At 31.1% G+C, this 72089-nt stretch overlaps 6 protein-coding genes across 11 annotated transcripts in view; 4 read left to right on the top strand and 2 right to left on the bottom strand.

Annotated features, from left to right (window-relative positions):
* The window catches only part of LOC129289864 (uncharacterized), a 1867-nt gene extending 406 nt beyond the window's left edge, over window positions 1-1461 (top strand). The window contains exons 2-4 of the mRNA XM_054926626.1: window positions 1-125; window positions 1107-1294; window positions 1398-1461. The exon at window positions 1-125 is cut by the window's left edge and continues 51 nt beyond it. Coding sequence (XP_054782601.1) covers window positions 1-125; window positions 1107-1294; window positions 1398-1461 — 377 coding nt within the window. The remainder of the gene's footprint in view (window positions 126-1106; window positions 1295-1397) is intronic.
* A 32-nt stretch (window positions 1462-1493) lies between these two features.
* On the top strand, window positions 1494-3854 carry LOC129290400 (uncharacterized). The gene is made up of 6 exons (XM_054927159.1): window positions 1494-1689; window positions 1800-1858; window positions 1986-2022; window positions 2136-2207; window positions 2655-2982; window positions 3441-3854. The coding sequence occupies exons 1-6, from the start codon at window positions 1538-1540 to the stop codon at window positions 3777-3779; spliced, it is 987 nt and encodes a 328-aa protein (XP_054783134.1). The 5' UTR covers window positions 1494-1537; the 3' UTR covers window positions 3780-3854.
* Window positions 3855-12490: 8636 nt separating this feature from the next.
* LOC129290729 (mediator of RNA polymerase II transcription subunit 15a-like) lies at window positions 12491-25025 on the top strand. Of its 6 annotated transcripts, none has more exons than XM_054927637.1 (13): window positions 12491-12658; window positions 13795-13915; window positions 14763-14874; window positions 14990-15110; window positions 15730-16908; window positions 17078-17148; window positions 17518-17592; window positions 17977-18702; window positions 18796-19311; window positions 19740-20084; window positions 22073-22273; window positions 22663-22751; window positions 24596-25025. In XM_054927637.1, exons 2-13 carry the CDS (start codon window positions 13809-13811, stop codon window positions 24801-24803), a joined length of 3750 nt encoding a protein of 1249 aa, XP_054783612.1. In that variant the 5' UTR covers window positions 12491-12658; window positions 13795-13808; the 3' UTR covers window positions 24804-25025. The 6 variants fall into 6 exon arrangements, with proteins under 6 accessions (XP_054783612.1, XP_054783607.1, XP_054783608.1 ...); XM_054927632.1 differs by adding an exon at window positions 12815-12910 and having other exon boundaries at window positions 17977-19311; XM_054927633.1 differs by having other exon boundaries at window positions 17087-17148; window positions 17977-19311.
* Window positions 25026-36473: 11448 nt separating this feature from the next.
* LOC129290448 (protein NUCLEAR FUSION DEFECTIVE 4) lies at window positions 36474-40334 on the top strand. Its single transcript, XM_054927220.1, has 3 exons — window positions 36474-37114; window positions 38481-39379; window positions 39634-40334. The coding sequence occupies exons 1-3, from the start codon at window positions 36785-36787 to the stop codon at window positions 40100-40102; spliced, it is 1698 nt and encodes a 565-aa protein (XP_054783195.1). The 5' UTR covers window positions 36474-36784; the 3' UTR covers window positions 40103-40334.
* An 859-nt stretch (window positions 40335-41193) lies between these two features.
* LOC129291453 (uncharacterized) lies at window positions 41194-42597 on the bottom strand. The gene has a single exon (XM_054928805.1). The coding sequence runs from the start codon at window positions 42296-42298 to the stop codon at window positions 41711-41713; it is 588 nt and encodes a 195-aa protein (XP_054784780.1). The 5' UTR covers window positions 42299-42597; the 3' UTR covers window positions 41194-41710.
* Window positions 42598-50646: 8049 nt separating this feature from the next.
* Window positions 50647-52871, bottom strand: LOC129291111 (amino acid transporter AVT6E). The gene has a single exon (XM_054928281.1). It carries the CDS (start codon window positions 52595-52597, stop codon window positions 51149-51151), a length of 1449 nt encoding a protein of 482 aa, XP_054784256.1. The 5' UTR covers window positions 52598-52871; the 3' UTR covers window positions 50647-51148.
* Between the last annotated feature and the right edge of the window lie 19218 nt (window positions 52872-72089).

Below are 72089 nucleotides of genomic sequence, written 5' to 3'. Positions count from 1 at the left end.
ATGATGATGCGAATGATAATTCAACCTTCATTCTTGCTGCGGAAAGAACTCGCAGGATTGATCCTACCAATAATTTCCAGTACTATGAGGCTGGCTGGAATATCATCGATTCACATTATTATGCGGTCTGTCAACGTATCACCTTTTCAATTCATTCATCATTTTTTTTCCCCTTGATCAAAACTCACCCACGTATGCCCCGAATTTTGACTGGATCTAACTCAATTCTTATAATTTTAGCTAAGTTAAAATCTTGTCTCTAAATTTTAACTTTTACAACTTAATGCCTCAAATTTTGCCTATTTTAAATGTTGTCTTTATATTTTAAAAAACAAAATTATAAATATTAAAGCTCGAGGCTAATATTTTAAATGATTAAAAATATAGAAATGAAATTATATTTAATTAAATTTCATAAATTAAGTTACAATTAAATCAAATTGTAAAGAGTGAGTTAAAGTTAAGGAATTGAGAATTGAGCCAAAAACATAGGGGAAAAAAGGATTAAGGATATGTTTGACTTCTATTTTTATTTTTTGTTTTTAAAAATAAACAAAAAGGAAATATTTTTTATTATGTTAATTTATAAAAATTTTTAGAATTGAAAAATTAGCCAATAGTTATGATTGCTTGTAATTAATGACTGTGGTTTATGATAGTGATAGTGATTGATCAAGGTAATTGTAAATTTCAATGATAAAATATAATATGTTTTAAAAACAAGAAAAGTAAAATAAGAAAAGGTTTAAAATGTTTTTATTTTTTTTTAAAAAGAAGAGTTTTAAAAATAATTAAATTCAAAACACTTATCTAAATGATTTTTTTAATATTTTTGTTTTTAAAATAAACATATCTTAAACAAGATATAACTTTTTCTTTTAAAAAGGATGTGAGAAACACCAACAAAAAGAGTAAAATATGTAATTTTTAATGAGATCTCTTGATTTATAATATATTTAAAGATTTGATTGTTAATTTAGCATGATGACATTGTGTAATCTATGGGGGATCCACCTAGTGATGGGTTTGTTGTTGAGGTTAAGAATTTGATATTTGATAAAGATGACCATTCATTCCTTGTACATGCTATTTGGTTCTCTGTACAGTCACTGCTGTATTCTGGTGCTCCACCACTATACGTTGCAGCCATCTGGTTTTCGGGTGTGATTGTCTTCTTCATCATAGCTCTGTGCTGCTGTTGCTGCTGCCGCAACAACAAATCAAGAAGCAGTTATTCTCGAACAGTTTATTGGGGGTCTCTCACCTACATCGTCCTCTTCTTGCTCGTTGCTATGTAGGTCGCTCTAGATCCCTTCATAACATCTTCTTAACTTCACACACACACACACACTCACACACTTAATTAGGGTTTAGTGGTGTGATGTTGGTGATTTCAGAGTTGGAGGGGCTCTGCTTTACACTGGACAAGCGAACTTTCAGAGAGATTCAGACGAAGATTGATGATGATGATGTTGGGGGCAGAATAGTTGAAGTACTTGATCTTTTGAACAGTGTGTTGAATAATCTTGATGGAGCTATGAAGTTAGCTGTAGGCGCATATTCTCTCCCAGGAGAATTTGAGAACAGCATTGAACAGTTTCGTGACTTGGTTCATAGTAATTCAAGCGATAATCCCAGGATCATTCTAAAGGATGTCATCACACTTGCAGATAAATTTCTGGGTGCCCTGTTAGTGAACCCTCGTACTTCTTCTTCTTTGTAGCGTGTGTGTGTGTGTGTATCAGAATTAAGATTTTACATATATGAAGTGGCTAAACAGTTGTTATTATTATCTGCAGAAGCTATACTCTTGTAGTTGTTACCGCTGTAATGCTCCTCTTGGCATTCCTTGGCTTCAGTAAGTAAACACACACATATAGTAACTCTTTCATCGTCATCTCTAATGAACTTGATTATTTCTGTTATTCAATACAGATTCTGTTTGGCTTATATCACTTTATATATGGTTCTGATTGTTTTTGCAGTATTCTCAGTTTGTGGCTGGAAAGGCATTGTCTACTTGTAAGTTATCTCACAGCTCCATTTTGATTTTGTATTCTATTTGTTAGTATACTATATTCTTGCACATATTAGCCTGAGATGAGTGTAATAATTAACTTGCTACAATATTGCAGCTTGTTCTTCATTGGGTGGATTCTGGTCACAGGGACTCTAATACTGAGCTCTATATCATTTGTTGTGCAAAAGTGAGTTCCTCCATTCATTGTTATATAATTTTAGGCTAAGGGGACTCAAAAACTTTTTTTTCTGGGAGCTTCTAGCATGATTAAGTCTACAATGGTGCATGGCCATGGGTACTTAACGTTTGGCTATTTTAACAAATTGAAAAATGTTAATCTCTTTTATAAAGTTAATAGGTACCCATGTACTATTATTGACAAAGATACCAGAGGCTACTGAAAAAAATTTCTGAGTATTTTTACACTTCAACTCTATAATTTTCTACTTCAAGGGGTCAAACTAAAAAACTCTCATGCATGAAGTGGTTAAGTGAGGTGAAGAATTCTATCTCAAAAACTAGTTGTTGAGATAGAAAAACTGACTCGTAACATAAATACCATTGAGCACTTTTACTTTTCAACGTGGGATTTAGTATCCTGTACTATTGAGCCTTTATGTTTATGACACTGTAGTGGAGTAGGAGACACGTGTGTTGCAATGGAGGATTGGCTTGAACACCCTCAAGATCGTACATCTCTAAGTGAGGTTATTCCTTGCGTGGACGGACCTACAACCCAGAAAGCACTGGACATAACCAAAAACACCTCCTTCCAGATGGTCACTTTGGTTAATGATTTTGTCAAAAACATGGCCAACGTTGATGCGCCTCCCGGCGCGCCGCCTTCGGCTTTCTACAATCAATCCGGTCCTCCTTTGCCTCTCCTCTGTAACCCAGTCAATCCTGACATGACTCAACGACCATGTGGTCCTCAAGAAGTCTCCTTAGATAATGCATCTCAGGTAACTGCTTATACACGCACTCACGCACACACTGTACAGAGCTCTTCCTTTTATTCATGCTTGATGAGCTGTTTATATTTTGTTCGACTAGCAGTTTCAACTTGTTTTTGCCATGCAGTTTCAACTTCCTTTTATTTTTAAAGGGACTTTTAGTTACAAAAGTTTTGTTAAAAATTAAAGTCGCTTTGTGGAAAGAAGAAATCTTTACTTTTAACTTTTACAAATGTACTTTGTACTTTGCAAATATGCTTAGATTTAAGCAATATGTTAACCAAATATGTTGAAACGACTTTCAACATTTTAATGGGCACCAAGGAATTGAATCTGTGGATGATAATTTCCATATATTCTTTTTTGATACAATTATCCAGTGCAAGACTTCTTTCTATTATTAACTTATATTTAAAAATCGGCACGAAAACAAGTGATATTAAAACTTCAGGGTTGATGATGAGCAGGTATATCAAGGTTTTGTGTGCAATACATCCCCAGATGGAAGGTGCAAGAACATGGGAAGATTGACTCCAAGTCTGTACCAACAGATAATGATGGCTGTAAATGTGAGCAACACATTGGATAAGAATGGTCCAAAGCTGATTGACTTGATAGATTGCGCGTTTGTTGCAGAAACATTTGATGAAATCAGTGACAACTACTGTCCTCCCATGAGGCGTTTCTCTGGTTTCATCTTCATTGGCTTGTTGTTGCTCTCACTTGCACTTCTCTTCTCTCTCGTCTTGTGGTTGATTTTTGTTAGAGAGAGACACCGGCAAATATCTTCAGACATTTTCAGATGAAAACTTTGTATCAAGGGAACATAAAATTTGAATATATGTGTACACGTTTACACAGGGGCGGATCCACGTCTTTGTTGACGGGGGCCAACTGCCACTTTCCTAGAAATAAAGGTGTAGCATCTTCATCCCCACATGAAGAAACCAAAAAACGTACCCTCCCTCTCATTGTGTGCGTGCACCCCACCAAAGGCGGAGCCAGGATCCTAAAATAGAGACAAAATTATTTACATATTTATAATTTAAAAAATTATTTAATAATTACATATCTTATAAATTTTTTTTACATGATTTTATGTTTTGAAATTGTTGAATAATAAGCTCATTGTCAATGTTTTCAAATACATTTTTTTTAATATAAGTCGCGAGACAAAAATTTATTTATGAATTTTTTATTCAAGTTTGCAATCAATTTTTCATAAACTTTATCATAGAGAAGACTTTTTCAATTGTTGCTGTGACAACAAGTAATACTAATGTTAATGTTAAGAGAAGATAAACTAATGGATAAACAATATATCTTTTATATTTAACTAATTTTTTTGTAAATCTGATTTGAGATTTGGAACAACGTGGGCTAGATTATTATTTTTCCCTTATTTTTTGAAAGGTTTAATAAATGTTAATTTTTATAAAATAATATTACTATTTGGGTATATTGAAATTATGGGCTTAAATTTATTGGGATTTTGAGTTAAAAAAATTATTTTTGAGTCTAAGTTAAAAAGTAATATGCAATGAGTTTAAAATGCAAAATATAAAAAAGAAGGGGTGCAAAATATTAAAAAAATAAGGTATAAAATATAAATACCTATATTCTTATTCTCATATAAGTAATTTTTTCATTTGTGGGCGGGCATATGGCCCCTTCAAGTAACTATCGCTCTGCCATTGTATAGCACACACATGTATAGTTACAATTTTTTATTTTTTTAGTAGATTGTTTAAAAACATTTTTCTTAAATAAATTATTATTAAAAAATTGAGGAAGTATTTAAATAAATATAATTTTATTATTTGCTTTCTAAATAGTATTGGTTAATGTTTGTTTTAGTAGGTCAGGTATATAGTTTTTTAGAGTTTATATCATACATATAAAACATATTTTACTTAACTTTAAATATTTTTTTAATTTATTAAAATATTAAATAATTTCAAATGATTCTTATGATATTTTTCATATAACATAAGTATCCAAAATTTTATTTAAATTTAGAATAAAATATTATTCTAAATATTAAAACATTGAAAAAAAATATACCAATAGGATGTAAAAAATTTTATTTAAGTTTGGCCCCCTTCAATTTTTATCCTGGTTCGGCCTTTGTGTTAACATATAGGATATACTCTCTTCGTGAATAATTCATTTCGATGACTTTTTTCTTTTCCCCTAAAAGATAACTTAAAAAAAAAATAGTCAAAAGAAAACAGATAAACGATGGTGCACATTTTATTTTAAAAAAATAATAATAAAATCTCTTCGAATTATATAAATAACTATCTAATCCTTTAAAATATTATAATTTTAATGAATTCTTTAAAAACTTTAGTGTCAATAAATTTTAAAATAAAAAGGTTATTTTACCCTTACTAAAAATAATAAGCTCCAATTATAATTTTTATTTTTTAAATTATAAAAATTAAATAAAAAATTAAAACTTATCAAATATAATTTCTGTTAATAAAAAGTAAGCTCCAATCACAATTTATGCTTAAAGAATAACTTTTATTTTGTGAATTGTAAGAGTTACATAAAAAATCATAATTTATCAAGTGTAATTTTTATTATTAAAAAAGTTTTTAAAATAAAAAATGTCATTCCCAATTTTTGTCTAAAAAATCACAACTTTTATTTAAAGAATTGAACAAAAAATTATAACTTATTAATAATAATAAAATAATATTTTTAATTTAAAATTTATTAATAGAGAGATCTCTATAAACTTTAATGAAATTATAACATTTTAAGAGATTATATTGTAATTTATATAATTTAGAGAAATTTTATTATCATTTTTCCTTTCATTTTTTGAGACCTACATGTTAAAAATAAGACTTAATAGTTAATAATAGACTTTTTTTTTTACTAACATTTTTCTACCACATTTATATTGAAAATGATAGAAAAATCCTACTAAAATATACAAATGATAATGACGTTTAGCGAAACACTATAACTCTTCTTAAGTTTCTAAAGACCTTTATGATATCAATAATTTTTAGTAAAATAACTAAAATATCTCTAATTTAAATTAAAATAATAATTTATTATTTATTTTAGTCATTGTCAGAAGAAAAATAGTTATTACTTAAACTAAAGTAATCATTAATATTTACAATACTTAAATTTTAATAAATAAAAAAATTGCACAAAAAATTGTAATTATTTGTCCCGTTCTAGTCATTGATAATAGAAAAATAATTATTGCTCAAATTAAAGTAATAACAAATATTTATGACATTTGAATTGAGTAAATAAAGAATTGACATAGGAAAAGTTATAATTACTTATTTTATTTTAAAAAAATAGTCATTATTTAAATTAAAGTGGTAATATATATTTGTAATATTTGTATTTTAATAAATCAAAAAATTGTACAGAAAAATTATAATTGCTTGTTCCACTCTAATTATTATAAAAAAAGTAGTCATTACTTAAACTAAAATAGTTACTAATATTTATTATTTTAAGGTATTACTTTTTCATTTTAAATTGAAGGTATTTTAGTAATTTTACTAAAAATTTTCAATGTCAAGAAGGTCTTTAGAGACTTGAAAAATATTATGACATTTTATGGAACTTATTATCATATGTATATTTCAGGGGATTTTTCTTCCATTTTCTCCTAATATACTAAACTTTTGAACCATTTAAATCAAATTTTAATGGTGAAAATTAATGTATATTTTTAAAAGCTATTGAAGTTGACCTATTAAATTGTTGTAGTCCTTCCACTTTGTACAAAAAAAAAATTAAAATTTTTACAAATTACAGCATAGAATTTAAATTTAAAGTTGTGATGAAATTTGATTACAGTAATGTAATTTATATTTAATTTTAGTGTTAAAGTTCGATTTTACCCTCTTACTTATTTTTTAAAAGTGCTGGGCACTTTATACTCTTAAGTGAGACAATTTTACTTCTAAACTATTTTTTTGAGGAGCAAAAAACCTCCTCTATTAATGAATTGTTAACTCTGCCATTATATATTGACGTCGCTTGTGTATGGGGCCCATGCATAATGACATGTAAGACTCTGACCATCTCCTTTGATGCTAATTTGCCTCTAAACTCTTTTTTCAGAAGTGTTGAGTGTCCTAAAGTCTTTTTCTAAGAGTACTGGATACCTTGAAGTCTTATTAAAATAAAATTTAATAAATATTGTCAAAATATTTAATATTTTTATATTTAATAATTTAAATATTATTATTTACAAATATTCATTCAAAATTTATAAATTACTTTTTAAATATTAACAACTCAAACTAATATTTTATAAATTTATAGATGAATTTTTATTTTTTATATATCAATTTTTGATCTTTTTTTGAGACAGTGTCAAAATCATTATGCTTTTTTATGCGTGTCGAAACTTATATTTGCAAGAAAATGACTAAATCCTTAATTTTTTTTTGTCAGCTAACAATCTTCCTCCAAAAATTACACTACCCAAGTTTAATACTTTTTATACGTTAAACTGTTAGGAATAAAATAAAAAATATGACAATTAGGATCACCAAAACGACAACAAAAATATTTATTTAAAAGATATCATTTATTCCATTAATGTGCTATGAAAAAAGTTACTTAACAAGAAAAAAATGAAGAAATGAGAAAAAAAAGTCCCTTCATTAATTTGGAGATTCATATCCTTCATTTTTAATACAAAATTATAAAATATTAAAATATTAAATGAGTGGTGTAATGTTTTTAAATAATAATATTTAAATTGTTAAATATTAAAATAATTAATAATTTCATATTATTTATTAAGTTTTATTTTAACAATACTTCAGAGTACCTAGCACTACTAAATAAGAGTTCAGAAAAAAATTAGCACCATGGTTGAAGTCTTACATGTCATTGTGCATGAGTTTCACACACATGCCATATCAGCATATAACAACAGAGTTAACGGCATTAATAGAAGGGGTTTTTGGCTTCTCAAAAAAATAACTTAGGGGTAAAATTGCCCTATTCAAAAGTATAAGATGCCCAACTACTCCTTAAAAACAAGTATAGGGGCAAAATTGAACCTTAATCATTTTTTAAATAAAAAAAATCAGTTTAACAAATTAAAGTTTATTTGAATAATATAATTAGAAATTAAGTTTATATTGAGAATGACGGAAAAGAACATTAATTTTCTGATATGTATATATAAGAATTATATAATTAGTAAATTTAAAAAGTATTATAATTATTGTAAAAAAAAGATAATATATTATTGTAAAAAATATTGCCTGGCTTAGCCTGAAGAATAATAACAGTATAGCCCACAACAGCTTCGGGAGAGTAATGAGCTTAAAAGCAAGTTGTGGTTGGAAGGCTTTAATTCCAGCTTTCTAGGTTCTTAATTCCAGCTTCAATTCTGTGTGTGACGCAAGCTTACTTGGAAGGTGCAAATGGGCTATTGCGTTGAAGGAATTTTGCAGGGTTATAGGTCCTTAATGCTCAATACTATTTGGCAAAATGACAAATAATGACTTTATAAGAATATTAATATTAAATTAAGATTTTTTAACATTCCCAAATTTCAGTATTTGTTATATCATATTTTAGTACTATGATTTCTAATTTAATATTAACGTTCTTACAAAGATTTTCTCTTAATATTTTACATTCTTCCTTGTGTCATATTGCACTTGGATAGTTCCATATTGTTACATGGCTGTTATATTAGTTAAGAAGATTTGTATTTAGTTAGAAATGACAGATTTTGCAAGAGTGATTCTTTCGGTCGATCGAAGAGAGGGATCTCGCTTTGTCGCTTGCAAGTTTTTGCTGGACCTTTTCTGCAACATAGCTATATGTATCCTTGGTGACTCTTGAAAGTCGTTTGGCCTTCTACACATTTCTTTATAAGCACTGCTTCAGAGGAGTGTACGCTGTGAAAGATTGACTCATTTCCCTTATTGGTATTATAGAGAAGCTTCAATATTGCTGAAGTATATTGGTTTATTCAGGGGTGTAAACTTATTTGAAGGCGGAAAAGAGTGAATCATACTCAAGGTTGACATGTTTAGCGAACATTTTATGTTATAGATATAATCGAAACTCTAAAGTAATCTAATTTAGATTATATGAAAACCTGTTAATGCTCATTGATATGCCTGCCAACTGTGAAATCTTCTGAAGACTATTTTTCTTTTCCTTTTATTTTTGTATAACAAAGATACACCATAACCATAATTTCTTGCAATTCGCTACTATAACCACAGGCCTCTATATACAGTATGGTTGCCCTCACTCCTTCACTCCTTTGTCCATCATATTCAAATTGTCTTAAGAGAAGGAAACACAAGATTTCTCCTTATAAGAATTAACCTCTTCTTGACTACCTGTATGGATTATGTTTCCCTTTTTTGGCTACTTGCATTTGTCAAATAACATAGAAATTCTTACAACCTAAAGGTTGAATTGTGATTTGAGCCTCTGACAGATTATCAAGTTCTATTAGTCATCATAAGTATGAGATCTCTTGTACATATATATGTATGTGTGTCTCTGTGTGTGTGTGTATATGTGCACAACTTCTTCCTCTATTTGCTTTCTTTTAGATTCTGGTTTGATTAGAGGTTTTTCTTGGGCGTTTCAGTTAATTCAAATGTCATGAGTGCCAATTGGAAGCACACTTCAGGCACTAAACCCTCTATGGATATGCGTGATTGGAGAGCTCAACTGCGACCTGATTCCCGTCAAAGATTAGTCAACATGATGTAATTTTTATTTAATATTGGCTTACTTTGGTGATGTAAATTGTTTTCCACCTGAATGTCGTACGAAAAAAATCTAAAAAATTGTGTAACGGCTGAAGAGTAGAGTAAAACATTTCCTTGCTCTTTCCACAGACCAATTTGTCCATATGAATCCTGTTAATATTGAACTTTCAATGGTGTATTCATAGTTCATGAGCTTTTGAATGGATTAGCATGATCTCATATGGAAAAGAGAAGCATTGTCAATACCATGTGTGTTTGACAACAATTTATTTGATTTTAGAGCTTTTGAATAAAATTTTATTGGATTGCAATATTGTATAATAGTTTGGAAGATTCCCTTGGTATCATTGTCGTTGGATTATAGAGTAGTTCATGCTTATTCATGTTATAGAAGTGAAACAAGTTAGGAGAATTAGTTTTCCCCCTTTTGTTGTTGGGGAACGGGCTATCTCTGCCAGCAACTAGCATATTTCGTTAGAACATAATGCCATTATTTCTTAGCGAAAATGATGCTCTGAAAGTTAAAATCCTTAAAATTTTTCCTTAAAAAAAACTTAAGAACTTATATATTTTTATTAAATGAATGTATATAACTCTATAATTAATTACCTAAATTTCATAACTGAAAATTTATATAATTAGATTGTTTCCTAAATTTTTTTTTGCATATAGAATTTTTATAAAAAATTAATAAAAATGTAAACAGTGTATTAAATTATTATTATTTATTTTGGCTAAAAGTATTAAATTAAATTTTCTATAAACTTCAAGAATATTTTTGTTTTATAAAACTTAATAATTTATTATTAATTTTAACCTTTAGGGGTTAACATATATAATAGGCTAAAATTATAAAATCCTCAAACTCTGAAGCAGTTGTATATGATCTCCTCACTTTTCAGTATCTAAAATTAACTCTCTCAACCTTTAATTTTGTCATGTGATACAAGACGATTGAACGATAGTTTACAATAATTTGAAATCCCACAGTGTGTTATTTCATGAAAAATAACACTAATTAAAATAGCCTTATAATTGAAAAAAATTAATTTTAAATTCAATCAAGTCTTTTTTCTAAAAATACAAAAAATTTAACTATTTAAATAGACTTTTAAAAACCTATATGACACAATCCTAGTTAACCTAAGATTTCAAATGGATAGATTATATTTTAATGGATATATTTTATTCTTATTTGAATTAAAACAAAATAAACTAATTTTTCTAAACTTAAATTTAAAATAAAAATAAGATAAAGTAATTTTTTAAATTTTAAAAAATAATAACTAAACTAATTGGGCTTATAAGCCTAAACCTCTTGAGCTAGGCCCAATATATTGAAAGTTTTTTTTTATTACATTATAAAAACTCGATTTGCCTTCAAGACTTTTTGGTGATTTAAAACATCCCTAATTAATAAATTTAGATATTCTTTCATCCTCTTGACTTGGGATTTAGTCATTGGTCCTCTCATACCCCATAATGAATTAAAGCTACTAAATGTTGGATTCTAATTCGTCCCTTAATTCTTATTATTATGTTATAACATGAAAGTAATTAGAAGCTTAGTTTATTAATTATATTTCTTTTTTATATACAATTAAAGGGCTTGATAACTAAGGAGTCATGGGATCAAACCCTTCCGTAGCCACCATTATCAATTATACCTAAATAAAAGTGTCACTAGTGCCACAACTTTGATGACTTGTTGTCTGTGACCCTATTATTGGTAGGGACTTCAGCGACCTACTTGCCAACTGGGGCTTTAGCAGTAGTTTGATAGCTAGCATTGATGAAAGTAGGGTGGCTTGTTTTATTTTACTTTAAACCTTAAGGGTAATTTGATCATTTCATGTAAAAATTTAATATCAACCAAGAATTATAGGACTGCAGTGCAATTTCAAAATTTATTGGTCTTTAATTAATATAAATTTTCTCTAGTGATCCTTGATTAATATTGTCCCAGAAAGTTAATTTTTAATGTTTAAAAGTGAGAGGGTCATATGCAATTAAAAAGATTTTATGTATTTTAGTTTTTATAATATATCAAACTATAAAGATTTGGTTAAAATAAAATAAATTGTAGGGATTTAATTTAAAAGTAAACAAAATTATTGGGACTTGCAAATTAATTTTTTATATTAAATATTAAAAGGTGTCCATAATATAATTATAGCATTTTTTTGGCCAAAAATTATGTATTATCTACTTCCTCTGTTAGAAAATATAAGGTATTTTTTGAAAAGTTGGATGTTTAAAAATGTAAAATATTTTTAGTTTTTACAGTTGTAATCATTACTTTTTTTAAAAGCGTCCTTATTGATAACGACTTCATATTTATTATAAGGTATTTAATAGGGATAAATATAAAAAAATAAGATTAATTTAAAAGTAGGTAACTATTTTATTGTGGATAAAATTCGATTAAAAATAATTTATAAAATAATTTATATTTTTAAACGGAGGGAGTATAATTTTATAATTATAAATATTATAATTACAATGCATATTTCACCCAAAAAAAACGTACAATACATACAAATATTATAATCATAATCATAATATAATCTGTTATCTATTTTTATATTTTATATGATTTTTTTGCCAATTGTTTAATGATATATTAATCATATAGTGATGATTATTTTTTAAACGAAATCAAACAAAATTTTTGCCCAAAAAAATAAAATACAGTGCTGGCATTTGTCCTCAAGTTTCATGAAAAATAAAGTTATCACCCGGATTCCCTGTGAAGCCTATGCATAATTGGGTTGTCTCCTAGTCAAGTTTTCAAAAGTCGTTTCGCCTTCCACACATTTCTTTCTGAGCTCTGCTTTTGTAGTTTGTACGCGAACCACCCCACGAGTCACGCCGCCGCGACTGCCATAGGCCGACTGCGGTCACCGCCTTCTGGCTTCCTCGTATTTCTCTTTCTCTGGGTATGATTGTTATAATTGCCGTTCTAAATTTTTATTTTGTTTTTTTTCCCTCCTGGAATAATAAATTGTTCTCTTCGATTTCGGATTGTTTATTTCGGATACGCTTGTGAAAATTGATTCGTTTCCCTCCATTGCTTATGAGCTTCTTACTGGAAGTCACTAGGATTATGGAGAAGCTTTAAGCTTGATGACAGCATTGGTTTATTTGGGATAAAGTTAATTGAAGGCGGAAAAGAGAGAATTATACTCAAGGTTGGAATGATTGTTGAAACTTTTAAGTTCTTGAGGGTCTAATTTGTCGATTATTATTGTACTCTTAACTAAATTCGACGAGCTTTATTCATTGAATTTGAAACTCGAAATTGGAGTGCGCTAGGTTGAGAACAGGTCAAGACTGGGGAATCTGGAATAAGAAGTGAGGATAGGTAGAGTTATTGAGGATGGATTGAGGAGATACGGGGAAGAATTTTAACCAAGTTTGTTTTTTAATCGAAATTATTGGCTTGAGAACCGATAGTTAAATTACAAACCAGTCATTTTTTTCTTCTTGACAAATGAAATACTGTAATAATACCATTATATAGTTTTGGACACATTACTCCCCAGTATAGTGCAGGGTAACAACACTCTAAGGAAGGGACTATGGTGAAACCTTATAAAGTTCAATGGAAATTCATGATAAATCTTAGGCATGTTTAGCGAACATTTTATGTTATAGATATAATCAAAACTCTAAAGTAATCTAATTCAGGTAATCATATGAAAACTTGTTGCTCCCAATTTGCCACTATAACCTCGTGCCTCTATATACAGTATGGCTCCCCTCAGTCCTTTGTCCATCGTATTCAAATTATTGGCTTAAGAGAAGGAAGCACAAGATTTCTCCTATAAGACCTAGCCACCACCAATTACCTGCGTGGATTATGTTTCCCTCTTTTGGCTACTTGCATTTGTTGAATAACATATCAATTATTACATTGTATAGGTAGAACTGTGATTTGAGCCTCTGACAGATTATCAAATTCTAGTAGTCGTAATAAGTATAAGATCTCTTGTACATATGTATGCACAACTTCTTCCTCTATTTTCTTCCTTTAGAGTCTGGTTTGATTAGAGTGTTTTCTCTGGTGTCTCAGTAAATTCAAATGCGATGGATACCAATTGGGGACCCACTCAAGGCACTGAACCCTCTATGGATACAAGTGATTGGAGAGCTCAACTGCAACCTGATGCCCGTCAAAGAATTGTCAACAAGATGTAATTTTCATTTAATACGGTCTCACTTTAGTTATGTAAATTGTTTTCACCTGTGTGATATGAAAAGAATCTAAAAAATTGTGTGACAGCTGAAGAGTAGAATAAAAGATTTCCTTTCTCTTTCTTCAAACCAATTGTCCATATGAATCCTGTTAATGTTGGATTTTCAATGCTGTGTTTCTAGTTCATGAGCTTTAGTATTCCAGTGTTCTGCATTCTTTTTGCAATGGATTAGCACAATCTTATATGGAAAAGAGAAGGCTTGTCAATGCCTTCTGTGTTTGACATCAATGTATCTGATTTTGAAGCTTTTCAATCTATTTTTATTGGATTGCAGTACTATAGAATAATTTGGGAGATTCCCTTGGTATCATCGTGAGTCATGGGTGTGTTGTGTGCCCTTGGATTATAGAGAAGTTCATGCTTATTCATGTTATAGAAGTGAAACAAGTAAGGAGAATTAGTTTTTCCGTTTTTCCCCTCTTTTTTGTTGGGGAATGTGCTTACTCTGCCAGCCACTGACATATTTGGTTAGAACATAGTTCGATGATTTCTTAGAGAAATTGATGTTCTGCAAATTTTGTCATGGGTTATATTATCAATGCATGTACGGTGTTGTTGACTTGAAAGTTATAACCAGAGGGTTTCTTATCCTTTTCTCTAGTACAAGGTTATTTCTTGAAAAGATCTTTTTTCTGTTGTTATGCTACCTCTTTTTAGGGTTAGTAGCTTGTTGATATTTTAAAATAAATGCTTTGGGTAACAATCATAAATTCATTGGAGAGTTTCTATCATTCTTAATATCTTGGTGACTTGTACTATTGAACTTATGTTTTTCATGTTAAAGAATGGATACGTTAAAGAGACATCTTCCTGTTTCTGGACAAGAGGGATTGCTTGAATTGCGCAAAATTGCTCAAAGGTTTGAAGAAAAAATTTATACTGCTGCCACCAGTCAGGTTCATCCACAATGACGCATGTTACTCTCACATTTGTCACGTTCATTTGTATTACTTTTGCTAACACATACAACATCAAAGTTTGATTGCTTTATGTGCTACTCCCTTATTTCAGCCTGATTATCTTCGGAAAATATCTTTGAAGATGCTTACAATGGAGAATAAAACCCAGAGCACCTTGGTCAATCCTGTGCAATCAAAAACAGGTGGCCCTAGCAACAAGCCTATTGATTCAGGTTGGCATAAATATTATTTTTTTTTCTCATACGCAATAATAGTATTGGCTTGGAAACAGTGTACTGATCTGTTGCTGAAGTCTGTATATGTAATGAGGCATTTGACATAATCTTGTCATCCTGTTTTTTTAAGTGATTTTCTGACTTCATCAGCTCTTTTATATCTTCTCTTGTTGTATCTTTTACATACTTGAAATTCTGGCCACCACTCAGAGGTGACAGTTTATGTGATGAGTAATAGCTTGCAGACACAATCAATGAAACAATTTTTTTCTCAATATGATTTGCTGTTATCCTTATGGTGTCCTGTTAGTGGAAATATCATTAACATTTAGAGTTTCTTTTTTGGGAGAATGACAGTTGAAGACCTTGTTAGGAAATTAATTTAAAATAAAAACATTTGAGTTGTAAATTCCTGAAGTTTCAGCCATGAAAGGTCCTTGATATCTTTCAAAGGTCCTTATTTGTCATTCTCCCTTCTTTTTTCCTTATCTGGCTCTGCATCCTCTCCTTGTTATAAATTATTGTTCTCATGTTTGGTTTTGATTCATATTAGTTAACTTCTTTTTTCTTATTCCTCTGACATAATTAATAAAACCCTCTATCTCTATCTCTCAAGTTCACAATCCAGGGCAGTCTCATGCTATTTCATTGCCTAATCAGTCCCAATCACGTCAACAACTTCTACCTCAAAACATGCAAAACAACATTGCTCCTCCTGCATCCAATATAGGCCAGACTCCTATCCAAAATGTTGTTGGCCCAAATTCCAACATGCAGAGTAATATGTTTAGTGGTTCTCAGAGACAAACGCCGCCAAGGCAGCAGGTTGTTCCCCAACAGCAACAGCAATCGCAGAATTCACAGCAGTATATGTACCAACAGCAACAGCTTCAACAGCAATATCTGAAGCATAAACTCCAGCCTGGGAACATTCAACACCCACTAATGCAACCGCACATCCAGCAGCAGCAGCAGCAGCAGCCTAACCTACAGCCAAATCAATTGCAATCTTCCCAGCCCTCTGTTATGCAAACATCTCTTTCCAGCCTTCAGCAGAATCAGCAATCAAATAATGTCCAACAGTCAACACAACCCATGCTTCAGCAACATTCCCAATCAGTTATCAGGCAACAGCAACAACAGACATCAGTTATTAACCAGCAACAAACTCCAATTACCCAACAGCCAGTACTGCCTCCACAGCAGCAGCAGCAGCTTCTAGCACAGCAGTCAAATGTAACAAGCATGCAACATCCTCAGCTACTTGGGCAACAGAATAATGTAGGTGATATGCAGCAACATCAGAGGTTTCTTGTTGGCCAGCAGAATAATCTTCCAAACCTGCAGCAGCAGCAATTGATAAATCAGCAAAACAATCTCTCAAATATGCATCAGCAACAGTTGGGAAGTAACGTCCCAGGGTTACAGCAGCAGCAGCTGCTTGCAACTCAGTCTGGCAACTCAGGCATGCAGATTAGCCAGCACTCTGCGCACATGCTACAGCAATCTAAGGTTCCAATGCAGCAACAATCCCAACAAAATGTAACAAATTTATTACAATCACAAGGGAAGCAATCACAGCCACAGGCTCCACAGCAGCAATTAATGCCACAGATACAATCTCAGCCTGCACAGTTGCAACAGCAGTTGGGTTTGCAGCAGCAGCCAAATCCCTTACAACGAGATATGCAGCAGAGGCTTCAGGCATCGAATTCGTTGCTTCAACAGCAAAATGTACTTGATCATCAAAAGCAATTATATCAGTCACAAAGAACCCTTCCAGATTCATCATCAAGTATGCTGTTGCATTTATGCTTTTCACTGTCATTTTGCTTTTGTCAGTTAATGGCTATAGCATTTCAACATGTCTTCTATCTATTCTTTCATCTGTTATTTCTGTTTCTAGAAAGATGCCAATGTTGAGCCCTCTATGCTTATTTGTGTATAATATAACTATATTGTAGCTTCTCTAGATTCAACTGCACAGACTGGAAAATCTAGTGGGGATGATTGGCAAGAAGAGGTGTACCAAAGGGTAATATCCCATTTTTTTTAATTACTTCAATTCCACGTGAGAATTGACTGGAACTTCTGAACATAGCCAATCAATTGACAAATGGAAAGTGACAATGAACTTATTAGTCTAGGAGTTAAATAACATCAAAATTTTATACTCATTTTTTGCAGTCTTATACTTCAATATGTTTCAGATGTCAATTTGTGTTTTCACACGTGAATGGTTTTGAACACTCCCTTATGCTAGCGCAAAACTTAGAAAGCTCCGATTTTTAAAACCTTGCTTAAGAAGAAAAGCATTAGCAAGAATGAAACACATGCATGTTTCCATTGTAGTTCTTGGTTTTAAATGTTTTAGTTATTTGTTTCTGTTGATTTTGACTTACAGATCAAGTCCATGAAAGATTTATACTTGCCAGAATTGAATGAAATGTACAATAAAATTGCATCTAGACTTCAGCAGGTATTTCAACTCTTGTTTTTTTTTTCTTGGTTTTTTTTTCATTTTTTTGTTTTCTTCTGTGTTTTTCCTTGAAGCATATTCATTCCTTGTCATTTGTTTTATTTTTCTTTCTTTATATAATTTCTTACTTACTCAAAATATATTCAGAAAATTTAACATATATGGATAAATCATTCTTTCCATAGCAATTATCATGGCTGTGGTGGCTTCAACTATAGAATATCTGGAATAATGTCTGCACTGTTCAACCATTGTAGCATGTGCTAAGCATCAATCCGTCACCTCTTTCCAAAAGAAAACTCTTAATTTACCTTGAGTCTGCATATAATATTCAGTACATCTTACGAAGCTTTATCTAACCTCTAATCTGGTTTCATCTATCAGCATGAATCCCTTCCACAACAACCAAAGTCAGAGCAGCTTGAGAAGTTGAAGATATTCAAAACAATGTTGCAGCGCCTCATACAATTTCTACAGGTTCCCAAGGACAATATTGTGCCTAGCTTGAAGGATAAAATGGCTTCATATGAGAAGCAGATCATAAATTTTATAAATACAAATAAGCCCAGGAAACCCATGTCTTCCGGGCAACTTCCTCCATCTCATACGCACTCAGTGTCACAGCAACAATCCCAACTTCATCAAGTGCAGCCTCATGAAAATCAAATGAACTCTCAGATACAATCAACAAACTTACAGAGTTCCGTACCGACAATGCCACAGAATAATATGGCAAGCTTGCAGCATAATTCTAGCCCTGCCTTGTCTGGTGCATCAACAATACAGCAGAACATGATTAAGTCTGTGCAACCTGGTGCCAACTTAGATTCAAGTTCTGTGAACTCTCTACAGCAGGTTGCAGCAAGCTCCCTTCATCCTAACACTCTGAATGCTCCTCAACAAACTAATATCAACTCTTTATCATCGCAAGGTGGGGGAAGTGTGCTCCAACAAAATTTAAACCCACTTCAGCCAGGTTCCAGTATGCTTCAGCACCAGCAACTGAAACAACCACAGGAACAACAGATGTTGCAGAAACATATTCAGCAGCGGCAATTGCTTCAAAGGCAGCAGGTGATGCAGCAGCAGCAGCAGCAGCAGTTACAACAGGTGACAAAGCAACAGGTGCCTGCACACATGCAGACACATCAAATTCCTCCGCTTCACCAAATTAGTGATATTACTGATGTAAAGATGAAACAGGGATTGGGTGTGAAGCCAGTGGCCTTCCAGCAACATCCTCCCTCTGGTCAACGTTCAGCTTATCCCCATCAACAGTTTAAACCAGGGGGTCCATATCCTGTTTCTTCACCCCATATCCTTCAGCCTGCATCTCCTCAGAGTCAGCAACATCCTTCTCCCCAGGTTGACCAGCAAAATCTTTCATCTTTCACTAAAGCTTCTACCCCTCTGCAATCAGCTAACTCAACTTTTGTGGGCCCTACACCTTCGCCTCCCTTGGCTCCATCTCTTATGCCAGATTCTGAAAAACCCATTTCTGTTGTCTCATCAGTATCAAATGCCGCCAATATTGGACATCAACAAACAAGGATTGCAACAGTGCCAGCTCAATCCCTTGCCATAGGGACTCCTGGGATATCACCTTCTCCTTTGCTAGAGGAGTTCAGTGGTGCAGATGGTGCTCATGGTAATGCCTTGGCACCCTCTTCTGCGAAGTTAACTGTTGCAGAACAGCCTATTGAATGCCTAATTAAAGCGGTCAGTGAAGCTAACTGCTATGCCTAATAGTTAACTGATTATGAGAAGTATCTTGCAATGACAAATCATCATGATTAGGCTAAAGTATACATTTTAGTCCCTTAACAAGCGCTTTTTTAATCCTTAAACCCTAGCACTGTTCGTTTCATCCTAACAAAATTTTTCATTGAACTTTTAAATATTGATAAAAAATTCTCAAATGTTGACATATTAAGTTTAATTTTTTTCAAAATAACAATGACACAAAAAATGATCATTTGAAACTGACAATATTAGGGCTAAAGGGCTAAAAATATACTTTATAAAATTGAGGGATCAAATTAAAACCTCATATAAAGTTAGAGGACTAAAAGTATACTTTAGCCTCATGATTATGATTTTATTTTTGGAGTTGCAGATGACAAATTTATGTCTTGATTATATTCCAGGTAAAATCAATGTCACCCAAAGCATTAAGTGCTGCTGTCAGTGACATTGGCTCAGTTGTTAGCATGATTGATAGGATAGCAGGATCAGCGCCAGGCAATGGATCTAGAGCTGCTGTAGGTGAGGATTTGGTTGCCATGACCAAGTGTCGTCTTCAGACTAGAAATTTCATCAACCAAGATGGAACCAATGGAACCAAGAGAACAAGGCGTTTTGTGAGCGCCATGCCCTTGAATGTTGTATCATCTCCTGATTGCATGGATAATAATATGAAGCAGTTAAATGCTTTGGAGGTTGCTGATCTGGATTCAGCTACAACAGCTAGTATCAAGAAGCCAAGGATTAAGGTACTCAATTATGCTTTGTTTTAAATGATTATATTTTAAAGGTTTACTGTCAATGGTTTTCTTCTTGTAACTTTTTTTTATTAGAAAGAGGGCATCAATGCAAGTTTGAATTTACATATTGACTACAAAAGTTAGCACCCTTTTTGTTACACTAAGAATGTAGATTTCTTCACTTAAATCCAAGGGCAGTTTATTTGCAATCTGATACTTTCACTTCAAGGATTCTGACACATCAACAATTAGTTGAACCAAGGGGAGAGCCTAGAAGGGGTGCAATTTTATGTAGTGAATGCTGCATTTAGAGAATTTCCAGCTTATGTAAGAACAACGAGGGAGTACAAGGGGTTGGCATGAAACTTCTGGCTAAACATTTTTCTTATGAAAACATTTGCCATTTGCTGGAAAGCCTACATGATAATTCAAAATCTCATGATGTGTTATCTGACAGAGAACACACTAATTGAAAATATTTGCACAGAGTTGGAATCACACCTAGAAACTATCAAACAATGAACTTTTAATGCCATGACTACTCGAAAAACTACATGGCATTCAATCCAGAAACCCAACAAACAAGCAAAGCTTTTTAAAAAGAAATAACTTTTTTATTCAATACGCTCTCCATATGCCCTCTGCATATGAATAGTATTTAAAAAAATAAAAGACTCCTGACTCAACTAGGACTCTCTAAAAACCCTAATGGATAAAAGCCCAAAAACCCATAATAGGTTATTAGGCCTTAAAACACTAACTTAAAAAAAATTACTCAAAAAATAGGGGCGAAAATACACTGAAAATAGAAAAACTGAAACCCATTAACATAAATGGATTCTAGTTATGGATGCCTTGTTGGATGCCACTAGTGCTCCTATCGATTAGGAACCTAGAAATCTAGAAAAAATGCTCCGTTGAAAATGCAGTCACTAATGTGCCTTGTGAAGAGATTTAAGATAGGGATTTAAATGCATTTTAATTATATTAGGATCAAATTTGGGAGTAATCCTATCTTTTAAAGATTCAAATTTTAATATGATTGAATGATAGGAAATCAATGAGCAATAATAATAGTAAATCATTATTGTACAATAACAAAATCTGACTTTAAGGCTGATGGATGTTATATTATTACTGTTTAAATTGATAAAATCTGTTTAATGATTACCAATATTCTTTATGATACATATTGGAAATAGCATTTACATATGTGTTTGTCTTTTCGGAGCTGCGCCAGTCTCTTAATTTCGTGAGCAAAATCATGAGTATTGATGTGCTTAGAAATATGTGATGGTTTTTAGTAAAACCTATCAAATGGACGAAGTTTAACTGCATGTTGGGTACGTGAAAAAATATTTTATAGAAAGGAAATGAAAAAATCACTTAGAAAGAAAATGAGATAGGTTCATTTCTCATTTTTTTTCCTAGAAAACATTTTTCTTCTTACCAAACATTGTGTAAGAGTTATGGCAATTAGTATAAATAGTCTAAGTGTTTCTGTGTATTGTAAGAGTGGAGTTGTGGAAATAATGTTTGTTTTGAATGTTCCCTCATCCTTTTAAAAACACATCCTCCTTATTCGAGAAAAGCAATCAAGTAAAAATTGAGCTCAAAATCTTCTCGTTGGTGTGGTTTACTCGAGTACATAGTATCTAAATTACTTGGACAATTATTGGTCTTATTGATAGCAATGATCATTGATGATCAAGATCACTTTTCAGAATCCCTATTTTTTTGTCGACAAGTCCCTATTATTAAATCATGCAGATTCATAGCATGCGAGGTTTTCAAATAATATTCTAAAGTTAGAATTTCATAATAATTATTACTAGATTAATTTAAGGAACTATTTTTTTCCCCTTCTAAAATAGAATTAATCTTGTGTTGACCTTTGATTGCTGGACAAAATAACTGGAAGCATAAGGAACTTATGTGACTGATGTCTTTTTCTTTCCTTTTTCTTGGTAAGAATGTGACAGTGAATTTTATGGCAGGCTAATCATTCCCTTTTGGAGGAAATAAGGGAAATTAATCAACGGCTTATAGACACGGTGGTAGATATCAGTGATGAAGATGTTGATCACACTGCAGCAGCTGCTGCTGCTGAAGAGTCGGAAGGAACAATTGTCAAGTGCTCTTTCAATGCTGTGGCACTCAGTTCAAGTTTGAAGTCGCAATATGCTTCAGCACAGATGGTGAGCCCTCAGATATTGACATTGCAATTTTTTTAATACACGGCTGCACATACGTTCATATACTCCCACCGTTAAAAAAATAGAGTATTTTTTGAAGGGTTGGACCTTAAAACATGTAAGGTATTTTTAGTGTTTGAAAGTGTAATTAATATATTTTTTCACAAATGCTCTTAATAAATGAATCATTTTGTATTTATTTTTAAGCGAAACACCCTATTAAATAAGGTTCATTTATGAAAAGATGATGGTAGTTTGAAAATAGTTAACTAATTTATTAAGGAGTGAGATTCAATTAAAAATACCTTACATTTTTTAATAGGGGAGTATATTATGTCTACTTATTTTTTTGCAGTATAATTGTCTTTATTCATGTCTTTCCCACAATGCAGTCGCCAATTCAGCCCCTACGGTTGCTTGTCCCAACAAATTATCCCAACTGCTCCCCCATACTCCTAGACAAGTTTCCAGTTGAATCCAGGTAAGAGCATGAGCATTTTGGCATCTTCTATGTTTGCTTGGTTTGTTTTAGCTACAGACCGCCAATTTTTGGGTGTCAAATTGGAGCTTTCCTTTTATTAACGGAAAGGAGAAAGCGAGAAACCTAGGGCCTATTTGATTACTTTTTCTAAGAACAGTTTTTCCTGAAAAAAAAAGAGAAGAAAAAAAATCTGTTTGAAAATGCATTTTCTGTCATCTGTTCTGAAAAACAAAAAAGTTAAAAAGTTGTTCTTGAGAATTAATAAACCAGAAAATCTTTCAGATGTTTTGTTACCTTTTGTTTTGCAAAACTATAGAAAAGGCAGAAAATATTATGATTTCATTAATGACAATCTTGTTAATAAAATAAATTATTTTTTCACCCTTTATTTTACCAATTTAGAGATGTTTTGCAAAAAGAAAAACATAATTTTGGGTCGTTGTACTTTGTTCACGTTTTGCTATTGGTTGTTGTATTTTTTTTTCGGTGTTTTTGATCCTTGTATTTTTGTTTTTCATTGTTTTAGGTCCCTCTATTGTCCTTATATTTTGCTCATAGGGGACCTAAAACAATGAAAAACAAAAGTATAAGAACTAAAAATACCGAAAAAAAAGTATAAGAACTAATAGTAAAACGTGAATAAAGCACATGGATTTAAAATTATGTTTTTCCTTTTCAAAATAATGATTCAAACAATTTTTTTCAATTTTTGTTTCCAAACCTTGTTCTGAAAAATTATTTTATTGAATTTTTTAATAACATAAAAACAGAAAACAAAACCAAAAAAACTCCTAATATTTCAGTGTATTAGTAAGAAAAAGGAAAGAAAGAGAAATCAGTCGCATAAGTTCCTTATGTTTCCCGTCGTTTTGTCCGGCAATCAAAGGTCAACACAGAAGATTAATTCTATTTTAGAAGGAAAAAAATAGTTCCTTTGATTAATATAGTAATAATTAGTATGGAATTCTAACTTTAGAATGTTATTTCAAAACCTCGCATACTATGAATCCGCATGATTCAATAATAGGGACTTGTCGACCAAAAAAAAAAAAAACAGAGAGAGAGAGCTCCAACCCCGCTTCTTTTCATTCTTTGAAAATGTGTAGTGTTAAATTGAATACGAATGGAGTAGGTATGGTTGAAAGGTACCTCTTGGTATTTTCAATATTGACCGGCATGCCTTTGTCAATGCATGCCAGGTTGATTGCTGCAATCAACTATCAGGCCTCTCGTGATTCTTGAGCATTAAAATCTATTAAGCTATGATCTTCTTAAGTAGCAAATACATGGAAAATGGATATGAAATTCAGGAGCGTCATAAAATGCAAATACTATTATAAAACGTTTCGTCAGTTTGCATGAAATTGGCCTTTGTTAGCTTTTTCAGATGTCTAAATTGGTTGTTTTATGTTGGTTTTGCACCCTGTTAAATTTCATGTACTTTTATTGAGAAATCCTAAAGTAAACCTCTTGCAAGGTGAAAGGCTTTTTATTCTGTAATTCCGTGACTTGTCATCTTTCAGAAAGAACAAAAATATACTTCAAGAAATTGTCGTTATCATCATCCTTTGCTACTGAAGCCAAGTAACTCGGTTATCTTCTTTTTTAAATATCTAACGTAGAAGATGATAGAAGCTTAGCCTTAAGTAAGTGAAAGAGTTAAGGAGGAATCTGATGACAGAGTCATACTATTACATGCTAGATGTCATTGTCAATCTTGTGTGTGCTCTGAAAAGTTAATTCATGCCCTTCAACATGTGCATCTTCCGCATTTTCCTCTCTAAGCCAAAAAATCATTATTTGTCAGACAAAGTAGCATTTAATCTGTCATTGTATTTTGACAGTAAAGAGAATGAAGATCTTTCGGTGAAGACAAAGTCACGATTTAGCAATTCCTTGCGATGTTTACAAGAACCAATGTCCCTGGGAGAGATAGCCCGGACGTGGGATGTGTGCGCTCGTGCAATTATTTCAGAGTATGCACAACAAAGTGGGGGAGGGAGTTTCAGCTCTAAATATGGCACTTGGGAGAATTGCTTGAGTGCTGCATGATGGTTTTTATTTTTTTCATGCTTAGCTTCTTCTTGGCCAAAACTTTTCTCCGTATGAGCAGTTTTTGTGCTTTTAGATAGGGGTAATGTTTAATATATGCTGGGGGTTATTGTTTCTTGCATTTGTCAAATAGAGTCATGTTTATTTCCCTCTTCGCATCATCACCATCTATACATTTTCTGGTTCTATTTATAAATCATGTCCATCTAGCATGTTATGCCAGCATCAAAGGAAATTTTAAACTTCATCAACTTTATTTTAAAATTTAATAAATTTTCACCTCTACCTTTCAGTAAAAATAAAAGGAATTATTTTTAAAACATTTAATAACAATAGAAAGGTAAAGATAAATATAAAAAAATAATAAGGTGTTTTATAATTGAGAATATATATATATATATATATATTTGGTTTTATAAGTAGGTCTATGTAAAAAAACAAGAGAGCAATTGATGTTACTCCACTGTATAGCTTTGAGTTGTGTGCACTTATTATCCTTCTTTCATTTACAAGGGTGGCATCAGTCTAGTAGGTAAGAATGGTCTTATAATACCCCAAATTTCTGGGTAAAATTGGCAAGGGAGATGTATAGCTTAATTAGTGAGCTCAAATTCATATCCTGGTTATATAATTGTGTTGAATATTTGTTGGTTGGTGTTTGTTGTCGGTCTTACTTAGTTTGGCCCATAAATAATGGAAAATTGCATTTAAAAAAAAAGTAAAAGAGCAATTTTTTGAAAAATATCATAAAAATGATATTAAATAATTAAATATCTATTAAAAATGAAATAATATATTATTTTTTAGAAAGATTAATTATTTAGTTATTATAATTTGACCAAGTTAGAATTCAATCCTTAACATTTAACTCATCCAACTTAGTCATCTGTTTTTGAAAGATTATCCAACCTTCCAAGGAGTTTAACGGAATTAAATCTAAATAAATTATTTAGATAGCGGGGTATCATGAGATAGTCGTCATCCACTTTGATAACAGTCACGATTCCGTGATGTCCAAATCTGATTCGCCAAATAATATCAGCCCTCATCTTTTAAACGAACATGATTTGATTGATTGATCGCCAAAAAAATAAAAGAAACGTATTCAACTTGTTCATGCCCCCAAAGAGCTGGATGTATGGGCTCACATGGATGAGGGAAATATGAATTGGAGTTAAATTTAACTTATTTTTATATCAATTCAGATTTAATCTAACCTCAAAGGTGGAGGGGTTAATTGAGTTAATTTGTTAATTCATTTATTATTTATTACTTTTGTAAGTTTTTTAAAAAAAATATATATATAAATAATAAGTTTTAATACGATATTTTTTATAATTTATTTTAAATACATCAAAATATTAATTCACAATGTTTGTTAAAATATATGAATTGAATAAACTAAGTAAATAATACCTTATATGGTTTATATCTCGTTGATAGCAACATTTCTTCCTTTTCTTTTCCTTTTTTTTCAAATTTTTTTTAAAAGATAACATGAGTTAAATGCGATAAAAGAATCCTATACACAGCTTGTAATTATAGTTCTCTTTTCAGTGCTTTGTTGTGTCCAGCTAGAATTATGTGCGTGGTTTGTTCCATTTAAGTTCCATGCAAAGAATCCAAGAATTTCACAAAGAAAACGAAAATCACTCTGTGACACACATTCCTTAATTAATTAAACATGAAAGCTATGCATCAGAGACAGACATATTCAATGCTGACGGTCCTTTCAGAGGACAAAAATATATTGCATGTAAAGAGACCTTTGAACCAAAATTTTGGATATCCTTTCACTGAATAAATTCAGTTTCAAATGGAAAGAATAATGAACAGAGAGGGAAAAAAAAAAAGGAAGGGAATCAAAGTAGCAAGAACGATTCACAGTTAATGAAGTTTTGAACGGATAATGAAACCACATTATTGTTCATTAAAGGGAAAGAAAAACTTATGCTTGTTCAATTAAACTATATAGACTAAAGTATAATGAATAGATATTGTATTGTTAATGTATATATTTTGTCATGTTATATATAGACATTCTATTGATATACATATGAAAAACTTGTATATTATTGTTCAATTATCATACAAATTACACATGTTGAACGGACATTGTATTGTTAACATACATGTTTTATATGGACATTATATTGTTTATACTTTATATACTTGAAAAACTTATATATTATTATTCAACTAAACCATATAAATAATATACAGTGAAGGCACATTGTGTTTTTAATGTATATATTTTATCATATTATATACGGATATTTTGATATTCATACATTTGAAAAATTTGTACATAATTGTTTAACTAAATCATACAAACTATGTATAATGAATGCACATATTATTGTTAATTTATGAACCTTTCTTCAAAAAGAAGTCAAAGAGTGAATATAAATTAACAACGCAATATATGTTCAACATGCTATATACTTATTACACGTTTTCCCCAATCAAAGTAACATGCTTTTACATGTTAACAAACTTGAGAAGAAACTGATATTAATCGCTGCTTTTCTTGATCTAACAAAATTTTGTATCGAAGTTTAAACTATTTATCAAACTAAGCTCCTGCTGCAAACGAATCAATATTCTGTGTTAAACCAACACACAGTGAGATTTGGAATTTTGGATATCACATGGCGGAAATGTCAATACATGCAATAGTTCATTATTTATATAAAGGGAATCAAGAAGAAAAGCTTTGAAACATTGATGAATCACCATAAGTTCATTATTATGTACACTTAAAAGCTAGCTGGTAGCTCCACCGATTGACTGGTAGCTTAATAATCTATCTGGTTCAGGAGCTCCACTTAGCAAATAGTTTCTGCCACGTGCTTCCAATCAATCACACAACAAAAGTACATACTATAGATTCTGGTTTGACAAAACAATTAACTTAAGTACAGCAACCGCGACACATCTTTCTTGTAGCACCAATATCCAACAACATCTGAATTACTTATTGCTACCCGATCGAAGCTCCTAAGCCTACTGAAAATGTCAGCTGCAGAAATATTATCCATGATATGTGTATGACCAACATATGTAACGTCTGAATATAATACGATAAGGTTCATACATTAATAACATAATATCTTGTGTATGAGGTCATTTTTTCAAATGAGGGGCAAATGAATTTTTTTACCAAAAAAAAATAGTTGCATGTAAGGCATTTAGAATAAATTTAAAATATATTAAGCTTTAGGTGCTAATTTTTTTGATACAGGCGCGTTAGCTGCCATTCTTCCAAACTTATAACCATAGTTAGGGTGGGCCTATCAAGCTAGTCATTGAATCCTGTATTTTTTAAGATTGAACCTGGAACGATAGACATTTTTGCATAATTTTTTAAAATCTAACCCTTAAATAACTTTGGTAAAAACAGGCTTATAACAATTTTTTCCAACTAACCTGTGGTTGCCACTCGGTACCTATTTTTTTTAAATTATTGAAAATTGTTGCTCTATCTCATAAATAATGGGTTAATTATAAAGAAAAATATGTTGGTTGTATTTGTATTATTCTATTTAAATTTTGTTAGTTTAATGGGGTCCTTTAGATATTTATTTTTATCCTCTGACGTTTATACACACACACACACACACAATTATTAGCACAATTAAAAATAAAATTATACAAGTTTTCAAGTTTGCTCTTAAATCCTATCAATAAATTGGCCAAAAAAAAAAATAATAATAATAAAATCCTATCAATAAGAACTAGACTTGAGAATAGAATATGCGAGTTCGCAGACTTGGAACTCATCCAAGTCAGATGACCCATCACCCAAGTCGACATGGAGAAACCAAATGCAAAAGAAAGAGAATTCTATTTACTATTTATCAACTAACTTCTACAAATCTCTTAGAATGAAGCTCATTGGTTCGAAATTCCTTCAATCTCATTGGCAAGTCTACCTAGCTTATTTTTTAATTCCTCTTCCTCATTGGTCAATTAAATTTGCATATATCCTACTTATACACTTCAATTTACAATTTACAATTTACAATATTCCCTGTTTATCGTATTTTCAAATTTGGAATGAAGTTTAAAAATGTTGGCCCTTGCACTTCCCCATGCTTTTTTATTTTTGAATAAAAAATGATAACATTACCCAACAGAAGTTACACAGTAGTTCTTATATTAGACCATCTTTTGTCATTATCTCCCACCTCCCTATAATGAGGTGAGGATTGATCATAAGAACAAAAGGAACGTGTTAGACCAGTGGCAAAGCCAGCTAAATTATGAGCACTCGTATTGGCTTCTCTAGAAACAAATTCTAAAGAAACATGACTATGCTTAGACAATACAAATCTAGCATAATCAATAATGTCTTCATAAGGATGCTTAGAAGTATCTATGCAAGTGAAGATGTTAATCACCTCAACATAGTCAGTATAGACTTTCACCTGTTAGAAACCATAACTTGCACAAATTTCCAAACCTAGTATGATACCCAAGACTTTGATGATCGCAAGAGGGAAGCTACCAATAATTGAGTTGAGACTGATAACCCAATTTGCTAAGCTATCCCTTATGATTCCACCACATCATGACTCGCCTTCCTTGAACGACCCATCCACATCTAATCTCACCACCAATGCCTCAAGTTTCACCTATCTTGTTTGAGGTCTTTAAGAATGATTCCAATCAATACCACTTAATCTCTTAAATTTTTCCCATTCACTTTCTTTAACTAGGTCCTTCCATTTAATTTCTGCATATAGATAATCTTGAAGAAAGTGAATGATGTCCTCATTTTGCCCACAACCAACATACAAAGATCAAATTCTTGTAACCCTCTACATGCTCTCAGTTCTGCCATATGGACTTTACCCTTGGTTGCCAGCCAAAGGTGAATCTTCATTTTCTCAGGTCCTGACCAGCTCTAAATTTTTCTCTGTAAGTCCTCAACTATTGGTGATGTACCTATAGCAATAAATTTTCATGCAGAAGAGACATTAAAATTATCATCTGAAGATGGTTTCTAGGTAAAGAAATCCTCACCCTCCTCAACTCTTGGAGTTATAGTGCAAGCAATGTGGCTAATAACAGTACTAAGCAAACAGAGTCTCATCTTTTCAAGATCCCATAATCCATTCGCTGTAACAAAATCAATCACATGGCTCTCAGCATCATAATCATGTTCCACAACCATATGAATGAGTAGTTTATTGCAATAAGCACATTAATCAATCCTAAAAAATGTGTCGCACCCATTACCAACTCTTTTACCAAACCCCAGCTAGGATACTCTCCTATCATTTAATGATGCTTCGCCACATTAAAGAAGCCTTTTTTTTTTCATCCCCTCTTTTGGCAAGACACTACTTTCACATTTGTATTTAGATTTCAACATTTGAACCTATAAAGCTTTATCATTTTGAAGCATCTTCCAACATAGTTTAAAGATAAAAGCTCTATTTTGTAGATTTGGATCCCTAATTCCTAATCCACCTTTTTTTTCTCTTATCAGTGATAATTTCCTTCCAAGTTAGGAGATGTACCTTTCAACAATCATTGGAGTCATCCCAAAAGAAGTTTCGACAATCTTTTCTCAATCTTTGGAAGTAGTTTCTTTGGGAATAGCATTGTTTGCATATAATATGATGGCAATGATGAAAATACATATTTAATCAAGATGGATCGTCCAGCTATTGTAAGAAAATTCTTTCTCCAACCCACCAATCTTCAATTCTACAAAGCCCTTTGATGAATGAGCGGTATCCTAAGGTATTTTTGAAGATCCCCCGTAAGCTTGACATTCAACCTCCTACTGAGATTAAGAGCTCTATTAAAATTAACATTTTTTAATAGTACATTTTTGTTTTTTCCTTGTTCATTTTCTTTCCTGAGTACAAATAGATTTTTGCATGCATTCTTCAATGATTTCCACCTACTCAGTAGAAGCCTCAGTAAATAACACAGGGTTATCAACAAAGAAAAGATGTGTAATATCAAGACCTTCCTTAGATAGACGAACCAATTTCCATCTCTTCTCATTAATTTCATCCATAATGATATGGTTAGGTTGCTCCATACAAAGAGTTAAGAGTTACGAGGACATTGGGTCCCCTTTTTAGAGACTTTTAGTAGGATAAAAAGCATTCGAAGGAACCTTATTCCAAAGCACTCTAAAATTTTTAGAATAATAAAGGCTATATATGATTATAAGCTAGGATCACCTAGGCCAAATCATCTTTTAATTTATTGAAACATTTTTTACTATTTATTCCTCTCACTGCCGTCTCATTTTGTTCAAAAACATGTGATTTCATTATCTTTCTTTTGTTCTACAGGCATGATACCTTTTTTGGAAAACAGAAATATATCTTCCCTGTGCAATTTTCTTGCAGTGTTGTTTAATTTATTTCCTTTCTCTCAAACTAAATTGATCAAGTGATGTGTGGTTGCTTCATTATCTGTGGTGTAATGTAATAGGAAAAATACTCTCATCGTAGATGTCAAGTATGTTTGGCATGTTTGATGATTGCAGTGAGGATGCATTAGTTGAGAAGCTTGAAGGCATGAAAGATGTAATTGAAAGAGTTAACATGCATTTTAAGGATCTGGTAAGCCAAGGAGTTTAGATTATGATATGATTAGATCTAGTAAACCATTCACCATAACACCTTTTTTATGGTTAATCTTCACTCTTAATGCGCCTTTGTTAGACATCAATTATCTTATTTTGTATTTAGGATTTTTAAAATGTGAATCTTTTTTTTTATTGGCCAGGAGTGGTACTTATATTTATTTCAAGCTATTTTCTTATAATTAATATATTATTACTAGACTGCTAGTAGCCTTTAATTGTTGAATGTTCTAATCAACAATTAGTAGTCTTTCTTTTTGTATGGGATTGATGCTTTGGTTATAAGGCTATTGGTTTACATAGTTAATTTAGTAGTGATTTGTTGCATTGAGTAGTATATGAACAACGAGAAATTACGATTTTATCATGACATTAATGTAGGTATATGTTCAATTGTGATCTTTAGTTGCTATTTGCATTAAAAATTTTAAACCTTGAGGTAATTGAATATATTGAATGTTAAATGTAATTTTATAAAGAATATGTTTTAAGTTCATTTAGTTTCACTTAAATTAGCCTTTTTGATAGGGAAGGAAGGGTCTTGGATGCTATCTCCTTGCAAAAATTGGAGAGAAAAATATAGCTTCAACAAATCGAGCACGATTAATGACATAGTGCATGAAGAAGAGAAATGTTTGAGTTAATTCCTATAAATTGTTCAGTTACTTATGTTTTAATAATGGGTTTGTCTTGTGGAAATGAAAAGTATGATTTGTACAACTAGATCAAATTAGTGATTTAAACTAGTGAACTAGCTATGTGTCCGGTTTGATTTGGTTATTTTTTTAGGTATCAGTCAACTTGAGTTGACTCGAGTGACTTAAGATTAACTTAAATTAAACCAGCCTGCCCTACGAGTCCCGTGGATTAGGCAGGTTATTTTTTCAAGTCCTAATACCCATTTAGTAGTAAATAAAAAATAGAACCTTACCGTTCTTGGTCCTCTCCGGTCTGCTTCCTTTGCCGTCAAGTTTGCTAAGGCCCACCTTGTTGTTGACCCTCCTGACCTATGAACGTAGCTCAGGTGCTCAACATTGCTGTTGTGATTTTGAGACAACGTGTGTGTTCTCTTTCTTTTCTTCAGCACAGCTTCTTCTGCAGCTCAAGCAAAGATGACGAGAGAAGAAGAGGGAAGCACGTGGAGGAAGAAGATGAAAACCAAATATGTGAAGGAAAGTCCAAAAGGTGAGGTGATTGATGCCTCCCAACATTGAAAAGAGCAAAGGGGTGGTGATTTTTTCAATGTTAGAAATAGGTCGGTACAAATAAATGAGAAAAAAAAAATTATGATAAAATTTTATATAAAAAAATTAATTACTATATAATTTATTAATAATTAAATTAAAATTATTAGTTAATAGCCTTGTATTTATGATAGATTATTTATTTTATAATAAATTCATGTTATTAAAATTATTAATATATTAATCTATACATATCTTAATTTGATTGAATGAAAGTGTACTAAGTATATAAAGGTACATATATAAGTTTTGCTCATAATTAATTTCTTTGTATAGAACCTATATGTAATTTTTTCAAGAAAAAATTCTATATTTTTATATTTCTACATGATTTATTATGTATTATATAATGAAAAAATATATTATTTTATTATGACCAGTTCAACTCCAATTTAGCTCTTGATTTGACCTGATTGTACTTTTAACCCTTGATCCTTGATCTCAACCAATTCAATGATCAATCTAATTTTTAATCTAAAACAACAGGAATTATTTTCTAAGTTGATATCACATGTACATTTTAAAGGCAACGATGTTCTATTACCAGAATATGCAACTAATATGTTATGCCTTAATAATAATTATCATACTCAAATTAGCAACTTACACGAATTAATTATCTCATATTTAAATTATAAGACATAATTATCTACAATATTGAAGAATGAAATTGGAGTCATAATTTATTTTTTTAAAAAAAATATGCTATAAAAATGAAATCAAAATAATAAATATAATTATGTTGAATATATTATAAATACAAAAAAAATACTTAATTCACTTTTTTTTGTATCAATTCTCTTTTAAAATGAATATTAATGTTCATAAGTTTATTTAATAAAGGAACATTAATTTTTTGTTAAAATATTCTAAATTTTGATGACTGAGACACTTTATTCGATTGTTTCACATATAACTTGTGCAGGTGTGGAAAAATAGAGGCCTACAACTTAACCTATTTCAGACTTAACCTAGCATACTTACTAAATAGGTTTAGACTAAACTCATGTCTTTAATTAAGTTTATTTAGTTAAATAGGTTAGGCCTATTTTTTCAAGGCCTATCCTATAAGCTCAACAGGCTGGTCTATATATATATATATTATGTACTATATCATAAACACATCAATTTCACTATATGATTTTTAATCAATTTATTTTTTACTACTTCTGATTATATTTTTAATCATATTTGACATATACATATATATTAATTTTAATATTGTCACTTTATTGTTATATTATATTGTAGTTAATAAGTCCTTTTAATTTTTATATATTATAATTAATAAATTAGGTTATATATTGTATATTATAATAGTTCTAAAGTATATTTAATAAATTTAAAACTAAAATGCAAGTCTATTTAAAATGCTTTACTCTTAAGTAAGCTTCTAAATAGGCATGCAGGTTAGATCAGGCTTTAAGTAAATTTAAACTTAAACTATAAAAATGATATTATATAAGTTTCAAATTAAATTCAGATCTTTAATTTATTATATAAGTTTAAATTTATTTAGTTAAAATTTAACTCGAGGCAGCTATTTTCACCCTTAAACTTGTGTAACTCTCGGCAGCCAGTCAAATTATATATAACATCATGGGAATTCTTCTTTGACAAATTTGTTAAAGTTTATTTAAAATATAAATATCATCATAATATTTAATGCTGTGGTCCCCAACGCGAAGAAGTTAAATCAACCTTGACATCCGAGTTCCGACACTCATATTCTTCATGATAATAACTTTTGGCTCCGTTTAAAAAATATAAAATATTTTTAATCAAAACATTATTTTTAATAAAATAATTTTTATTTTTATATCAACCTTATTTTTTATATTTATTTTTATAAATTTTTTAAAATAAATATAAAATAATTTATTTAATAAGAACACTTAAAAAAGATATAATGATTATGTTTTAAAAAATTTAAAATGTTTTATATTTTTAAACATTTATTTCCTTAAAAAATATCTTATATTTTTTTATAAAAGAAATAAAATATAGAGCATTTGAAACTAATTTATAGTTTAAAAAATGTTAGTTAATATCTTATTTTTAAAAAAAATTGTATATTTCTATTTACACTTTCATTATCTTAGTAATGGTAATTAAAATTTTTATGTATTATTTTTAAAAAAATTGATAAATAAAGTAAGGATATAGTTAAAAAATAATTACAAAAATTATTTAATTTTTTAATTGAATGAAATAAAAGTTTAAAAAAATGTATTGTATTTCCTCTATCTCAAATTATAAGATATTCTTAGACAAAATTTCATATATTAATAAATCTCATTAAATATATTTAATAACCTTATTTTTTTAAAATAAAAATATAAAATTTCAAAAATATCTTTCATTTAATAACTTTAGATCTACACTTAATTAATATTAAATATAAAGAGAAAGGATAATATTAAAACAAGTTTATTTAATAAAATATTAATCTTCTCAAAGTGTTTTATTTTTTAAGATGGCAAATCTTTTTTAAAAGTATCTTATAATTTAAGATAGACAGAGTACTATTTTTTTTGGACTGAGAAAAATGTCTTGTATCATGGACAAGAGGGAGTATACGAGCATAAAATAGGACATATTTTATTTGATCTTATTTATAAGACATCTTCTAAAAGTAATTTTTAATCCAAATTTTAAGATATCTTATAATAATTAATTTTTTTTAATTTTATTCCTTCTTAATTAACATAAAAGTATTTAATATAATTGTATTATTATTTAAAGTTAAAAATAAATATGATCTCTCACTTTTTTTAATGATATTAAAAACAACCATTTTTTTACCAAATCATCTCAAACAACGAGACAAGCATTTATATTGCCAACAATAGAGTAACTAACCGTCAAGGTGAAGAAAATATTTTCATCTGGAGACCCTCCTTTAATAAAAACTTGTTGCACAAGCTTGCTGGAATATTTAAAAAGTTAGATGCAGCAAATTATACTCAACAGATGACATTCCAAACAATGATATTGCCTTCTCTAACACTCAATAGATAAATAATGATTTAAAATTTCTATCCAAAAACACCCATTTAGGAAAATACAACTCTATAAATGATGAAAAATAGAGTCCACCCAAACCCAAATGGGTTAGACTTGACATCGACGATTCTATTAACACTAATGGTACCGCAGCCTATAGAGGCATCATCAGAGATGATAAAGGAACTTGGATTAAATGATTTTTTAAATACTTGAATATCAATCTAGTATAGCAGCAGAATTTATGGGAATATTTAAGGGGCTAAATCTTTGTTGGAATGTAAAATTATCAAGAGTTAATATCCACTTTGATTTGATGGAGGCATTGTTACTCATTAATCGCATATACTTTGAGAGTCATCTTTATTTTGATACTATCAGGAAGATCAAAGATCTTATTATGAGAGATTGAATAGTCACTTTTGATCATATTCATAGAAAAATAAATAGATGTGTCGATATCTTAGCTTATTGGCCATGGCATGATACCTTTAATATTATGATTTTTGATGTACCAATGCACAATTATGGAAACCTCATTATTTTAGATATGACCAGATCTTACTATCTTTGTACTGTTTTACTGTGACTTTATAATTTAAAAAAAAAAAAGAACAGATTAACTCCCATTCGTTGGACAAGCCATGGCCACAGGGCATAACACGAGGATCGCATCGTACCGGCATCATATGCGTGGGGTGGGGCATCGTCATCATCATCATCGCGATTAAATGTATTGGATTTTTGTAGAAAAGGGCTCCGACTAAAGCTTCATCAGTGTCATCATGGATCGCCACTTGCCTGAGTTAAAAAGAATCAACATATCAAATGTCAATTATACAGAAATCAGCAATTTTGATAAGCTTAAGCTACAAAATCACTCGTCAAACCAATTCACGCGACGTAAAAACGTCTTGACTCGTCCTCCTCCTCCTGAGTCACTCTTCAGAAGCTCTGTTCATTTCTTCTTGTCGCGTAGTAATTCTGAATTGCTGATCACATTCCATGTTCTGCCTACTACTGACCCTCACACTGAGCTCATAATCAAAGTTCTCATACCCACCATAAAAATCTCTTCTTTTCACCACCTGAGGCAATAAGGGTGATAATTAGAAATGCCCAAACCGGTTCTCAAAGCTGGAAGCAGACCGCCATGGGTCGGTCTTGCTGCTGCAGTATGGGTCCAAATCGCTGCCGGCAATACGTACAACTTCCCACTTTACTCATCTGCGCTCAAATCCATACTGGGTCTCAATCAGCGACAAGTGACTATGCTTGGAGTGGCTACTGATATTGGGGAAAGCGTGAGTTTGCCTGCTGGTTATGCCTGCAACAAGCTCCCTCCTTGGGCTTTGATTCTGATTGGTTCAGTGATTTGTTTCTTGGGTTATGGAGTTATCTGGCTTGCTCTTAGGCAAACTCTTTCGAGCTTGCCATATATTCTGGTAATTGAGATGACCTGTTTCTCTCATTTCAATGATCTAATTTTATATCTCCTGCCAGTAAATCTTAAATTAAACTGTGATCTTGATGGAAATAATTTCTAGATACATCTAATGGATTGAATATGGTGTTGTTTTAATTGAAAGAATTTCTGAGTGGATTCAATTGTTTTGCTGAACCTGGAGAATTTTCTCTCCAACAGAGGTTGCATGCCTCTCCAGTCTCCATTTTATATCACGGGAGAATCGCGTTTGAGTCCTTGTAAGGGAATTATTGACACTTTGGTCCTTTGAAACAATGATCTTTTTGATATTGACAACTATGATATAGGGATCAAAAAGTTAATATTCCCATACAAGGGACTCAAATGTCATTCTCCCTTGGATCAATCAGATATTTTCACCATGTTCAATATAATTGTCTTAACTTTGATGTTCCCCCTGCAAAATATTCATTTTCCTCTCATTCTGATAATTTACTAAATTATGTTATCTTATTGTCAGCAAAACTTGATCTCCTTCTAAGGGAGTTGGATTGGAAGGAAACTTATTATTGTAGAACAGTGTGACCATTTCAAATGAAGGAAGTAGTTTATGAGTTCATGTAAAGTTAACCTACTATGGTGAGAGGATCTAACCGTCGGGTAAACAATAAAGGAACTTGTGTTAGTTTCCAACATAACCTGAGATCTTTAAACACTGCGACAAGAAATTAAGTTCAGATAACTAACCCTATTGTAATGGTAACTCATCAGAGTTGAGTAATGATCGTCTTACGCAATGCATTAATTATTTAGAGTCAAAAATATAATGTGGGATTTACCAAACCCGTTTCCTTAGCCAATTGATTTTCTTGAGCTCTAGCCTTTGGAACCCAGTTTCTTGGATCATGATTACTTGTGATATAGTCTGCAGGATTGAAGAACTTGGGCCAGGGCTTCTTTGAAGTTCTGTGCAATTTATAAAATAAGTTTTGATTTAATCTTGGAAAAACAATACTGATTATGACTTTGCATGGTAGTTTTCAGCTTTCCCCAGCGCTTAAGCTGTAGTTGAGGACCAATGGCTGGAATTGCAAGATACTAATATATTGATGATGAATTAGGTCTTACACTAATTTGTCTTCATTTGATAATGAATACCATTGCTGTCAGAACTACGAAGTGTTGTATATGGAAGCTTTCCAATAACATGTCAAGGAGATGTTAATCACCTTTGATTGCATTATTGCAAAACTAGTTTGCTCTTCTCATTCATTTCTTAATCTATGTGCTTTTCTGCTGACATGATTTTCTATCAATATAAGGTGGCTCCTTCCTTCAGTTTAATGTTTTATATGCATGTCTAACCTCTCCTCATGGCTTTGCAGTTATGGATTGCACTCTGTGCTGGCTCTAACAGTTGTGCGTGGTTTGGAACATCTGTTCTTGTTACAAACATGAGGAACTTCCCTCTCAGTAGGGGCAGCATTTCAGGGATTCTTAAAGGTTATGTGGGGATTAGTGCTGCAGTGTATACATTGATTTATACCTTGATACTTAAAGATTCTTCTTCAAAACTGTTGTTGTTCCTTGCAATTGGGGTTCCTGTTGTATGTTTAGCTTTAATGTACTTTATTCGGCCTTGTACTCCTCCTTCTGGGGAAGACTCCTCAGTACATGTTCACTTCATATTGGTACAAGCTGCAAGTGTTTTACTTGCCATCTATCTTGTCACCGCCACAGTATTAGATGAGGTTATTTCCATAAGTGATGCTGTTTCCTACATCTTAGTTGCCATAATGATTATACTTTTGATGACTCCACTTGTAATTCCAGTTAAGATGACACTATTCCCTGCCAATCCTAAGAAAAAAGGACCACAGGATGGTTCTTCAAGTCAGCTGGTATCTGATGATGATTTGACTCATATAGATCCATTGTTGACACCATCTTCCTCAGCTGCTTGTCTTGGGAGTTCCAACGAAAATGAGTATGCTTCAGATATTGAGATACTTCTTGCAGAAGGAGAGGGAGCAGTGAGGAAGAAAAGAAAGCCTAGAAGGGGGGAAGATTTCAAGTTCCATGAAGCTTTAATCAAGGCCGATTTCTGGCTTCTTTGGCTTGTTTATTTTCTAGGCGTTGGTTCAGGAGTTACGGTTCTTAATAATTTAGCTCAAATAGGAGTCGCTCAAGGCGTTGATAATACAACCATATTGCTCTCAGTCTTTAGCTTTTGCAACTTCATTGGTCGTCTTGGTGCCGGTGTTGTTTCTGAACACTTTGTCAGGTATTGTACTCGACTAATCATAGACTCCACAAAACATGAGCATTTTCATTTCACCTTCATTGTACAGTTTGAAGTAGTAGCTAACTTTGCATTGAGCTTGCATGACATGCTTTTATTCTATCTACCTGTCTTGCTATCAGCTAACTCAGTTGTTCTATTATTAACTTTCTTAACACAATTTCAACTGTTTTCTATTAGTTTGATTATTATATACTTGTTTTTGGTGCATAATGATGGGTTATTTTTCATGGCAGGTCGATGACGCTACCTCGAACATTTTGGATGACTTGTACACAGATAATTATGATCCTAGTATTTGTGCTTTATGCTCTGGCTTATTCAGATGGCACTCTTTATGTTGCAACGGCTTTGCTTGGAGTCTGCTATGGGGTTCAATTTTCAATAATGATCCCATCCGTGTCCGAGCTTTTTGGTCTGAGACACTTCGGCGTACTTAATGGTTTCATGCAACTAGGAAACCCAATCGGTGCTCTTCTTTTCTCTGCTCTGCTAGCTGGTAGTGTATATGATGCAGAAGCTTCCAAATATGGAGGTTCCACTTGCTATGGTTCATACTGTTTCAGGCTCACCTTTCTGGTTTTGGCCGGCATCTGTGGATTAGGCACCATCTTGAGTATAATTTTGACCGTTAGAATACGCCCAGTTTACAAAATGTTGTACGCTAGCGGCTCCTTCCGTCTCCCTCAAGCTTCAGATCACTGAACAGTGAAAAATTTATCTGGTAGACACAAGATGTAATACTAATATTCCTGAGGCCTAGTTCAATATGATATAGAGAAAATATATTAGCATGGATCTTATGTGTTCTGAAATGTTCTGACCCTCCATATTGTTATGAACGATTCAATATTTTTGGGTTTTAATTGGTGATCTCTCAAGATCCAAGTTCTGGTATGTAGTAATGTTGTATGTATCAGAAAAGACTTATTATTTACAGTATTCTTGGGGGATAAATTCACATGGGTTTGCCCATTCCTGTCTTTTCATATTTTCTCTAAGGATGGTCCCTGCATTTTAAAATCCGTTAGTGGCACATGGCAGGGAAAATTTTATTCTAAAATCATTTCTTTTTGGGTCCATTTTCAACTGAGGATCTCTCTAGGAGAGGGGAGGGATGGAGAGAATCTGGTTCCAAGTTCCAAGTAATTCTGTTGTGGTTTTAGTATTTCTTCTACTCTCGATTAGTTATATTGAATAATTTTCCTAAGCACGTTCATGTCCTCGAGATTGATGCTAAGAGTTCATTGAAACTATCAATATTTTTATAGATATATCTACAGAAGTTTTTAAGAAGCTATATTATTTACAAGTCTATGGTACAACTTATTTCAAATTTTGTGCAGAGTACGCAGAATCCACCCTAGCTAGTAAATTATGAAAGCACACATTTTAATGCGTTTCCAATGCCTTCTTACCCTTATCCTAGTGCTCTTAGTGTTCTTGATAATGGAGGTGTAGTTAAAGTTAGGAGTGCTTTCTCTCCACCCCGGAACGCTTTTACTTACTGATATAAGCTGAACTTTGATGCCTCCAGCTCCATAAAGCAGACATAGCTATAAAACTCTTATTCTTCTGAAATTTGACGCTCTTGTCAGCTGAGACCCATTCTGATGCCCATAAGAAATCAGAATAAGATTGCCCAGTTCCAATTGAGGCATTAAATGGAAAGAGATGGTAGACTATAATGATCACAATAAATTAAATGGGCTCTCACCAATCCATGATGTTGCAGAATTCAGAAGACCAGTGGCAAGAAAGGAATTTAAAAGAGAATTCAAATTTCGAAGACATGATTGCCAAACAAGTATTAAATATACCCGGTTAATATGTATTGTCATCACAATGCACAGTACAAAGCAAAAGCTCAAGGCCTCAAGCAGACTCTAATCTGCAACAGATCTAAACCTAATTATCTGTTTCAATCCTTCTCTCCCTGTAAAGACGCTAATCTTGCACAATTTTCCCCTATCAAAGCTAAAGAAGAAAATAACTTACACACAGAAAAAGCAAAGGAGACAATCTCATGACCAAATCAGACAAGGTGCCAAAAGTTACCCGTCTGCGTGACCCACCAGCTACTAAAGTAAAAAAAGTAAGATCCTGTAAAGAAAATAATCAAATTTCTTTGGTGAGGAATCCCAAAAAGACCTTATTTCTCACCCATTAATTTAAAATCAGGGATGAAGTTAACCACAAAGGAAGATGGGAAAAATCCAAGTATCCCCTTCCCTTTAGTATTCCCTTGAAGAATTTAAACACCGCAGTTCATTTTCCTGGGTTTGCAATCTTCCCAAGAAAAGGGAAGAACTTTCAGTTGGGTTTCAAATCTGTGAACAAAGTATCCCACCTGATCTCTTCTACAGCAGCTGACCAATACCCATCTTCTTCATCTGCATCCATCTTTTCTTCCTTCTGGTCACTGCACAGCACAGGACTAGAAAACCCTTCAAGACCAGGCAGAGCAGGCACTACTGTTGTTGGAGTTCCATTGGTGAGAAAGAGCCTCTCTTGCTTAGCAATCATCAGCTTTTTGTTTCTCTTCACCACTGCACTCTTCCACCTAGTACCATAAGTAGTGCGCTTTGATGGCACAACCACAAGAGCTGATTCTTCACAGTGAGTCAATGTCCGAATGTAATTAGCTAAGCACCTCTTTGTCCTCTTGATCGCCACAATGAGCCTTGCCACTGCAGGAGGGCTTTTCCCCTTCTCCTTCCTAGCAAGCTTGAGAATTTCTAGTCTGTGCTTGGCTATGGAGATGCCCATGCTCTGGAGAAACTCATGGTTGAAGTAAACTATGTCTTCTTCTTCAAGCTCATTATGAGCAAAAGCAAGGCCATATTCATACACTAGGGAGGGCTCAAGGCCAGTCCTTGAGAGCCATGAGAACCAATCCATGGTGAAGGAATGTGTATTGCTGAAATATGACTTCAAACTTAAGAGAAAGAGAGACAAATAGAAGTGGGAATGGAGGAGGGGGTTAAAGAAAGGCAGAAAAGAAAGTGGTTTTAAGGCTTGGAAGGGACTAAAAGACTTTAGGGAGGGTGGCTATGCTTTTGTAAGTTTGAGTATTAGTTGAATCTTGGGAGTGACTTAAGAAGAGGCAAGAGGAAGTGTAGTGTGGGGTAGCATGCAAGTGCAAGCCCATGTTCATGTTCCCTCCAAAATGAAGGAAAGTGTTATCAAACTTCAAAGAGTGGAATGAAAGAATTCCTTTTTTAAAACGCAATGCCATCAATCACGGCTTGGGAAAAGGGTCGTCTGTGGACCCCATCACTTGTTCTGTTTTGTCCATCTAGTTTAAGAAGACAGTGGAAACTGTCAGAGTCTTCAATGTTCAATCCCATTGAGGCATTTTGACAAACATGATGAGGGCTTTGGTTAAACCAAAAGCAAGCTACTCCATCCAATTCCCACCAAACCAACCGCGTTATAAATTCTGAACCCTGTCCAAAGAAAGACCCTCCACAATATGGGCTATTGCTTACTTGTTCCGCTTTGCTTTTGGCAAAAGTGGATGAAACACTGGTACGAACTCAGAATTTCGCCATCTTGTATTGAATCCCATGAGCATTATTTTTAATTTTATTGTTTTTGGGCCAAATCCCATGAGCATTAGAAGAGTGCAATGCTAAATAATTAAATTTCTCAAATGATTGAGAGTGGCCCCTAAAATCATATGGTTCAAGAGGGGTTAAAAAAGGAGAGAGAAGAGTGGAATTTCTTACCTAGATTAACTTAAAAGAGATTTTTCCTGTTCATAGAATAATGCATCACTAACGACAATGAATCCATTGCTTAATCCTGCCGTGTCAATTTTGTAGAATATCAGTTTAACAGCTGCACTAAAGTCTTGTTCTTCCACAGATGACATATTTCCTCCATCCCAAATTATGAGGGGAGATATGATGAATTTTATTATCTCAAAATATAAGATAATTTAATAATAATAAAGTTTTAGTAATAATTTTTTTTAACATTATCCATAAAATATGAAAAAAAATTAAAATAATTATAGAATTAAAGTTATATTAAATGAACGATATTTTTAAACATTTATAATTTTATTTGAGAAAAATAAATTTATAAAGTATTATTATTGAGCTTTACTGATATGAGTAATTTTATTTTAAATTATTTTATAATTTGGAATAGGACAGTATACTCAAAGAGGGAGGGGGAAAAAAAGATAAGGAAAAAAGTCAGGAAGACACCATTACTTGGAACTACTTTGCCTTGTGATAACAAAATGACTTTGGTTTTGTAGCGTGCCATCTTTATCCAATTAGAATTTTCCAACGTATATGCTTTTTTATTTATTATTCTCTTATTGTATATATAAGTCATCTTTTAAAAAAAAATTGATTTATATTTTATAAGTCACTTTATATAAAAAGATGTATGTATTATTATTTTTTTTGGTCAATTGACCTTGCAGTCTAATAGTATGTATTCTATTATAAGTAGGAGGTTATAGGCATTAAATTTTTCTTTAAAAAATTTTCCCTTTTACATTCATCAGCCCGTGTGATAATATTTGATTAATTCCCAAACGGCCAAACCTATTGCATCTTTCTACAAATAAAATAAAAAATAAAAAGTGACCCTTTAAGTAAAAACAAAAAGTTAGCCGTATCTTTTTTTTTCCCAAATAAAAATAAAAAATTGTTTGCTCCATGAGACAACCGACAAGCCACTTCCACTCTTGAATCAGAAGAGCATATCATGAAAATTGAACATGTTTATTTAAGATTAAAAAATAAATAATTTTTAGATAATTCAAAGATTTTATAAAAGGAGACTTATTTTGTAAAAATTTTATGAAATGCAGACATAATTTTATGTTTGATTATAATAATAAAAAAAGTAATTATTAGTTAGTTGTTATTAAATTTTATGATATCTTCTAGATATCATAAAAATAATTTATTATTATATTATTTTAAAATTTTACGACATCTTTATATATTCTGTCTCCTTAAAACATTCTATCACCTATCGCATTAAATTATTTTTAAAAACTATCTAATGTAGCTTCTTAAAATTTGAGTAGCTTTTAAAAATAATCATAAAATTGCTTTTTTTTATTCTACTTATTTTCAAAAATTTAAACAAACATAATAAAAATTTACAAAACAAATTTTTTTAAAAAAGTAAAGTAATTTTTTCAAGAAATAAGTTAAAATAAACAGGCAATCAACTTCTCTTTTGACTATTTATTCAAATAAACAAACAAATGTATTTATATGCTTATACACTAGCCATCTCAAGATTAAATCTTATTTTTAATCATTCATCTTTAGAATGTAGAATTTAACATGACTTAATTTTTGTATCTTTTTACACAATTTTTTCTGTAACCTTATATTTAAAAAAAAAATCATTGAATTGCTCAAACACTATCCCTTATCTTGCAATGCACAATAAAAATGGTTTTGGTGGAGTCCTGATTTTTTTTTATTAGCCTCCATTGGCTCATCCTCACATGTTGCCATCAATTTGAATTTGAATCTATCCGCAAATTTAAAGCCTTTTGTACTGTTCCCATGGGAACATGGAATATCGCTTTCTGAGTATCCCTAAATTCTAATTTTCTAACTAAATTTGACCTTTTCATGCTCTTACTATCACGTGTTAAGTAGAATTTTGTGGTTTTTTATGCAAACAAGAGCTAAAGTTTGTTGAATAAGACCTCATGTTACTTACTCCTTGTGTGTGTGTCACTACTTTGCATAAAAAGACGAATCTCTAATTATTTTCTCCTAATTTGATTGCTTTGCAATTAAAGTAGTGGGAATGTCAATAAGATACTCTTAAATATATAAATAATAATTTAATCTCTTAAAATATTATAATTTTTTTAAAATTTTTAAAAATTTTTTGTTATTAATGAATTTATATAAATTATTAAATTATCTTTATTGAAGATAAAAGATTCATAAGATTTGTTTAAATATTTATAACTTTTCTTCTTATATTTGCAACAATGCAATAACAAACCACAACTTTACATGTTGAATTTTTTATTTATTGTTACATTATTGTGAATATAAGAAGGAAAGTTATGAATATTTAAACAAAACTTGTAAATTATTTATTTTTAAGAAGGACAATTTGATAATTTATATAAATTTATTAATGATAAAAAATTCTAGAAACTTCAGAAAAATTATGATATTTCGAAAAATAAATTTATCATTTATATATTTCAGATAAATTTTATTTTCATTTCTCATTAAAAGTATGTGTTTTTTAAGATAATGAATTTAATGAAGATAAATTGAGATGTTTCTTTTTTTAAGGCAACATTAATTATTTAACTAATTATTTTTATTTTAATCAGATTGTTAGAAATGACTTGAATGTAACGCCGAACAGAGTAATGTAACAATCCTCGATCATAATGGCATAATAAAGACCCTATTTTCTGGTCTTCGTTAGGTGCCAAGTAAGCAGCCTAACCCATGTTTGTTGACGCAAAACCAAGCAAAGTTGGTCGAGAAATGATGAATTGGTGGTGCCTATCAGTATAATGAATGCCCCAAAAAAAAAAATTGTCATTTTACCCTTTTATTCATTAATTTAAATTCTTGTGTCTATAAATTTATTTTCTTTTTCTTATTCATCATAAATTAAAAATAAATTTAAAAAATAATATGGATTTTTATGAGAATAAAAATTTCACTGGCATAAGAAAATTAGGAAAAGAGTATTAAAAAAAATATTGAAAAGAAAAGGGAGGGAATCTGATAACGTAGATGTAAATTCTATCACAAGCAACGCATGGAGACATGATATGATATGAATTTAAAAGTGAAAGTATGGTTCACGTGTGATTTGAGTCTAGTTTAACCTTACGGCATGTCAAATTAGAACTTAAATCTCCTTAACTGTTAAACCATAGTAAATAGGTAATGGGCACTCATTTTATTCTATATATAAGTCATTTTTTAAAAACAAATTAATAGTCATTTTTATAATTTATTTTTAAAAAAATAATTTTAGATTCATGTACTTTGCTCATATTTTGTTATTAATCTCTATATTTTTTGAGTATTTTGGTTTCTATATTTTTATTTTTTATTATTTTAGTCCTTCCAGAATAAAGTATAGGAATCTTAGAGAAATCTAAAATAATAAAAAATAAAAATATAGATTTCAAAAATATCAAAAAAGTGCGTAGAAAAATAACAAAATGCAAATAAAATATAAGGATTTAGAGTTATGTTTATCCTTTATTTTGCATAAAAAAATATATCATTAATTATTTTATTTTAATTTTGCCCAGTCACAATTGTTAATAAGTATATTAAAATGTTATATATAATAGAAAAAGTGTTTTTAAATATAATGAATTCAATGAGAGTAAAATAAGAGATTTCTTTTCTTTTTTAAATAATATTAATAATTTAATTACCCCTCATTAATTTCAATAAAATAATTAGAAATAAAGGGGAGTAATTTTAAAATATTTGATGTGTGTGAATATATATTACAATAATACTAGATCTGGATGCGTTCTCGATGTTTTGAATATTTTTTTTAATTTTTCGGCCAACCAATGTTTGAATTAGTTTTTGGCCAACCGATGTTCTGACCAGAACGCATAAAACGTGTTAACGACGTCGCTTTTGGATATTTAAGTAAAATTGGAGGAGGGTCAGACTTTTCATAGCACAGTGGATCCGGCATTCAAGTTATTGTCTTTTTATGTGATTTGTTGCAAGATGGAGCCATCCGAAGTTCAATTTTCAAGTGAAGTAATGCGAGGGTAACTTACTGCCACGTTTGATATGCAGGTATGAATTTTGGGAGATTGAAATTGAGACAGGAAGTGAGACTAAGATTGAAGATTCAAGAATATATGCTTAGCAAGAAGTAATATTTGAATGGAATTCTTATATTAATTTTATTTTATAATCAATTAAAAATTATCAAAATGCTATAATATCCCATATCATTAACAAAAAAAAAAAATACACAATTGAAGCCTCTGGAACTCAAATGAGATGTGGACCAATGATGGAGTGATGGAGATAAATTGATCAATGTTTAATGGTGGGTTGAATGATCTGAAACTCAAACTAGATCTGAAAGATAAGCCTCAAGGGGAAAACTTGAACTAGCTCTGGAACTCGAACCTATTAATTTACAAGTTGAACCTAAATTTGGAAGAAGATGAACTTGAACCCATCAATGATCAACTTAAACTTGAACTAGTGACTCGTCATTGATGTTGATGTGAGAGAGGAAGATGAACCTAGATTTAACAAACGCAAGCTTGAACACATCAATGTCGAACTTGAACAAGAACCATTGAACTAGTGAGTCACTATGTTGAGCTCGAAGATGCATGAGAAAGGGATGAGAGAGACACTGTCTAGAAGGGGAAGGAATGAGAGAGAGACATGCCAGTGGGGAAGGGAAGGGACGTGTGTGTGAGAGAGAGGGGGGTGGGTGAGGACAATTTTGTTTGAATATTTTCAATTTCAAAAATAATTTTGCAAACCCAGAGAGATGGGTAGTACTAAACAATCCCATATAAAGTGAAATTAAGATTGAGTTTGGATTGTTCAATGATCCATACTAAACATGAAAAGTTGGGTTTTCTTAGTTCCAATCCTAATCCTTAGCTTTTAGTTTCATGTACCAAACAAGACTAACAAATAATGTTGAAACTTTTTAATGCAAGTAAGTATTATCCTTATTTAAAACACAATTGAGCATTGAATGTAAACACTTGAATTTTAATTTATTATATTGTAAGTAATTAACTCTTTTAATCATTCAATTTATATTAGTAATTTCAAAGCTTTTTGTTTGTGCCTTTTTTCTTAGGAAAAAGTTTAGCTGTTTGAATTCATTAGATTAATTAAAGGATTGTCGTGAGGGTAAAGTTAATATTATTCCCTTGTGTGCAAACCCTTTGGCAGTTGGCATTGACGTTATATATACTTATATATACTCTGACTTTATTTATAAAATAGAAAAAGAATATTTTTTAGTTATATTTATAAGTCATATCAATATATTTTTATTAATTTTTTTTACTTTCTATTAAATATTGAAGAGAGAAAAAGTGTTATTAAAATATGCATATTTCATGTGAACAAAATTGAAAACTTATTAATTTTTTAAAAAAAATTAATGAGTTTTAAATTTTTTTTAATTTTAATAAAATATACGGAAAGTGATTTATAAATAAGATTAGGATATTGGAGGGTGGGGGGAGAGAGACTTGTGATTAATCAAAAATTAACAACCTAAGTCAACCACCACCCATAATTGAAAGCGCGTTGCTTAGCATACTGGTCAATATTGAAAAGCATGAATAAAATGCATTTTCAATCAATTACATGCTGCTACCCAACGGGTGAGGTCAGATTTCCATACTCAAATCCTCTCCATTTTAAAATAATAGTCAATTTAAGATTTTTTGTTTGGTAGAAACAATTTAAGATTTTTTATGACTTAGTAATTATTTTTATACTATTATTCAGTATCTGGTATGACCAAATCAGATTCGAAAAATATCAAGTTCAATAAGAGATAACTCTTTCAACTTAATTTTTTTGACTTTTGTAAGACTCAGTGCAAACTCTCAAGTTTAATTAAGGAAAATGGAGTTCCTTTAACTCAACTCAACTGCTATTGGCCTATTTTATTCTTTATTAATAAAATAAAATAAAATAATAATAATAATAATAATAATAATTAATAGAGCCCAAATACTTGCTGATAAATAAATCAAATTGTATAATCAATTTTCCCCTTCAGTTGAAATCAGAGGATGGTAATTAATCAAACCCTTGAATATAATAATTTTATCTTGTCCACTTTAATGTATCTAACTCTAATAGCTCTCAATTGCTCCACAGGTTGGGGAAAAGCTACTAGTGAACAAATATGTATGCATCCATCCATGTACGCTATTGCATTAAATATTATAAAGTATTTTTAATTAAATTACATCCCTAATGAGTTAGGCAATTATTTTCATAATTATATTCTTTTTATATTTAATCTTATTTAATAAGATATTTTAATTAAAAAACTTATTAATCATATCTCCTCGTTAAAAGTATTTGTGGAAAAACCTCTCGAAGTGTGCCTTAAAATACCCAAAATGTTTTATAGTTTTAAACATCTCACATTAAAAAAATGCTTTATATTTTTTGAAAGAAGGTCGTGTGTGTATACATGTCTTGCTCAAGAAAGCAGGATACGTATATTGTATCAAGCAAAACTGCATCTTCAGCAACTTCTATCAAAATTGAGTTTTGCAAAGGTCAGTTAGTTTTAGATGCATCCCTAGATGATCAACTTCTATCAACCTCAAATTGGTTCCATCACGAGCCCAATTATACTTCTGTCCTTCTACTACATTTAGTGGTGTTTAATCCTTTGAATCTGATTCTGTATCCATGTTTTCCCCTCAAAACACGCGCACAAACAATAATGGGAAGGACCTCCTTAAGAGATCGTATATCTGCAACTGTTGTTATTTTTCAAAAGCAAACAGAAAAGAGGGAAGAAGCAGGAGCTCGAGCAAAATGATACTTCCTCCAATCCCATTTATAAAATATATTCTAAAAGATTCATTTTATCGCTTTTATAAGTTACAATACAACTTTTTAAGTAATATTTAAAATGTATTTTTAAAATTATCTTTTATGAAAGAAAAAAATATAATATTATTTTTAAAATTTGTTATATAAAAACATATTTGAAATCTTACTCACTTTTATTCTTTTTATATTTTTCTATTAATATTAATAAATTTGATAAAAATGATTTATAAAAAAATCAGTGAAATATATGGCATTTGGATGTATGCATATAAATGCACACACTTGTTCATAAATTAGCACATTTTCTCAAACCTAAGGTAGATCAACATGTACTCCCTGGAGTCCTTTTTATTAGTCACATATTAAAAGATTTTCTTGATCTTTTATATAAGTCACTTTGCCTTGTTTTTTGTATCTTTTGACATACAATTCCAAAACTACATTCCAAGAAATTCTAAAAAGGAGTGCACTATCTCAATTCTCAAGAACACTTTCCACATTTCAAGTAACTCTTTTTTAAATTTAGGGGCAAAATTGAAAAGTAATTTATTTTTAAAATAATGTTATAATTCTAACTAATTCACCTTGGCCTTGGTGAGTTCGTTAGAAGTAACTTATAAAAAAGATTGGGAAAGTATTTTCAGCCATAGACTGAATGAATCTTGGAGTTCATGCTAAACCTGAAAATACGCACAATATGTACAAAGCCACTCTTCTGTAAAAGAATGAACATGAGAATAAGACTAGCATAAAGGACTAATAGTTATCATTACGGCAAAGATATGCCCACAATGAATCCGCAACAAATACTTCCGGTGCTTAATGAGCCAGTCACCAGTCCCCAAATAGTAAGATATGATAGCCAACTGAATCAGTAAGAAATAATAATAATAATAACAACAATGATACTAATAATGACAAAGATAATGAACCTTTAGAAGCCTCTATGTGCAACTCTTGTCATGAGTGAGGTTGAGGGGAAAATCAAGCATATTGTCCAAATTGCCAACCCTAAGCCTGAAGGTTCTTCTCAACACTTCTGCAATTTGAATCCATTTCGCACCAGAACCGATGAACAGAGTCTCCTTTCTTGCCTAAGCATTTCGTGTAAACTAAAACTACCATAGTTCTGTCTGATTCATGGCAAAAGCAACCATGAACAAAGATTCAGTCAGATTTACTCTTTGATGCTATAGACATTGCCAACGACTCCAACTATGCTAACAATCACAGCTAGTATCATCATTAACCACGAAAGAAATCTTTCTAAATAGCTCAAGCCACCATGATGACTTAATCTCAGGGCAACAAGAGGTGGGAAAATAAATCCAAGTGACACTGCTGTTGTTGCGCCGGTGAACTTGAAGGCAGACCAAATGTTTGGAATCATGGTAGAGCCAATATAAATGAGGATCAACAGAACCACCGTCAACCCCAGACATCTCTTCCTGCTCTCTGAAAGAGGTGCTGATCCCTCAAACACCAATGAATCCACTGTTCGCCGTAGGGAGAAATGGATGACAGGAAAAACAAGTATCAAATGGAGAATGTAGCCAATCCGGACAATATAGTTCAAGGCTGAGCTAAAACGAATTCCAAGATCCTTATCAAAATTAATCAGCACATCAGACTCTGTATCCTTCCCAAAGAGTAGGTAGCCTGCTAGTGCTGTTGAAGCATATACCAAGATACATAACATAGCAGTGATCCTTCCTACTCGATTCATCTTCTGAGGAGATCTATCTTTAAGTTCGTTGTATATTGGCTGCACATTAAAATGGCAAATGTATGCATTTGACATTATTGGGATCACCACAAGCAAATCCAATATGGCCTGTTTTGAGCTCAAATCAGGACCCATCCTTGGAGCATCAATCTGCCCCTTGACTAGCTTAATAAAAGCTACAACAAAAGCCACCACAACAAACACAACAGCAAGAACCACAGAAGCAGCTGAAGTCAAGCTTAACGAGTCAATCTTATCCAAAGAACAAAGTGGTGCAAGAAAAATCACTGTGATGACCAAAATCACAAGCTTCCTATGGTCCCAAACGCCATTTCCCATTAATTGATCAAAAACCCCCAAATGATGAACAGAACCAGACATAACATCCCCCATGATAATCAGATAAACAACCAAAACACCAGCATTGTTCACTATAATACAGATTTCAGACAAAATCCTAGACGGTCTTCCCATGGCATGTTGAACTAGCTCTCCATAGGACGATGCCTTAAACATAATTGAAAATCGCAGGAATAATTCAACACTAATTTCTGACAGAATCCCCATCAAAATTATCAACACGATCCCCAAAACCACTCCAAGAACTTTCATCGTGGCAGGGAGGGCCATAATCCCTGCCCCAATGATCGTGGTGGTCAGATTGAAGACCGCCCCAGGTACCCCAGAACCACTATTAGGCCCGCTAACAACAAGAGGATAATTATCAATATCAGTTTCAAAATCATCATCAATATCTTCTCCTTCAACGTCCTTGGATCTCAAATAACCGGCTCCATTAAAAGAGGAACTTCTTGGAGAGTTTAAAGGGTTAGGGTAATCAGATTGAGGCTGTAATTCTACGTAAGAGCTTTTGGGTATCGAAGAATAATTGCTATCCATCTGATGAGACTAGAATCGCAGACAGAAAATTCAAACCAATGTTGGGATTGATTTGTGGATCATTGAAGGGGAAAAACAGATTGGAAAACTTACCCAGATCGAAAAGTTGCAAAATTGAAAGAGCAGAAGATAAAGATTTCTTCCCTGAATTCTATAGACTTGCAAAGCAGCCCTAGATCTCTGGGTCAACAGCTAATATCTCTCTCTCTCTCTCTCTCTGTGAGCAGCAGCTGAGAGAACCAATGGAAGGCGGAAGGTTTCTGATTTCTGAATGGTGAATCGTCCTGGAGTTTCCGACGTGGATTTTAAGTTTTGACATTAATTAATTAATTTATGGCTCATGCCAGATCAGACAGACAAATACGCCACGTTGAACGCAATTTGTTCTTATAGATGTGATCCAATGGGATATTGACAAGTCATCGCTTTCAACATAAAGAATTTGGCACAATTGGTTTCAAAATAACGCATTATTATTCCCTCCTTTCCAAATTTCAAAACAAAATAAAATTATGCATGTCAATAAATTTTAACAACAATATTTTGTATATTTATTTTTTAAAAGCAAAAATATAAAATATAAACTTTGAAATATATACTATACTTAATGCTATATCCACATTGAATTATAAAATATTTTTAGTAAAAATTTGATATTTTAAAATATAAGATACTTTAGTAAAAATAAATTTTTATTAATGATATTTTTTTTATATTACTCTTCTCATTATTCTCTCTTGTTAATATTTTTTAATAAATAAAGTATTAAATGAAGGGGCATTTTTAAAAGATTGTATTTTTGTTCGAAAAAGTAGAGTTGTAAAGTATATTTAATAAACTTTATTGGTATGTGTGGTGTTATCTAAAAGTATTTTATAATTTAAAATAGAGAAAATATAACTTTAAATTTTACACTTCAATTATTTTAATTTTCTCTTCACTTAAAAGATAATATTGAAAAATTATCATTAATAAAATCTTATTTTTATCAAATTATCTAATATTTTGAGATAACAAAATATTTTCAAAATTGATTTGGGACTAAGGAAGTGACATTTAAGTTCTTAGACATATTAAAAAAAAAAACAATCGCAAATTTTGATTTAAATCTCAATTTCAAAAAATGTTTAATTTTCAAATGTAATTTTCAATTTATGTAACATCCTAGAAAATTTAACATCTAATTAGTTGAATAAATTAGATTAATTAAGTAAATAATGTGGTGTGTATTTACAGAAAGCTAATGGATGTTATGGATTATGATTTCAACCTTAGGATTAAGTCTGGAGCAAAGTGGGGCCACTTGGACATTAAAAAGTGAGAAAAATTAATGAAAGTTATTTAAATTATTTAAACCTAACATTTATGACTCTATGCGTATTTGGTTGTTGGAAGTTATTAATGCCTAAAAATCCTCCATAAATGAGGTAAATGGAGTAACATAGCTCTATTAATGGTTATTTGAGAGTTTAATAAAATTAATGTGACCTAATGGGAGTTAATGAACTCAATGGATGTGGTTAAAAATGAGAGAGTTGTGATTTTAAAAATTTAAAAGTATTGAGTGGGTATTGGACATCATCCTGGAAGGGGATATTGACAATTGTTAACATGATTAATTGTAGACTAATTACTTATTAGCACCATTCAAGCTTTGTGAAAGCTTTAACAGTGTGTAATTGAGGGGTAAACTTTTGATCTCTCAAAGGTTTAAGAAAATTGAGGAAAAATCTTTTTATATTCTTGTGTGTTAATTAATTATTTGATTATGAATTAATATTGTTAATTGTGAAATTATTTGTAACGCAAGTGTGACATATAAAATCTTAATCTCTCTGTTATAATAAGGGGAAGTTTTAAAATGATATGATATTTTTGTTGTATTCAATGATATGAAATTGTGGAGTTCAATTATGTAATATTTTTATGGAGTTCAATAATATGAATTTGTGAAATTCAATGATGCGATTTTTGTGAAGTCTAATGATATAATATTGTGGAGTTCAATGATGTGATATTTAAAGAGTTTAAAGACTTATTAAGATGTGTTTATGTGATGCTCATTAATGACATGAGTATAATGATGATATTAAGCATGCATCATTGAGTATTTTGCATGCCATGTAACATTGTAATTATGCATCACATGATCATAAGAGGTGGGACTTCGCTTAGGAAAAACAATAGTGAGTTAAAATCTACGTGGTAAAGTTTTTATTGGAGATTGATAATTTGCTTGGATATTATTATTCATTATCTCATTTGTTTAATGAGGAATTGTCCCATTGTGTAATCAAGGATTTGAACCTACTCTACTTTTCACTTGTTTGATGGGGAAGTTAGTTTAGAAGAATGACACTCAACAATGTGAGATTTAGGAAAAACCATAACTCACAAGTTAAACAATCTTCACTGGATAGCTTCTCACGCGTGAATGGTTAGGGTATTCTCATTACTTGAATGATTCCAGTGTGTAATAACCCATGATTTTATGTTGGAGGCATATGAAAGTTATAAGAGAGGTGTGATCATGCATTTTTTTAATAAAAAGACATATAATTGTTTATATTGTATTCCTTATATTGAGAACATGTTATAATATATATGATTAATATTATGATTGTAAAAATGGAATTGTAAATTATTGAAAATGGATATTGATTATGAAAATTGCAAATATGTGTTTTGAGCATGTTAATTTGACATGAGTATTGATCATAATTACCACTTGCATATAAATTAATTAACATCTACTAGCATAAGTTAGCATACCTTAGTTATTGAGTGGTTGTATAAGAGCTAGCTCATTGGAACAAGACCAAGGGAAAAATTTTGAGGCTTATAATTCTATCTTAAAAGAGTAGGCCTCATTTATTTTAATTATTATTATGTGTATAATTCATATGATATTGCCAACTAGGAAAGTTCATATTTTTGACTTACTTACACTATGAGATTGTTGAATTATATTGTGTATTTTAGGCCCTAAAATGTATATGTATTCATTGTGAATTCTAAAAAAAGATCAAAATATTAGTGCAAGTAAGAGATGAGCAATTCTTGTGATTAAGGATGATTGATTAATGATTTATGCTATTGAGGTTCACCTTCTGTCTTTGCAATTAAGGGGGGTTGAGTGTTGAAAATGTGTTAGATATGTTGTTTTAAGATGCTGTGTATTACATAAGTTTATTATAGTCTATTGAGTGTACTTTAATGTGTAATTTTGGCTTTTGACACTTGAAATAAAATTATGATGCCCAGGTTGAGTTTGAATTTGTGAAAAAGAATGAGTTGAGAAATAGGTATCTAATTTTTTATTGAAAAATAATTTAATTATAAAACTAATGTTATTAACTAAAGTTTAAAAAAAAAAGCTTTACGTAAACACTTGGATTGCCTCTATCAGATGGAGAAATAGGGTGTGTGGGAAGTTTGCTTTAGTTGCTGTCACATGACAACAATAATGCTATCAAAAATTTACAATGCATTGTGGCGCATCACACAAAGGCAAACATGCCATAACACGTGCAACAAGCCGTGGCGCATCTTTGTTCTACTACATTGTTTTGATGTTTTTAACTATATTGCAAATGCTTTAACTTTTTTAAGTTTTCATGCTTTTGCAAACACCTTCTGCTTTGATTTTTGAATCAATGAAGGTATATTGAAGTGTTTCAAAATTTAAAAACTTGGGATCTTATTTATTTAAACTTACAAATTTGGCAATTTTTTAGGTTAGCCCCTTGATTACCTTGATGTTGGAGTTAGGTAAAGGTTAGCATGGGGAACTTTACATTTTACAATTAAAGTTTTCATTTATAATTGTCTGAATTAATATTTACTACTTATTTTAAAAAAATTAAAAATTAATTGTTATTAATGCAATCTTTTAATACTAAAATCTCATTCTATTGATAATTTTTAAATTAAATTTAATCTCTTTGAAAAATTTGTTCAATTCAGTTATATTTTTGCCAACGTATTCAATTCAATTATTTAAAAATATTAAGTCCCGTTTTGTTTCAGTTTTTTTATTAAAAAATTCACTTATTTTTTTAAGTCTATTTTATAAGTTTTTACAATATTTTTTTAAAACATTTAAAAATGATCAAAGCATATATCTAATTAATTTAAGAAACTATTTTAAGTAGTTTTTGAAAATAATTTGATACGGAAAGTGAAAAAATGTTTTAAAAATGAAAGATTTACAAAGATATTATGAAATTTTAAAATAATTAAATATTAAATCCTTTTTTAATTAAACACAAATTATGGAGGATATCATAAATTTAAAAATAATTAACAAATCATCATTTTTTTATTATAAAATCTCTAAATAATCTAAAAAGGATTGATTTTTTAACCTTAAAAAACTCTTTCTAAATCAAACGTACAAGAAAAACTATAATCATTGATCTTTATAATTTTATGGAGTTTTATTTTTAATTCCTCTAATTTGTTTTTAGTGTTTTCAATTATTGTAATTCATATATTTTAACATCATTAGAGATTTAAGAAATAAATGTTACTCAATTTTTTTGAAAATATAGAAACTAAAAGTACTGAAAAAATACAAAGACTGAAAATAAAAATTAATAAAATTATAAAGATTAATAATTATATTTTTTTAAAGTACAATTTACTTTGTCCCATTTTGACTTCCAATGAGTAAAAACTTATGTTTTTATTCTGCAAACTTTTTGCGGAACGTAGGTAATGGTGCCTTTATTTATACGCTAAAAGTCACTTAGGATCCAAAAATGTATTTGTCAACGATAAGTGAAAAGTCTTTTCTGATAAACAACACATGTAATGAAATGAAATTTAATCACAATGACCTTCTTTTTTTAGATTGTGCACATATATTATCCTATAAAAAATAATTATATTTAAAATATAATTAAATATTAAATGTTGGCATCTCTTTTCATAAAAATTTAAATATCAATTTATCACGTTATGAAAGATTAGTAACTTTTATTAAATCCTAGCCTATTGATGGCCACCATGAACTTATTTAGTATTATATTTCTCATTTTCATCAAATCACGTTTCGCAATCATTATTTCTCATTTTTCATCAAATCATGTTTCAAACAAAGTTGCAATTTCATACAATCTATATCTTTCTTTCTTTTTTCAAAAATCATCTAAACCATCAAATTTTATGCCACAATTTGCATTTTCACAAACATTTAAAAACATGCTCATACACACAACATTAAGGTACAATTATATATAACCAATTAACCCACAAATGCATAAATTAAATTTTTCTTGATTATCTCAAATGTTTGAGAGATTAAAGATTTTGCTTCTCAATAACAATTACTTTCAAAGCTTCCCAAAGCTTAAATAGTAGCAATTAATAATTAATCTACAATTAATCACACCCAATAATTATTAATACCTCTATTAATGAAATTTTAACCCCTTTTATTCAACACTTTTACTACTCAAAATTCTAATCTCGAGCATTTAAGCATGCCCATTGTGCTTATTTACTTTCGTTAACTCTAATTAGCTCTATTAAACTCTTAAACCATCATTAATGAACTTTACCAAACTTCAACCACCTTATTAAGTGTCCATTTTTGGATATTAATTACACCCAACCACTCAAACACATAATTTTATCAACCTATAGTTTAAACAACTTAAACAATTCTCATTTAATTCTATTTAAGTCAGTCAGTTTTGATCCATAACTTAAAAGGTCTGAAAATTGCTTCCAACAACAAACTCAAAGTCTTAAAAGATAAGAGGAGGAAGGAAGAAGAAAGCTTAGGGAACTTATCCAAAGTGTTAAATAGTCCAAGCATACTCCCAAAGCTTTGAAAATGGTGTGCCCTAGTAGAGGAAGCCAACTCTTATCACCCTCCCTTATGTTTTCTTCCTTCTCTTTTCTGGTCTTTCGAACACAAATGGTCTTATTAAACTAGATTGTTGACCATGTATTACAATGTATGCTACACATGTCACAACATTTGGTATAAAGAGCATTCTTTGTGTCTTTATGATCCATGTGTTGTTGCAGATACTACATGTGCTATGACATGTGGTGCAAAAACATACTCTACATGTTCTCGTCCTCTTTCAAGGTCTAGATGGCCTAGCTCCACCCTTAACTCAATCTTTAAGTTGCAACCACAACTCAAATAGGCTTACTAGTGCTTTTTAACCATTCACACAACTATTACATATCTATATTAGCTTAATTATCGTCAATTAGTTTAACTTAAATAGGGGGTTAATTTTTTAAGATGTTGCACTTGTCTAAGTGTGAAGAGCCTAAAGTTAACCTACCTTTATCAATGCTCACAAGCAAGGGAGCGTGTTCGTGAGAGGTTAATGGCAGAATGGGCAAATCCTACTTAAGCCCATAATTTTGGGCCCACAATCTATTTTGGATCATAATTAACACTCTTATATAATTCTAGGTGCAATTTAATCCTTGATTAAATGCTTAAGTAATTAATACCATTTATAAACCTTAATCACATATAATTCCCAATCAAAACCTCAAGTTCACCATAACTCAAAATTGAATCCTCAATGTACATATTTTCTCCAATTAAATTCAAAATCTCATTTATGTCCTTAAATACATATAATTCCTTAACTAATTTGTACTTAAGAATTAAAATGTTTCAGTATGACCCATGCACTATATTCTAATATTTGTGTTATAATTTTTTCAACAAAATTTTTCCTTTGCATTGTGCACCTAGTATCAACAAAATATTTCTCAATCACATAAAAAATTAAAAAAATTGGTTAGTTGTTATAAACACTTTTATATTACTTTATAAATAGTTATTTAAAACTCAAGATACTCATACCAATACTTTATCATAAAATTTAGAAATATATATTTTATGTTCTTATACCCATAGGCATTGTTTGATATGAAGTATTGAGTTTTATGAGATTGGGTATGAGAATGGTAGTAGAAATGAGTTTTAAAATTATGTTTGGTATGTCATGGGATTAATAAAATAAGTCTCATATCCAACAAAAGCTAGCAAAAAAAAGCCCCAAATGCCCTTATCTTCTTCCAATCACAGTTGTACTCAACCTAGAAAAGAGGATCGATTGAAATAAAAAATGGAAGCACATGAGAAGAAAATCAAAGCCATGGATTCAAACTCATAGACCAAGATTAGAAAATCGAAACCCATGAGAAGAAATCAAACACAACAATTGATGACTTAGAATGATAGACAAAATGCAACAGGTTGTGGATTTGGGTTCAGTAGTTGTAGGAACAATGACCTTAAGCAAACATAATGATACATCTCAAATGAAGCAAACACAACAAGTCCATGCTCTTATCCAGGCCTGGAACTGAAGTCGTTGTGCTGCTACTGTAGGGTCTGTTGAAGAAGATGGGGAGGTTGAGTTTGTGGGTCTGGAAAAAGAAAATAAAGAAGATGAAGATGAACTAAAGAAGATAGGGAGCTTGCTGACACCTTGAAAGAAGAAAATGCACTAACATGAAATGATATGTGTTGTGTAAATCAAGGTTATTATTACATTGATTATCAAAATAGAGTTGCTCAAGATTAATGCAACATCTTACTTACAATTAGAGAACAACAATTTAACAAGGACCTTCAGCCTACTCTATCAAGAGTGGAGTTGCCTCATCCATAGATTCCTCAAGAAAAATTGAGCAAGCGACATGGTGACTACTTGTCCACCCAACCATCAATTGAAAATGAAAATGTAGAGGGATAAAAACTTCAAAATTTTAGTTAATTTCATTACATGCAAGCCTCATCATTATCACTACCCCTTTTTACCTCTTCCAATCCCACCTAATTTGAGTCTTATTATATGTCACCCTGATCATCATCCATTTTCAACTCACCAACTTCTACTCAATTTAGATCGTTCATCTCTTTACTTGATGATCTTACACTATTTTCAATTGAATACAGCCCTTCTACTTTTTAACATGATGAAACATCTAATGAAGCACATGCCACCCCTTAACAGTCAATTTCTTTAGTTGAGCAATACAACGTATGAGAAGGAAAATAAGATGTGATACTAAAAGTTACTATTTGTAAGGTAAATTAATTTTTAATTTTCATTTATTACTAATTTTCATAAAACCTAATAATTAATTATTTATTATTATTAATTTTTAATTGAATGCACATTATAAGAATTCCTTTATCATATTAGTAACAATTATTTACTCATCATTTTCATTCAAATAATTTAGAAACACTTGAACAAGATGATTTGTCTAATAATTGAAGAAGGTGAAAAACTTACCATATATTTAGTATCATTACTAGTACGTTGGATCCATCTTCGGGTATATATCTAATACCATTGTAAAGATTCTCAAAAGTGAATAAAATATTACATCAATAAAAAAGTTGAAATTATTCGCATAGTGAACTATTGTACTTTTTGTTGAATAAAAAATAATTTTTGACTTTAAAATCATTATTGGCTTTAACGACTTGTTCACAACATCTGAGTAATTTTTTATATAGCATTTCAATAAATACTTTACTCGTTGTAACATTTGGACAATTTCTTTTAGTGTCTGCAGTATACTGATAAAAAAGCCCAAAATTTCATTCCCACCTGCTCTACGTAAACAACTTGGTGTTAGCCGGTCCTAATATCAATTCTACTCTCTCGTTCCTTCATATCTAAAAGGGCCATAATATTGAATGTTGTTGTATCTACCATGTCATGTTCTATTATATCTGATGCAGTACTCCTATCCGTGCTCCGTTGGTTAAAACTTAAAAAAAAAAAAGAAAGAAAAAAAGAAACACACACACACAAGTTTAAAAAAAAAAAAAATGATAGCTGAATGACGCGTAATATTTGACTTTGGCTTTTTCCCCATGAAGAAATGCGGACTCCTTGAACATGAGATTTATCTTGTTTATATTAATTTTAGTTCAAAGCAACGGAAAATTTTCTCCTTAGAAAATCAATATTATGACAGACATCTTCTCGGACACTCAAAACCAACAAAAATTTTTAGATAGCGTTTGGATTTATAGATTTAAATTTAAAGTTTAACATTTAAAATTTATGCATTTAATAATTTCTGTTTGGATAGTGTAAAAAAATTTAAAGATAAAAAAAATACAAGCTGGGATTTGATACAAAAACAGAAAATTAGGAGTGGTGAACTTACATATATTTTTTAATTTATGAAAAATGAGAATGAGTGATAGCATGGACACCAATGGTGACAATATGGAGGGGACGAGACCATGGCTGTGGATCCAAAATTAAACATCGTTAAGTCTAACCTTGGGCTATCCGAGGCCTTCATCTAAGCACATAATGTGGGTCCATTGTAGCCCATTATAGCTTTATGGATCCCAACCCAATTATGAGGCCCATTGGGCTATCCAGGGCCTTCATCCATTCAATTCAGTTGTTCATTTCCCCTTTTAATTTATTTATATTTATAATTAAATTAAACTTCAAAGGCATCATCCCTTGTAATTAATCCCTTATTTGTATTAAATCAATCTCCAATGCAGTAATTCTCTAAATTTAACTCTTTAACCAGAATCTATCCCCTTCAAATTAAGTATGAACCACAACATTACCCTTTTGTGTGTGTGTGTGTGAACGATGTGCAAAGAAACTTTTCTTGAAGCCTTTTGTGTCCATTTAATATTTTAGTGAATTGAATCTTGAGAGTTCATTAGGATCAAAATATGTTTTTGAATTCAAAAAATACTTAAAGTTACTTACACATTGCTCATCAATAATATCCTCTCATTATTGATTATACATACTCCCCCCGTTAAAAAATATAAAATATTTTTAATTAAATCTTACTTTCAATAAAATCGTTATCTACTTTCAAACTAACCCTATCTTTTTATATTTATTTCTATTAAATATCCAACAATAAATATAAAGTTATTCATCAGTAGGGACACTTTAAAAAAATAGATAATGATTACATCTCTAAAAATTAAAAATACTTTACATTTTTTAACATCCAACTTTTCAAAAAATACCTTATATTTTTAAACGAGGGAGTATTAATTAATTATATGGAGGATGCTGTTGATTGCATTTGGAGCTAAAGGAAACTGAAAATATATCCCTTCAACATGCGTTCAATTTGATTGTTTAATTATGCTTATTTTCAGATATTTTGCCCTGTAACTTCTTTACGAGTCTAACCAAAAAACATAGCATGTCAAATGAATGTAAATATAACTTGATGTTACAATTGCTGGTGATAGAGGAAAAAATATACAAGAAATTAAAGATACACTCTATTCTAAAAATAAAGTAACTAAAAATGATAAAACATAATGTTTTATTTGATTAAATTAATGTGATTTTATTGGATAAATTATAGATTATGAAAAATGTGGTGCACTGGTTTATACAAGAATTTTTTATAATTGTAAAAGTCAAAGTGGGCAGGAAAAATATTTCTATGCATATAATATATAATATATCACATAATTTTTTTTATACAATTATTTGATACGCATGGGGTCATGGTCCAGCATTATCAAGCTCTGATTTAGAGTTTTTTTTTTTTTAACTCGATTTCTTTTTTTCTTTTTCAAAAAAAAGAAAAAGAAAAAAGAGATCCCCAATCTTATTTAAAAGACAATTGTTGATAATATATTACATATTTTTAATTGAATTAATAAAAAGGGACAACTATTGCTTCTTTGATTAATAGTTACTCTATTTTTTTAACCCAATATGCATTAAACATTGGAAATATGTATTTATTCACAGCTAGGAAAAAGAAAACATTCTATTCTCCCAATTCCCCCTTCCTTCCTTCCTTTCTTTAATGTAATTTTTAAATCACTCTTCATCATGCAAACCAATGTAGCTTGATTGATAGAAGGAGTTGAATCACCTTATTCTGATTTTTTTTTTTTGGTTCTAGTCCTAAAATATTCAATCATATTAAATAAAAAATTTAAAATTATCCCTCATATGCCTGCAAAACTGTTGTTGGTAAGAATGGCTTCATATAGTAAGGATTTGGATTAGTTTAGACAGGTGGTGATAATATCTTTAGGTTTTTTAAAATATTGGACAATGGATTAAAAAAAAAAAAGTGGTGTGAACCATTAGGCTAGAAATATTTACTTTTATATTGATATTTATTGTTTTACAAATACAGTTAGATAAGCTATAATTAATTTCACTGGATATATGTATGTGTTTATTTCGTCAACCACTCAAGTACAATTAAGTTTTTATTAAATAAAAAATCAATATCAATACAAAATATAAAAAATTAAACTTCACTCAGGTATATTGTGTTTAATTACTGTTTTTTTTTTTTTTTGAAATTCAGCACACTAGCTCCACCCATATTTCAAGTTCATCTATTGTCCCTATTATAAAATTCCTTTCTTTAAACACCCCACTCAAATTAAGTTGAGATGATGAAGTCATGAATATTATTTGAAAATGAAATAAATTTATACGTAGTGATGCATTTGGATGGACAGATGCCTCCACTCAATTTTAAAGAAATTTACAAATACGCATTGTAACTTATGAAAATTTACGCTAACTACTCGATTTGAACTTACTAGACTCAAAATAAAATATATTGGATTTCTAAAAAAAATTAATCCTTTGATATTTCACTTAAGTCTAATATATTTTAAATTCTTGACCTATTAAATTTAAATTATTATTTTTTGGTTAAATTTATATTAAATTGTATAACATTTTAGTTAAATTTTTATTATTTTATATTTTATGCCCTACTGATTCAGTTTTTAGGTCCACCACTGTTTCTAATTTTGCTTGTATCTGAATAAATTTTTTTAATTTATAATTCCCATACTTAATAATTTCAAACAGAGGTAATGTTGAAAAATTTTAGTTAATATCTCGGCAAGTGACTCATAATAAGTATCACTATTTTTTTTTTCTTTAGAAAGTCTTATAATAAAAAATATAGAAAGATTGACGTTTAGGTTCTAAAAGATTAAATTAATTATAGTTAAATTTCTAACAAAATTTTCTCAAAAATAAGTTATAAATATTAATTTAAATAGTTATAAATAGAAATACATATTACAATCTAAGAGTTACATTAACTATTTAAATATTTATTTATAATTAAAATTCTTAAATTCATAATTATCTAAATTGATATTTTTAGCTTATCTTTTAAAATATTTTACTTAGAATGTAACTATTATTAATATACTTCCTCCATTTAAAAATGTCAGGTATTTTTTTTAAAAAGTTAGATGTTTAAAAATGTAAAACATTTTTAAATCTTTTGGAGTGTAATTATTATCTTTTTTTAAAGGTATTTTTATAAATAATAAATTTATATTTATTGTAAGATGTTTAATAGGTGTGAATATAAAAAAATAAAGTTAATTTAAAAATAAGTAATTATTATATTAAAAATAAAATTTAATTAAAAATATTTTATATTTTTAAATAAAATGAGTAATATTACTTACTGATGGAGCACTACTTTTTTTTTTTTTTCCCTTGGGACCAGAGATAGGACGTTGATTGGTACATTGAATTGATTCCACCATTCAGTCAAAAGAAAAATTATTCCACCATTAATTAATGACGTTACAATTTTTAAAGCTATGGATTACTTAAAATTCACACAACTTTTTTTGTCCCAATAAAAAAAAAAAAGGGTGTGGTGTTCTTTCTTTCTTTTCTTTTTACGTTACATCTTGCGATAAAGATATGCCCCGATGGAGAAAGTTAAGATGCTTCTGGAATTACTATTTGGAGATATGTATTTTAATTTACTTTTAAATTAGTTATGCTTCCTGATTGGGTTAATTTGCCTTCGGAGGGATTGAAAATATTTTTTTAAAAAGTTTGATTAGCTACTCCTTAATTCTGTGTTAATGAAAAATAAATATTTTTTTTGGCCAAATGAAAAATAAAGATTAAACGTTGGTCAAAATTGGATATATATTTTTTATTACACATAAATATCTTTTTATTAAAGACAATTCTATTTGTAGCATGATCGAGCATTAAATGTGAGCACATCTCTTAACAGGGATGCAAATTTTAGTTTGTTACGTTATGAAGGATAAGCTTCTTTCACTAAATACAACTACTTGTAGAGGTAAGAATAGGCTTGGCCTTTAACGGTGGTCTACTTTAGGCCTAACTTAGTCTACTTACTAAATAAGTTTAGGTCAGACTCAAGCCTTTAATTAAACCTTTTTAGTTAAATAGGTCGGGCTTATTTTTTTAAGCCTAACCTACGAGCCTAACAGGCTAGCCTATATATATATATATATAATGTATTATATCACAAACACATCAGTTTCACCGTATGATTTTTAATCAGTTTATTTTTACTACTTCTAGTTATGTTTTTAGTCATATTTGACTTATATATTAATTTTAATATTATCATTTTATTGTTATAGTATATTATAGTTAGTAAGTTCTTTCAATTTTTATATATTGTAATTGATAAATTAAGTTATATATTATATATTATAATAGCTCTAAAATATATTTGAGACATTTAAAACTAAAATTTTAACCTATTTTGATACCAACTAATCATGTAATGTCTTTTATCGACATTACTATATGTTCCACTACAATTAATCTAATCACTTCAAAATTATTTAGTTTGAAAACATTGAAAGCCTTAGGATCCCAAAAAAAGACTTCAAATCATTTTATAAATCACTTGAGTTATAAAACCCAACACAAAAGATACATACACAGCAGAAGCAATAAATATTTGGGTACTGAATGCGAAAAGAAACATGTGCATACAAGAAAACAAAGTGAAATTTTGCATCATACGACGTGACTCGTGCCACATGCGTCGCAGCATGTGGGTACATGCACCATGGTGTAGAGTTGGTAAACAGGCGAGCCTAGCCCATATGGGCTCGACCCTTATGGGCCTAGGCCTTAAAGCCCGGTTACCTTAATTTTACTCTAAAATTAAAGCCCGGCCCTTATTCAAAGGGCTCAGGGCCGGGCCCATAAGCCCTGATAGGAATAAAATTTAATATTAAAATTTACTTAAAATATTTTAAAATTCAATATACACTCAACCAAAGTCTCACATAATCTAAAAAATAAATAAATAATTTAAAAGTCCAAATAAGATGAAGACAAGCATTATCATCAATCCTAATCAAGATCCCCCTCATCATCATCCAGAAATAAAATATTGGAACCCTCAGATGTAGGTCTACTCATGAAAGATGGAGGCGGAGGCTCAATATCAACTATCTCTGCAGCTTCTTCTTCATCATCACCTACAATAATTAGCAATTAAATTGTGTCATTATCAAATATATATCTATACATATATCACAAGATAAAATATAAAAATTACCATAAAATGGCACAAAACCATTCAACCAATTGTGGGTACAAATCAATGCTTGCACATTATCCGGAAGAAGGCGGCAACAATACTTTGTGAGAACACGGGAGCCGATGCTAAATGCCAATTCACTAGCTACTGTAGTGATTGGAATACTCAGAACATCACATGCCATCCTTGAAAGATTGGGAAATCATTGTTGATTAGTCTTCCACCAATGCAACACATCTAACTCTGAAAACTGATGACCATCAAGGGAAGCTTCTTCCAAATAATAATCTAATTCAGATTTTCCAGTGGAAGAAGTATCCTTACTCTTGAAATTAAGGAAGTCCTGCATATAAAAAAAAATTCAAGTGTATCAAATAAGAAATTACAATTTATAAACTAACAACAATGAGATAAAAACTTATACCATAAGCTTGAGTCCAAGACATGGTTGGTTCCCTCTTCTTCTCTAACATCCTTCCACTAGTGCTTGAGCTTGGTTGACTTTGTGTTGGAGTTGAACTTAGTTTAAGATTAATGGAAGATCCACCCATTTCTTTATATTGATCAAACATACAATACAACTTCTGCTTGATATTATTAACTTTCATGAAGTAATTTACAGGATCAATCAGTGAGTAAAAATACTTAATCACTTCACGCTTTGCTCGTGGATCAAAAACACTTCCAATAGAAAGGATTACACTATAGTCACTCCAATACTTGTCAAATTTCTCCTTCATTTTAATCGCCATACTAGAAATCACAGGATCATGATTGCCAGTGGCTTCATTCAACAAAATCTCAATTTTTGATATTTGCCAAAAATACATATTTGAGGTAGGATAGGATGTGCCAGAAATTAAAGTTGTAATGATTGCAAATGGTTGTAAGAAAGTGCACATTTCTTCTGCTCTCCTCCATTCTTCATTCAACAGGCAATGTTTAAAACTAGTGTCACGACAAGACATGCAAACAAAAGCTCTTTTATATCTAATTCCACTATCAAGCATATCATAGGTGGAATTCCATCTGGTAGGCACATCTAATCGCAATCCTATTGAGGTGTCAATGCCACCAACTTGCTGAATGCATTGCCTGAAAGTCTTCATCCTAGACTCTGATATCTTAACATACTTAATGCTTTTTCAAATTTTATTTATCGTAACATTTGTTACCTTCAAACCTTCTTGAACTATCAAGTTCAAAATATGTGCACAACACCTCACATGAAAAAATTCCCGATCACAAATCAAGTTATTTTGCAAACACATCCTCTCTTTTAAGATTTCAGCCATACAATCATTTGCAGATGCATTGTCTAAAGTAATTGTAAAAACTTTCTTTTCAATCCCCCACTCACACAAGCTCTCAAAAACTTTGCTAGCTAATTCATGTCCAGAATGTGAAGGTTCCATCTTACAAAAAGAAAGTATTCTACTATTAAGTTTCCAATTTTCATCCACAATATAACCTTCAGATGTTACAGCAGTCCAACAATCAGAGGTCAAACAAATTTTGCTAGGACTCTTTGATAAAATTACTTTCAACTTCTCTTTCTGGAGCTCATAAAATCTCCTAACATCTGACACAGCAGTTTTCCTACTCATAATTTTAACGTCAGGATTACATTCCTTAAGCAGCTGTCTTAAAAGAGGAAATTCAACAAAGGAATATGGCAAATCATGTTCAACAATCAACATCCCCAACAACTCCCGAATATGTGGATTATTGATTTGTCTAGGCCTAACATTGCCTTCGTTATCTAACATCATTAAACCTATATTATGAAACTTTGGAAGAGCCACACACTGTTTAATATGTTGACTTAGATGTGAAGTGCCATGATTTCCACCACTTGCTAATAAAGTGCCACAACCATTATACTTTGCTTTTGTTGCTCCCTCTTCATTAACCACTTTAGAAAAGGACTTCCAAACATCTGAAGTACAACTTTTAACTTTCTTAGGTGGTTTCTTGTTGAATGTAGTAAATTGGGTGGGAGTTGATTCTCTATTACTTTCCTCCTCAACTAACTTCTTACTAGTTTCATTACTTTTGGCACTAGATGATGACATACTGCAAACAAGCATAAATCATACAATCAAAACTAAAAATAAAATAACATAACAGTGTTAAGGCCTAATTTATCAGGATCAGAAATAAAATCATATAATCAAAATTAAAAATAAACTACTAGCATTTAAAGCATATCAAGATAGAGGAGGCAGAGGATCAAAAACCAGGAATCAACAATCGGAATCAAGACCAGAAATAATCAAAAATTAGGAATCAACAATCACCAGATCGAAAGACAATTAGAGCAGCAACCAACACTAAATAACCAGAAGCAGATCAAGATACAGGAGGCAAACCTGAAAGGCGAGAGGAAGAGGAGACCACGGCGAGACTGTAACTGTGAGGCTGAGTTGACTGAAACTGAGAGGCAAGAGGGAAAGGAGACCATGACAGAACGAGCTCGAGACTGAGATTGTGAGGCACCAACGAGCTCGAGACTCTGAGACTGAGACTGAGACTGAGAGGCGAGAGGTAAGACTGTGACTGAGGACTACGGCAGATTGCGACAGAGATGATTTTGAGACTATGACTATGACTGATTGCGGCAGAGATGAGCTCGAGATTAAGAGGGGGTCGGCGAGACTGTGACTGCGGTGGAGACGAGCTCAAGACTGAGACTAATACTGAGAGGCGAGCGTCGAGACTGTGACTACAGCGTAGAGTCGGAGACGAGCTTGAGACTGAGACTAGAGTCGGGAAACGAGACTGTGACTGCGGACTACTGTACAGAGGAGCTCGAGAACTGAGATTGGGATAAGATTGAGAGGCTGAGAGACGATAGGAGGAGCTGAGAGTGAGAACCTGAGAGTATGAGATGAGACGAGAGGGCGGAGAGGCTGAGAAGGAGAGACAATTCTGAGAGTAAGAGACTACTGGTCTGCTGCGTGCGGCGTGCCTGCGTGGTGGAGTACTGCTGACTGCTACGTGCCTTACTACTGCCTTGGTTGTAGGGTTTCTTTAGAAGGAATTGGGTTGGACTTTCAAACCCAATTCTTAAACCCAATTCAGCCATAATATAAAAGCTAAAAAAAATTAAAACAAGCTTCACGGGCCGCCCGAGCCTGAGCCCCTTTTTTTAGGGCTTAAAAGGGCCGGGCTTTGAAGCCCGGTTATCCTAAAAAATACCAAATTTTTAAGCACAAACCTTTATTAAAATGGGCTTAAACGGGTAGCCCGTCAAGCCTGGCCTTTATTCCCGACTCTACCACGATGCACACACCTAAATTTGCTATCAAATGACAATTTCTGATATGAAATTCAGATGCACATCATTTTCGCATATGATGTTCGATTGGGATGGTTCAAACACTTACACAAAACTTGTTTCAAAATCTAACTAATGACATTGGTTTCATCTCAATCTGATATTCCTATAAAAAATTAGACACCCAAATACATTTTAACCATTTTCTGCCAGAATTTTGCCACTTAAATGTCTCAATTCAAAACCAATTGTCATTAACCACTTTTTAGGTTTTGACCATGTCCAAATGGACAATATACACCTGATTGACCATACATATGCACAATATATCACATATACAAATATTTGACTTGTAAATAGCCCATTTAACACTTTGGGCCAAAATCACATTTTCACTTCTTTAATTCTTACATGGCCAAACCATCACATATACTCTTCATACATCTCGTATCCACACACATATACTTTCCTTCACTAGCCCATCTAATCATTTCACCACTCACACATATATAAGAGTTAGGGAGCTCAAAATCATCAAACATATCATGATCACATCTTTATGCACGTGTATAAATTCTATGGCAACTTATACATATTCAAGACTATTAAGAACAACTTCATTACACCAATTCTTACAAAGACTTAGGTGAGAGATGCCAACTTAGCCTATATCCTTTTCTTTTAAACTACTAGTACCAAAACTTGAAAAATGTAAATAACTACGAATGAGATAAAAATTTCAGTAATCAATATAGCTCATTTAATGTCTATTATCACAAATAACCATACCAAAGTAACAAAAAACTAAAGTAATACCCCCCCACACACATATATAAGTATGAAATCATAACATCATTTCAAGGAATTTCACACAAATACACATTAGCATGATCATCTAGCCACCAAACCTCCAATGCTTCTAGATATGAAACCATAAGCTCTGTTAGATCAATCATTTATTAACCCGAGCACATTTTTAATGGTAGAAATACCCGACCAAAGATAATTTAACCCACCTATAGACTATGGCTTCCCTTTTCACACACTTGTGGTAGACGTGTCATTGACTCCTAACCGTGCCCTTTCAGACACTAAGGAGTTGCCAGATTGCCTGGATGTCCCATGGTAATAGTCCCATAATATGCTGTAACAGATGTCTTATGATAACAGCCCATATAATGCTACACCGGATGTCATATGGCGCCATCCTGACTATATAATTTTTTCACTCACTTCTCCACACATATACATCCCTACATCCCACCCCTTATGATCATACTCTTTTCACAATTATTACTACACATCTACATTTCTAAACATATATATACTTTCATGTTATATATGTATATATATATATATATCCATTAAAATCAATAAATTTTCAAATTTCATTTCACAAACTAATGTTCATGCTAAAACTATTTCAATAACAATCATGCATAAAACTCATAAATTCACAATCTATCATTTGATATTCACTTTTACATAGTTATAATAGTTAATAAACATCATAAACTATATGGTTACCTCAACCCTTTTGTTTACTAGAAACGGTTACCTGTGTTTCAACAACCTTATTCAAGCTCCTTCCTTGTAATTCGTGCGCCATACACTAGAATCTATACAAAATTGGCAACCCAAGTCAATTTCTCTATTGACAAAAAGTGCCAAATGTCATATTTAAGCACCTAATCGCTATCATAACTACATTTCATACTCGATTACACATTTTACCACTGATTATCCCTCATTTCAAGCTTTAACATTTCTAACAAATTTCTCTCACTACTCTCTTTAGATTAGGAAAATTTTTGCCTACAGTTTTAAAGCTTTATCGTTCAACTCCAACCAGTCACAAAGCATTAGTTTGTT

This window comes from Prosopis cineraria, unplaced genomic scaffold (assembly GCF_029017545.1).
Source record: "Prosopis cineraria cultivar Desert tree isolate PC_DT_omini unplaced genomic scaffold, ASM2901754v1 PC13, whole genome shotgun sequence".
Lineage (NCBI taxonomy): Eukaryota > Viridiplantae > Streptophyta > Magnoliopsida > Fabales > Fabaceae > Prosopis > Prosopis cineraria.
This window is presented reverse-complemented; position numbering and strand designations above follow the sequence as displayed.

Coding starts and splice junctions, on each gene's coding strand:
- LOC129290400 (XM_054927159.1), top strand. CDS start 1,538: ATGAAGTTAGCTGTAGGCGCATATTCTCTCCCAGGAGAATTTGAGAAC. Junction 1,690..1,799: donor GATAAATTTCTGGGTGCCCT/GTTAGTGAACCC, acceptor TATTATCTGCAG/AAGCTATACTCTTGTAGTTG. Junction 2,983..3,440: donor CCTTAGATAATGCATCTCAG/GTAACTGCTTAT, acceptor GATGATGAGCAG/GTATATCAAGGTTTTGTGTG.
- LOC129290729 (XM_054927631.1), top strand. CDS start 13,809: ATGGATACCAATTGGGGACCCACTCAAGGCACTGAACCCTCTATGGAT. Junction 17,593..17,976: donor TTGCATCTAGACTTCAGCAG/GTATTTCAACTC, acceptor TTCATCTATCAG/CATGAATCCCTTCCACAACA. Junction 22,274..22,662: donor AATATGCTTCAGCACAGATG/GTGAGCCCTCAG, acceptor CCCACAATGCAG/TCGCCAATTCAGCCCCTACG.
- LOC129290448 (XM_054927220.1), top strand. CDS start 36,785: ATGCCCAAACCGGTTCTCAAAGCTGGAAGCAGACCGCCATGGGTCGGT. Junction 37,115..38,480: donor CGAGCTTGCCATATATTCTG/GTAATTGAGATG, acceptor ATGGCTTTGCAG/TTATGGATTGCACTCTGTGC. Junction 39,380..39,633: donor GTTTCTGAACACTTTGTCAG/GTATTGTACTCG, acceptor TTTTCATGGCAG/GTCGATGACGCTACCTCGAA.
- LOC129291453 (XM_054928805.1), bottom strand. CDS start 42,298: ATGGATTGGTTCTCATGGCTCTCAAGGACTGGCCTTGAGCCCTCCCTA.
- LOC129291111 (XM_054928281.1), bottom strand. CDS start 52,597: ATGGATAGCAATTATTCTTCGATACCCAAAAGCTCTTACGTAGAATTA.